We start from the raw sequence: 71,490 nt of genomic DNA, 5'->3' as shown, positions 1-71,490 counted from the left end.
GCTCCTGCTCCAGCTGCTGCCGCTCCTCCTCCGCGCGCCTCTTCTCTTCTAGCCTGCGGTTCTCCTCCTCCTTCTGCAGGGAGAGTCGCACCCGCCTGTCCCACTCAGCCTCTGCACTGCCAGCAACACGGACCTGCCCTCTCACCCCTGTCCTATTCAGGCAGGCTGCACAGGCTGTGGTCAAGCGTGGGCTCTAAAGCGACACCCACTAGCTATGTTACTTAACACCTCTAACCCTTAGTTCAACCATTTGCAAATGGGTGCTAAAAGGGTTATTTATTCAAATCCCTTATTGAACAAATATCAGTGAACTTATCATAAGAAAACCTGAGATGTAGCAGCTCATGTTTGGTGCACAGACAATGCTTCATAAATCCCAGCTCTCATCATTATGCCCTGGGCAGCACTTACCTCTGCTTTGGCCCAGAAGCTGTCTTTGCCAACCCTTTTGATCTCCGACACAGCATTGGTCTTCTGGTACACTGAGCCCTGAGAGGGACAGAGAATTCACTACAGGGCCACTGACAGGAGCACAGAATGGCTAAGAACTGCTGCGATGGCCATGGCAGAAGCAGTAGCGCTCGGTCCAGTGCCTCTTAAGGAGGCCTGAAACAAAAACAGCCTGAAAGGCCCTGGAACCTGCAAGTGGGGATGCTCAGCCCCAGAGAAAACTGAAGTTGTCTCTGGTTGCACCAAACCCTTGTGCACAGAAGCCAAGGCAGGGAAGGCCCCTGGGCCTGCCTGAGAATCCTGGAAGCTGAGCTGTGCTGAGGCAAACTCTGGATAGGGATCCCCTCAGACAGCTAACTGCAATGCAGCGCCCACAGAATACCCAAGAACCTCAGCTGTGTGTTGAGAGACGCGGCTCCACACCAAGCACCAGGCCACAAGCCCAGAGGTGTCTGGCCACAACTCAAGAGAGGCTTGTCCTGTACACCAGCAGGAGTTTCTCCAAAGCAACCACTGTCCAGGGCCACACAGGATACTCTGGTGCCATGGCCTGGAGGGCGAATGGAATTTCTCTGCAGAGAACCCCTGACCACACAGACGCAGCATAAGAGGCTCCAGCACCACCGCACAGAGTGAAAGGCCACTCCTCATGCACACTGGTGCCTGCCTCAAGGAGGCAATTCCTGCTCCTGTCAGGCACATAGGCACCTCAATCAGGCTCCAGGACCAAAAGCCAGACAGGTAGCAGCCCAGTCCCTTTGGGAATAAAGCAGTGAATGTGGGTCCAATCAGTCTGAAGTTAGGGATTGCACACTCCTGTCCGGGTGCCCTCAGGCCCACACAGCACTCACCACTGGGGCCTGGGGGCCCGTGTCCTGGAAGCGGCTACTCTCCTTGTGGAATGTGTAGTTAGCACCTGAGGCCCTGGCCACCTTTTGCATGATGCACTCGGGCTCCACATCCTCCTCGGCCCTGGCATTGATGGTCACATGGGCCCCCTGCAGCAGGAGCAGGACTTGATGAAAAAAAAGCATCGCGGCCCCGGGACAGGACAGGCTTCACACCTCAGTCTGCACAGCACAGTGGCTGCACGGGGCTCAGGGTCAGGAGGCCTGCTCTCACCAAGGCCTCAGGAAAACCAGCTGAGGGAAACCTACTGTTCTTGTCCCAGCTTTTGTGGAAGGTCCATGACCTCCACATTGTGGCCTGTTCAGCGGTGCTACATGACAGCCCTGGCATTAAAGAGCTTCTTTCTAGTGAATGAAAACTAACCTTAAAAGGCACCTGGAAACAAGCACATTTTCTGCAAACAGCAAGTTACTATTTCTCCATGAGAAATGAGAACTATGACCTTACTGGTACTAAATACCAATAAGCTTGGGACCCTCTCTTTTACCTCCTAGATGGAGAAACTGAGGTACATCTGAAGAAATGTTGGCAGAACCAGAAAACAAAGTCCTGCATCTCCTTGCCAGTAACCAAAGAAATGCAAAGAGTAAGCTAACAAGTAACAACAAATACTTTTTGATCACAACACTTTTGAAATAAAACAAAGTTCCACTATATGATGACTAAAATAAATATATGCAGAAATGGACTGGAAAAAAGCAGCATTAAAGGGAAAATGCACATTGAGGTTATGGACATAAGCAACTGTCCTTCTCCTCCAAATCCTGAAAGTACTGCTGAAAATTTGTACTCATAAAACAAGTGGAACCCAAGGCTTAGCCCTGCCATAAGACCAGCTCCATCATGGCCTCCTTGTGGTCCTTTGTCCCCAGTGAGACCAGCTTGCAGGGGCTCTGGCTAAATCCTGGGCAAGAGAGGAGCAGCCTCAGATGTAAGGCACACTTCCAACTCTGGATGTGATTCCTGCTAACTCACACCCTGGAACCTGGGCATCTGGTGAATGTTGGGAGGCCCCGTACGGAGCAGCCCTCACCTTCAAGAAGCTGGCGATTGTGCTGACGTGGTTGGCGCATGCTCCCTTCCGAACGTCATTCACGCCCTCACCGGTCTGCAACACAGCACATTCCTTGGTGTGACCCAGGTCTCCCTGCAAAGTCACTACCCACCCCAGGGACTCAGTAGTTTCCCTGTGTTCCAGGAAAGAGAAAACTGCAACCCTAAAGCAGAGGACAAGGTGAGACCCCAAACCTCTGAGTCAGGGGGAGTCTTAGAGAAGGACGATCCCCTGCTTCCACTGTGGTAAGTTTCCTTAGAATTCCGTAGTCCCCACCCAGGGGAGCCATTTCATTAGAGTCCCTGTCCTATACTCCCAGAGCCCTCCTAGCCCTTATCCAGGCCCTCTGTTCCCTCAGTATGACTACACTGAAAGGGACAAGGACAAGAGTTGCCTGTAATCCATTTTACAGGAGTAATTCTGGGCCAGGACAGTGAAGTCTGCACAAGTTAAGGCCCCAGGTGCCCTTTGGGCCACAGTGAATGAACCCACTATTCTATTCAATCACCAGATTCAAGCTGTTGGGAAGTCAAGTTTTCCCCTGCTCCAGTCACAAAAGGCAAAGAAGGAAATAAGAAAAGGGAGTTTTTCTGGATAACATCTAGATGAGAACTTGGAAGCCCTGAAGTTCCACATACCCAGTTGATGAGGACAAACTTGGGCAGGCCGGAGTTGGGGTCCTTGACCCTGCAGAAGGCGTACATCACCTTCCCACTGTTGAGCTCCTCCACCATCTCCTCCAGGCCCCCCTCTGCAGCAGTCACAAGGAGAGTCAGAGGTTGCCCAGGCATCCCACGCCCACCCTGGCACCTAGTCACCAGGAAAGGAAACTCAAGCTGCTTCTAACCCAGGGTTCTCAGTCCTATCTGAAACAGAATCAGATTCCTAGGCCTACCCCCACCAAGCTGACTTATGAGAACTGGACGGAACCCAGGGTCTGCATTTGTGAAAAGCACCTCAAGTGATTTTTAAGCTACACTAGTCTAAAAATCACTCCTCCTGCAAACCCACAGGTAATTCTGGAAGTTAAAATGTCATTTCTGCTGCAAACCAGGCAGGCACCAGACCTCCAATGCAGGAGCTCTGAAATAGTTTTACCATAGCCTGAACTCCACTAACCGCCCTGGAATAGCAGGGCCTGCTGTGAGTCACCCTGTGAGTCACTTACATGTCTGCTCAGACTCCAGGGCCACTCAGAGGCTCCTGAGCAGATGTTAACTGCCCACAGCCATATAGGGGCTCAGCTCTTAGACTCCCTGAGTAGGGACAAGGGAGTGATGGGGAAATAGGAGTGGATAACCCTATGCCACTCTCCCCTGACACTTAGGCTGTAAGCCCCAGCATGTACTGGAGTCCTGGATTCTTCTCAGGTACCCCAAACATTCCCAGGTTGTGAGAAGGTATTTTATCTGTTGGGCTCTACAGAACCTGGGGCAGTCCTGCGGCCCTGCTCTGGGCACCCACAGCAGAGCCTGTGAATATCACTGAGAACGGTGGCATGAAAACTGAACTCCGCAACTCTCAGTTCCCTATGACATCACAGTGCACCTGATACCACCGTCAGCGGCAGTCCTTCTAGAAAGTCGACCACCAAGAAGAACTGCTCATGGAAGAGGTTTTCTACCAACAAGTTACTAGAATCATTCATGCAGCAAGCAGAGAACATGCCAGTGAGCATGCACTGAATAATGAAGCTATGTCACTCAGGTCAGGTGAGCTGGCCTTGAGAATGGAGGAGTCAAGGGTATGAGGTAGGGCATCTACAGTTTATACTCCTCTGCCCAGCACTGGCCAAGAGCCTGTTCTTCCCAAGACTTCCTATCACCCTGTATTTGAACAGCATTTTTCCAGGTCGTCCCATCCCAGCTGACCATATACACTGATGTGACCTCTCCCAGGTGAGGGTATGACTAGCAGATATTCAGTCCACCAGAAAGAGGGCAGAAGGAAGGATGTGTCTGCACCTTCTCTTCCTCCACCAACACCCAGCTCTGTGGGACTGTCATCCTGTCTCGGCTACAGCCTGGGGATAAGGACAGAGCACAAGCCAGGCCTTGGGCTGTCTGCAAGCTAGAGAGGGCAGGCCTATCCCCCATCTCAGCTCTTCCCAATTATGACACAGAGAACACTGCTGCCTTGCACCTCCAGGCAGAGACAGCCAAGGAGTAGGTATTTTCACTTAGAAACATCTGAAACCCAAAGCAAGCCAGAAGGAGCTGTGGGCGCCGTGGGCTCCACACTGCTGGGGGAAAGCCTCTGTCCTGCCTGGCTGGCTGCAGTCACTCAGATCAGGGGAGCAGGAAATTCCTCAACATTGACACTGATGTGGGTAGGCTCATCATTAGCCAGGGAAGGTGTCACTGGTCATGTCACATGCAGGGAATACCTCTGCACCCTGAATGTCCTTCCTCCTGCTGTGATGGCATCAATGCCGGCAGAGATAGAGCACTGATGTCACAACTCTCCCTGCCACCCCTCCAACTCCCGATGCTCCTGCAGCCCATCTACTTCCTCATTTGACCATACTCACCCCCAGTGCCAGCCACACGGATGTCATTGCTGTTTCCTTCGTAAGTAAAGAGGGCCCTGAAACAAAACACAAACAGGCTCATAACCAGTGCCCCGGTAACCTTGTGCCCTCACTGAACCCACCAAAGCTTCAAGCTGCACCCCAAGAGCTCAGCCTGACAGTAACAAGTGGGCTGACATTAAGACCCACTCTGATGCAGGATCTCAGTAGGCTGCTGGGGCTCCCAGAGCTAAGCCTTCTCATCTGGAACTGGCCCAACTGACCAGAGCGGCTTGTCATGAAGACCAAATCTATGGAGATGGGAAGCATGCGTCTACTTTGCAGAAGAATAGGCTGTGAAATTTTATGGCAACGTTCTACACATTTATGTGTGAAACATTTACCTGGCTACCATGTATGTCAATGGTGGTGGTGGTTTACTCATTAAGTCATATCTATCACGACCCCATGGACTGTAGCTTGCCAGGTTTCTCTGTCCATGGGATTTTCCAGGCAAGAATACTGGAGTGGGGTGCCATTTCCTTCTCCAGGGATCTTCTCGACCCAGGAATCGAAATTGGGTCTCCTGCACCGCAGACAGGTTCTCTACTGACTGAGCTATGAGGGAAGCCCACGTATGTCCATATGAACAAGCAAAAGATACTTGCATATTCCTGAAACCAGAGCACACCAAGGAGAAGTAGGAAAGAGAAATATGTGCATTTTTAATAACCAATGCCCTTGTGCATGTCTGCAGTCTTCTGGAAAGTCTGAAAGGTTGGTGGAGCAGGTCTGTCTGGGCTTGAGACTCTTCCAGCAAACACAGAATTTTATAGGTTGCATCTGGTGTTGAAACCATAGAGGCCATAACTCAGCATGAAGTCAGTTTCCTCACAAGACAGGCTCCTATGGGCAAGTACTATAACCTAACAGCATCACGTCTCCACAGGTGACCTTGGGTCATACCTTCCTTCTATAAGACTATTCATAAGAACACTGGCTAAGATTTGGGCTTATAAATCTATGCCCTAAAGTGTTGAGAAGTATGGTAAATTGTATTAAATCTGGGCCATGGAAGGTCCTTTGACCAGAACAAAGGTTAGTCAAAGAGAACATTCTAGAAGAGACAGCATCCATGCAGTCCACATAAAGCCCAGCCATCAGCATGAACTCTGCAGAAGCTCAGATCCAGAGAGTGCTGGCAGACCCCAAGGTGAAGGTGATAATCCACGGGACAGTAAGTCAAAGGCAAACCCAGTCTGGTGTGTCATCTCCCCATGCTCCAGAGCACAGGCTGCTAAGGTGTGCCAAACAGAAACTGCAGGGTCAACAGTCTGAGAAGAACCAAATCAAGTTCGACTCAGCTTTCCAAGGGCCTAGAAAACACCACTAGAGCTGCCTAAGCCAAGTCAGAAGAAATTATACCCAGGTCCAAAGATCTGGTAGACATCCAGAATCTGGTGGCCCAAGTCCTGACCAGCCTTCCTCCTGGAGCAAAGAAGCCCATTCCTCTTGAAGGCCATAAACCCCGGCTGCAGAAAGCAGGCACACTGGACAAGCACCAAGAAACAGAGACTGCTGCTCAAGCTTAGCTTTTCCAAGAAGAGATCCAGAAGCTAACAAGAGCCGCACCCCATGCCTACCATCTACCCCTCTGACTTCATTCCCCTTTATTCTAGGCTCCAGCCTAAGCCACTTTCTTGAATGTTCCCAGTTCAGAAGTTCACCCAACATTCAATCAAACAACCCTTCTTCCAAATCAACATTAAAAAAAAAAAAAAAAAAAAAGATGTGTTGGCTTGTGCAGGCACACAGCACAAGGAGCATGGGGGCACTAAGTACCTTATAATTCAATCACTTTCAAAAATAGTCTGAAAACCTGTTACTTGCTAGTGATGGAATGCAGCTATGAATAATCCTTAATAGGACCTAACCACAGAACTTCCTAATGGGAGACAAAACATACACACAAACACATCACACTAACATATTGTCAGGTAGTGAAGTGGGTATAGGAAGTTAGCAAACATGTCACAACCCAGGGGAAAAATCTGGTTTCCTCAGGAGAAAGACCCAGTATAGACAGTTGATGTTATGTCTGCTCCCTACCCTACCTCGCTTCAGGGCCTGTTCCAATGCACCCACTCTGAATGTGAAATTTTATGACCCACCAAACTGGAGACCATTTCTTCCTTCTCTGCCATTTTTTCTGCACTCCTCTCAGTATCCCTACACCTGGGACAGAGATGGGGCCCACCTACCCTTTCTGGTGAAGAGAAAAGGTGACAAGAAAATCAATGAGGATGCCTAGTGTGTGTCTGAGGAAGTCAACCAGGGAGATGGGAATATCTGACTGCAACCAAAGGGACAGGAATCCAGAAAGGCCTCTCCAAAAAGGCAGTACTAGAGCTTGAGAAATAAAGTTTGGGGAGCCCCCTTGGATGATGCAGAAAGGCGCTCCAGGCAGAGGAAGCAGAAAGAACAAGGGTTGTGAGGAACACCAGCTTGCAAGTTTAAGGAAGAGACAGAAGGCTGCTGCTGCTGCTGCTGCTAAGTCACTTCAGTTGTGGCCGACTCTGTGCGACCCCACAGACGGCGGCCCATCAGGCTCCCCTGTCCGGGGATTCTCCAGGCAAGAACACTGGAGTGGGATGCATTTCCTTCTCCAATGCATGAAAGTGAAAAGTGCAAGTGAAGTCGCTCAGTTGTGCCCGACTCTTAGCTACCCCATGGACTGCATCCTACCAGGCTCCTCTGTCCATGGGATTTTCCAGGCAAGAGTACTGGAGTGGGTTGCCATTGCCTTCTCGAAAGAAGGCTAGAGTTGTGGTAAACAGGTGGGGCAGTTAGGAGCCAGGTCATGCAGGGCCTGTCAGCCATGGCAAAGACTCCAGGCTATATTTATGCAACAGGAAGCCACTGCAGAGTTTAAGCAGGGAAGTGACATGGTCAGATATTTTTTCAGCAGGTCTGTACATGCAGACCTGACCTCACTGACGTAGCGCCAGAGATTCTGCAGACCCAGGAAGCATTCGGAAGCTCTTCCCTAAAATGCCTGGGAGTGAAGGAAAGGATAGGCACTAGTGTTCTCAATATCCCAATAGTACACTGTACAAAAGTCACTGGGCTGGGCACCAGGGAAAGCAGAGATGAGAAAGCAGTAGCACTTGACAAGTGGAGAAAGCCACAGTTGTTCAGCCTCGCCCAGAGAGCCCTTTCCCAGACAAAGGAATAAGGCTCCTCAAAGCTGGTCACCTTACTTCTTTATACTCAGCATATTTCTTAGAACTATAAATGTTCAAAACTGGTCTGTGAATGCAATTTAAGACATATGGAAAGTAACAGAATTACTATGCATACAACAACCCTTGTTGCAGGACAGAACAAGGGTCTATGTGTGGGCTACCCTGGGATCTGCCAGAGATTTCAGATTCAGACCTTCAGTACTATAAAGGCCCTATTACCGACATTCCAGCAAAGGATGTCACTGGAGGTGGAGGGAAGATGGGACCTTTTTCCAAACACACAACCAGCATCTTCCTTTCATTCATTTCCCCATAGTTCACGCATATGAAGTAGTACTCTTCTTGATGAAAGGAAGGTTCTTAAAATCCCTGGAGAACCAAGGACCTAAACCCCCCCGATCTCTGTTTGACGCCCCCAAAGCAAGGCTCCCATTCCCAGTCTGGCTGCTAGACCACCCTCGGAGTCCCACTACTGAACAAAACATTCGGAATGAAGGCAGATGTAGCTTCCGCTTTCTCAAGGAGGGCTGAGAGGGCTTTCTCAAAGTGCCCCATTGTCCACGGAAGTCCCCGAGCAGGAAAGGAGAACCTGGCGAAGCCATCAAGCACAGCAAGGCCCAGGATCCAACGAGGCCCGCGGGCCGAGACCGGTGGCTAGCGGAGAGGAAGGGCTGGGGACTTAGCGGGCCCCACTCGGGTTTAAGCTGCACAAGCAGTGGGCACGGGGTGACGGAGGTGGGAACCTGATCTCGCGGGGTGTGGCGCAGGTGCGCGGCAGTCAGCATTCCGCGCGCCGTGGCTCCCCGGCCCCGGCCCGTTCCCGGCCCGCTCCCGGCCCGCTCCCGGCCCGCCTCGTCGCCCACCAGTCGGTCGAGGACTTCTCGTTGACCACTCTCTCGTAGGCCTCCAGCAGGGCCGGCCCATTGCGGCTCAGGTTCACAGCCATAGCCAACACCTCAGTCTCCGCGACACTATCGCCGCCGCAGCCTCCGCCGCTTCCCCGACCTCCGAGCAAAGCAGCCCAAGGCCCCGCCCGGCGGCCGGAAGCCCCGCCCCGACGGCCGGAAGCGGAAAAGGGGCCGGCTTGACCCAGGGTGAGCTGGCGAGTGCCGGCAGGGCGTTTCTTGGGCTGCGGGCGGGTTGGAAGCCCTTGTGGTGTCGAGGTATGTAGATAGCTGTATGTAGCGATGGAGGGAGGGTGTGGTCTTCTGCGTGTCCCCGTGCTCTGTCCTGCCGCGCCAAGGCACGCTGAGTCTGGCCGAAGGATACTACCCAGCCCCTTATTAGTTACACTCGTGGAGCACTTTCTTACTCTTATCACAGTTAAAAGCACTTGTTAGAGGATCCCGTGACGGGCAAGGGGGTCCCTTGATCGTCTGTGTGAACTCTGAATAGAAGTTTTATCTAAAAATGAAGCATACGTGAAAATTAATTAGCAGAAGAATAAAAATGAACACTAAGTGATGGCCCCACTGCTACAAAGAAAGAAAGTGAAGTCGCTCAGTCGTGTCCGACTCTTTGCGACCCCATGGACTGTAGCCTACCAGGGCTCCTCCGTCGATGGGATTTTCCAGGCAAGAATACTGGAGGGGGATGCCATTTCTTTCTCCAGGAGATATTCCTGACCCAGGGATTGAATCCAGGCCTCCCGCGTTGTAGGCAGACGCTTTACCATATGAGCCACTGGGGATGTCCACAAACCTACCTCAAAGTGCAGTTGTGTTTCTCAGACCTCACCTGCATTTTCTAGAGAGGTCAAGGATGGGGTAAGGAAGGGAGGATGAGAACCTGCCCAGTGCTGGTCCTGTTACCCAGCCAAACTTGGGTCCACTTGTCTGTTGGTCCCAGTGCAGTAGAGCCAGTCTACTAACATGAGGTTGTGGTGGGAAAAGTGCAGCAGTTACTGTAGGCACCAAGCAAGGAGTCCAGACCACCCACTGGCTTTCAGAAGGTTTTTAAGCATAGGGTGAGTGAGGGGGGTTGTGGGGTTCAAGATCAGCTTGTGGACATTCTTCTGATTGGCTGGTGGTGAGGTAATCAGCATCATCAACCTTCTGGTTCCAAACAGTCTGAGGTCTACCTGCCAGTGAGCAGCATGCAGTCAACTTCTTCCACCTGGTAGAGGTTTCAGTATCTATAAAAAAATAGCTCAAGGATATAGCTCAGAATATTATCTATGGCCCTTAAAAGGAACTAATGATCCTTGACTTTATTTAGTAATGAAACATTATTTCACCTTGTTTGACTTTTCCTTTGTTTCTGCATTGTCTCACTTCTTTGCTTAAATTTATTCTTTGAAACTCAGGGAAGGCCTAGGAGGCTAAAGTTTTTCTACAGACAAGAGGCACACAGAGTACCTGGTGGTGGTGGTGGTGGCGTGTCTGTCCCAGGGAGGCCTCCTAGGGTCCTGCTATTATTTTTCTTATTCTTTCCAGGCCCTAGCTGACTGATGGAAGGAGCTCCCCATGCGTCAATCTGCACCTGACTGTGACTGACCTATCTGGAGGGAAACAGACACATGCCTGGCCTATAGCAGCTCACAGCTTCCTTCTCACCTTAGAGAACTCTCATTTCCCTAAAATTCATATCCACAGTCCCACAGCCCATTAGAATTCCATGTTTGAAATTCAGTCGTTCAGTTTTCAGAAAATATCAAGTATATCCTTTGTACTATGTAAACCCTACCACAGGATCCTGAGCAGAATCTGGTAGTCAAATATGTTCATTTTTCTGCAGCAGTGTCTGAGAAATCAGTTAAATGGCTTATAGAAAGACTCTAACAGCCTCATGACAGTTCAGGTCAGATTTTGCTGCTAAATCAATTAATAAGGTGTTGGGGTCTGGGCTGCACATTTAAAGACTTGTAAGCCTTATTTGGGGAAATACACTGTTCATTTGTTACACCTATTTTCATTTCTCTTCACATCACTGCTTGTCTTACAGGCAGAAACTCTAACATCTCTCTGATGCGCAGAGCAGTTACCTGGTCCCACCCTGGGGAAACCCTGGGTCCTAGCCAAATACTCCCTCCCTTCACCAACTCCATCTGCAGCCCTCCTCCCTCCCCGAGTTCACCCTGGATCTTTTCTTCTACAGTGTGTGGGTCTCATTCCTTCACTTTGACTTCACCAATGTGTTTGCATCGGAAAAACCAAACTCTTGTAAATAGAGGACTCCCAGATCTCCCAATCTCTAGTCATTTTTTAGCTCAGTAACATCTGTGCTGTCATTTTTCCCTCAGACCCAACCTTCAGGTGACTTCTTGATCCACCACAGTTCAGTTCAGTTCAGTCGCTCAGTCGTGTTTTTGTCATGACTCTGTGACCCTGTGGACTGCAGCACACTAGGCCTCCCTGTCCATTACAAACTCCTGAGGTTTATTCAAACTCAGGTCCATTGGGTCGGTGATGCCATACAACCATCTCATCCTCTGTCATCCCCTTCTCCTCCTGCCTTCAATCTTTCCCAGAATCAGGGTCTTTTCTAAGGAGTCAGTTCTTCGCATCAGGTGGCCAAAGTATTGGAGTTGCAGCTTCAACATCAGTCCTTCCAATGAATATTGAGGATTGATTTCTATAGGATGGACTGGTTGGATCTCCTTGCAGTCCAAAGGACTCTCAAGAGTCACCTCCAACACCACAATTCAAAAACATCAATTCTTCAGCACTCAGCTTTCTTTATAGTCCAACTCTCACATCCATATGTGACTATTGGAAAAACCACAGCCTTGACTAGATGGACTTTGTTGGCAAAGTAATGTCTCTGCTTTTTAATTTACTATCTAGAATGGTCATAACTTTTCTTCCAAGGAGTAAGCGTCTTTTAATTTCATGGCTACAGTCACCATCTGCAGTGATTTTGGAGCCCCAAAAAATAAAGTCTGCTGTTGTTTCCACTGTTTCCTCATCTATTTGCCATGAAGTGATGGGACCAGATGACATGATCTTAGTTTTCTGAATGTTGAGCTTTGAGCCAACTTTTTCACTCCTCTTTCACTTTCATTAAGAGACTCTTTAGTTCTTCCTCGCTTTCTTCCATAAGGGTGGTGTCATCTGCATATCTGAGGTTATTGATATTTCTGCCAGCAATCTTGATTCCAGCTTGTGTTTCATCCAGCCCAGTGTTTCTCATGAGGTACTCTGCATAAAAGTTAAATAAGTGCAGTGACAATTTACAGCCTTGATGGACTCCTTTTCCTATTTGGAACCAGTCTGTTGTTCCATGTCCAGTTCCAACTGTTGCTTCTTGACCTGCATACAGATTTCTCAAGAGGCAGGTCAGGTGGTCTGGTATTCCCATCTCTCTCAGAATTTCCCACAGTTTATTGTGATCCACACAGTCAAAGGCTTTGGCATAGTGAATAAAGCAGAAATAGACATTTTTCTGGAACTCTCTTGCTTTTTCAATGATACAACGGATGTTGGCAATTTGATATCTGGTTCCTCTGCCTTTTCTAAAACCAGCTTGAACATCTGGAAGTTTACAGTTCACCTATTGTTGAAAGCTGGCTTGGAGAATTTTGAGCATTACTAGTGTGTGAGATGAGTGCAATTGTGTGGTAGTTTGAGCATTCTTTTGGCACTCCTTTCTTTGGAATCGGAATGAAAACTGACCTTTTTCAGTCCTGTGGCCACTGCTGAGTTTTCCAAATTTGGTGGCATATTTAGTGCAAAATTTCACAGCATCATCTTTCAGGATCTGAAATAGCTGAAGTGGAATTCCATCAACACCACTAGCTTTGTTCAGAGTGATGCTTCCTAAGACCCACTTGACTTCGCATTCCAGGATGTCTGGCTCTAGGTGAGTGATCATACCATCGTGGTTATCTGAGTCATGAAGATCATTTTTTTATAGTTATTCTGTTTATTCCTGCCACCTCTTAATATCTTCTGCTTCTATTAGGTCCATACCATTTCTGTCCTTTATTGAGCCCATCTTTGCCTGAAATGTTCCCTTGGTATCTCTAATTTTCTTGTCGAGATCTTGTCTTTTTGATTCTATCAGTTCAGTTCAGTTCAGTGGCTCAGTCGTGTCCGACTCTTTGCGACCCCATGAATCGCAGCACGCCAGGCCTCCCTGTCCATCACCAACTCCCGGAGTTCACTAAGATTCACGTAAATCGAGTCAGTGATGCCATCCAGCCATCTCATCCTCTGTTGTCCCCTTCTTCTCCTGCCCCCAATCCCTCCAGGCATCAGAGTCTTTTCCAATGAGTTAGCTCTTCACATGAGGTGGCCAAAGTATTGGAGTTTTAGCTTTAGCATCATTCCTTCCAAAGAAATCCCAGGGTTGATCTCCTTCAGAATGGACTCGTTGGATCTCCCCGCAGTCCAAGGGACTCTCAAGAGTCTTCTCCAACACCACAGTTCAAAAGCATCAATTCTTCAGTGCTCATCTTTCTTCACAGTCCAACTCTCACATCCATACATGACTACTGGAAAAACCATAGCCTTGAGTAGACGGACCTTAGTCAGCAAAGTAATGTCTCTGCTTTTGAATATGCTATCTAGGTTGATCATAACTTTTCTTCCAAGGAGTAAGCATCTTTGAATTTCATGGCTACAGTCACCATCTGTAGTGATTTTGGAGCCCAAAAAAATAAAGTCTGACACTGTTTCTACTGTTTCCCCATCTATTTCCCATGAAGTGATGGGATCGGATGCCATGATCTTCATTTTCTGAATGTTGAGCTTTAAGCCAACTTTTTCACTCTCCTCTTTCACTTTCATCAAGAGGCTTTTTAGTTCCTCTTCACTTTCTGCCATAAGGGTGGTGTCATCTGCATATCTGAGATTATTGATATTTCTCCCGGCAATCTTGATTCCAGCTTGTGCTTCTTCCAGTCCAGCGTTTCTCATGATGTACTCTGCATAGAAGTTAAATAAGCAGGGTGACAATATACAGCCTTGATGTACTCCTTTTCCTATTTGGAACCAGTCTGTTGTTCCATGTCCAGTTCTAACTGTTGCTTCCTGACCTGCATACAGATTTCTCAAGAGGCAGGTCAGGTGGTCTGGTATTCCCATCTCTCTCAGAATTTTCCACAGTTTATTGTGATCCACACAGTCAAAGGCTTTGGCATAGTCAATAAAGCAGAAATAGATGTTTTTCTGGAACTTTCTTGCTTTTCCATGATCCAGCAGATGTTGGCAATTTGATATCTGGTTCCTCTGCCTTTTCTAAAACCAGCTTGAACATCAGAGAGTTCACAGTTCATGTATTGCTGAAGTCTGGCTTGGAGAATTTTGAGCATTACTTTACTAGCGTGTGAGATGAGTGCAATTGTGTGGTAGTTTGAGCATTCTTTGCATTGCCTTTCTTTGGGATTGGAATGAAAACTGACCTTTTCCAGTCTTGTGGCCACTGCTGAGTTTTCCAAATTTGCTGGTGTATTGAGTGCAGCGCTTTCACGGCATCATCTTTCAGGATTTGAAACAGCTCAACTGGAATTCCATCACCTCCACTAGCTTGGTTTGTAGTGATGCTTTCTAAGGCCCATTTGACTTCACATTCCAGGATGTCTGGCTCTAGATGAGTGATCACACCATCGTCATTATCTGGGTAGTGAAGATTTTTTTGTACAGTTCTTCTGTGTATTCTTGCCACCTCTTCTTAATATCTTCTGCTTATGTTAGGTCCAGACCATTTCTGTCCTTTACTGAGCCCATCTTTGCATGAAATGTTCCCTTGGTATCTCTAATTTTCTTGAATAGATCTCTAGTCTTTCCTATTCTGTTGTTTTCCTCTCTTTCTTTGCATTGATTGCCGAAGAAGGCTTTCTTATCTCTTCTTGCTATTCTTTGGAACTCTGCATTCATATGCTTATATCTTTCCTTTTCTCCTTTGCTTTTCACCTCTCTTCTTTTCACAGCTATTTGTAAGGCCTCCCCAGACAGCCATTTTGCTTTTTTGCATTTCTTTTCCATGGGGATGGTCTTGATCCCTGTCTCCTGTACAATGTCACGAACCTCATTCCATAGTTCATCAGGCACTCTATCTATCAGATCTAGGCCCTTAAGTCTATTCCTCACTTCCACTGTATAGTCATAAGGGATTTGATTGAGGTCATACCTGAATGGTCTAGCGGTTTTCCCTATTTTCTTCAATTTAAGTCTGAATTTGGCAATAAGGATTTCATGATCTGAGCCACAGTCAGCTCCTGGTCTTGTTTTAGTTGACTGTATAGAACTTCTCCATCTTCGGCTGCAAAGAATATAATCAATCTGATTTCTGTGTTGACCATCTGGTGATGTCCATGTGTAGAGTCTTTTGTTGTGTTGTTGGAGCGGGTGTTTGCTATGATCGGTGCGTTCTCTTGGCAAAACTCTTATTAGCCTTTGTCCTACCTCATGTTGTACTCCAAGGCTAAATTTGCCTGTTACCCCAGGTGTTTCTTGACTTCCTACTTTTGCATTCCAGTCCCCTATAATGAAAAGGACATCTTTTTTGGATGTTAGTTCTACAAGGTCTTGTAGGTCTTCATAGAACCATTGAACTTCAGCTTCTTCAGAACTACTGGTTGGGGCATAGACATGGATTACCGTGATATTGAATGGTTTGCCTTGGAAACAAATATAAATCATTCTGTTGATTTTGAGATTGCATCTAGGTACTGCATTTTGCACTCTTTTGTTGACTATGATGGCTACTCCGTTTCTTCTAAGGGATTCTTGCCCACAGCAGGAGACATAATGGTCATCTGAATTAAATTCACCCATTCCAGTCCATTTTAGTTTGCTGATACCTGAAAGGTCAATGTTCACTCTTGCCATCTCCTGTTTGACCACTTCCAATTTGGCTTGATTCATGGACTTAACATTCCAGGTTTCTATGCAATAGTGCTCTTTATAGCATCGGACCTTATTTCCACCACAGTCCTTTTAGAATCTCCATAGTTCAGAGGAGTTCAACCCACAGTCTTATTGTTTTTCTTCCTTATTCTCTTTGGCCCCACATGTCCTTGTGTCTCTTCTTTCTCTGGTAATATTGCTATTTAAAGACATCCTTGTTACCAGTTTCCCAAATCCCTCAGGCCTACTAGGGAGCACTTTTAAACACTTTAGTCAACTTGGGGAGGCCCCACCTTGCCTGAATCAGGTTGTTCAGACAAAAGAGGCAGGTAGGTCTCTTTGTTCTGGAAATAGATCAGCTCAGTGTGGTGACCAGGTTTATCCATTCTGATGAGGGAAAAGCAGGCTCCACCAAAAGAAGACTATGACTGTGAAGAGGGGTCCCTGGTGTGGGAATGTGGGGGCATTAGGATTCTGTTTTCTGCTTTAGTGTGTGGTAGCCTATTTCAACTTGACAGATCAGGGAGGGCCTTTCAGAGGTAACACTGGAGCAGAGTAGATATGAGGGCTGGAGGGTGGCAGATGTGGCTATGGAAGATCTTGGTGGAAGTGTTCCAAGCAAAGGGAACAAGAACTCTGAGGTGAAAGCACAGAGAGAAAGAGAAGGAAGGAGGCATGGGTGCAGGTTGGATCCTACAGGACCTTGTGAGTTAGGGGAAGGAATTCAGGTTTTATTCTTAGGTATGATGGAATCCTTGTGTGCTGTGCTTAGTCACTCATAGGTGTCCAACTCTGCAACCCCATGGACTATAGCCTGCCAGACACCTCTGTCCATGGGGATTCTCCAGGCAAAAATACTGGAATGAGTTACCATGCCCTCTTCCAGGGGATCTTCCCAACCCAGGGATTGAACCCAGGTCTCCCTCATTGCAGGTAGATTCTTTACTATCTGAGCCACCAGGGAAGTAGGATATTTGTCAAATGTTCCCCTAGCTGCTGTGTGTAGATCCTCTCCATTTTCCTCTCCGTCCTACTCCAGCTTTTCTGGAGTTTCTGTTTCCTTTTGGCCATCTCTCTCTTGTTGGTTGATTGTCCCTTGGTTTGAGAATGTGAGATGTTTCCAGAGGTTATTCCTAGAACTGTTCTCTTTTCTTAGCAAATTGGCCCCATCATTCACACAAGCCTCTATACTTTTCTTGCTTGTAGATAAACTCAGATCTGCTTTGCTTCCTGAAGCTCTCCTAGTGGGTTTAGGTAACAGATCCAAGGCATGAAAGCAGAGCTCCAAATAGTCAGTGTCCTTTGAACTCTGAGGGCAGTTGACTGTGTCCTGAAAGCATGTGAGCCCAAATGTAGAGGGAATATGCTGGTAAACTCTCTCTGGAGCCCACTGTCTAGAAGGAATCAACAACAGCAGTGTCCCCCAGTGTTTACATCCATTCAAGCTGACACAACAAAATACCAGATACTGGGTGGCTTATGAACAACACAATTTCTAGAGCCCGAAGTCCAAGATCAGGGCACTGGTAGATTTGGTGTCTAGTGAGAGTCCCCTTGCTGGTTCTGATAGGCAGGAATTAGCTGAGAGCAACAGAGAGGTGGACCATTCAGCTACCTGTTCAATAGCCGCCTAATCCCACCAAGTAACTTACCAGCCCTACCCCAATACACCCACTAGTACTGCAAAAATAGTCAGGGGGGCTGTAAAAAGCCCCCACCTGTCGACTGGTAGGACTTTCCCCACTTTACCACATGTACTCACCTCATAGTATCGTGTACTAAAGTAATCTTTGTCAGCCACTGGACTCATTAACTGCTCACAAATATTCCATGAATGTGCTGTGCTTAGTTGCTCAGTCGTGTCTGACTCTTTATGACCCCAGGGACTGTAGCCCACCAGGCTCCTCTGTCCATAGGGATTCTCCAGGCAAGAATACTGGAATGGGTTGCTATGACTTTCCTCCAGGGGATCTTCCCAACACGGGTCGAACCCAGGTCTCCTGCATTGCAGGCAGATTCTTTACCAGCTGAGCGACCAGGCAAGCCCATTCCCTGAATATATACATCTAATAACAGACTAAATTATAGGAAGAACATGCACAGTAGAGCATCTTGTTTTATAACCTGCAGCCATCAATCAATGACACCCTCCCAACTATGCAAATAACCCTGCCTTAAAAACTGTACTTCAGCCCTCCAGGGCCATTTGCCTCCCTTGCACGGCCCTCCTCTTGAAGTGTTCCTTCTGTACTTTTTTTGTGTATACTCAGTTCAGTCGCTCAGTCGTGTCCAACTCTTTGCAACCCTATAGACTGCAGTACACCAGGCTTCCCTGTCCATCAACCCCCGGAGCTTGCTCAAACTAACATCCATCGAGTTGATGATGCCATCCAACCATCTCATTCTCTGTCATCCCCTTCTCCTCCTGCCTTCAATCTTTCCCAGCATCAAGGTCTTTTCTAAGGAGTCAGTTCTTCATATCAGGTGGCCAAAATATTGGAGCATCAGCTTCAGCATCAGTTCTTCCAATGAATATTCAGGACTGATTTCCTTTAGGATTGACTGGTTTGATCTCCTTGCTGTCCAAGGGACTCTCAAGAGTCTTCTCCAACACCACAGTTCAACAGCATCAATTCTTCAGCTCTCAGCTTTCTGTCTGACTCTCACATCCATACATGACTACTGGAAAAACCATAGCTTTGACTATATGGACCTTTGTTGGCAAAGTAATGTTTCTGCTTTTTAATATGCTGAGTTGTCATAGCTTTTATCCAAGGGGCAAACATCTTTTAATTTCATGGCTGCGGACACCATCTGCAGTGTACTCAGGCTTGTCCAACTCTTCGTAATCTGTTCTTTCCTGATTGTTAATAAACTTTCTTGCAACAGGTAAGACCTTAGATTCTTCTTTGCATCCTTACCAAGAACTGAGGCCCATAGGAGGAAGGGTCTCCAAACTCTGCTTCTGCTGACAGTTCATAGTATTCTCACATGGCAAAAGGGACCAAGAAGCTCTCTGGGGCACCTCTTTTATAAGCACACTAATGCCATTCATGAGGGCTCCACTGCTGTGACCTAATCACCTCCCAAAGGCCCCACCTCCCAATATCATTACCTTAAGGGTTAAGATTTCAACGAAGGAATTTTGAGGGTACATAACCATTGAGACCACAACAATCGGTAGAAAATAATAGGTTTTTATTCAAAGTCTTCATCCACAGAAGTGTCAATTAGCAAGAAAATAATTTTCTTAAAAACCACTAGGATTACATCTCTATGCTCCAGCCACACATGGCCACATTACTACAGAAAGGGAGAAATGAAATCATTGGTTTTCCTGCCCTAAAAAGAAAACTTGTTTATGTTGCATGGTAAGTGGAATCCAGTAAACAAATACTTCACATCTTGAGAGATTAAAAACAAAACAAAAAACCCCAAAGCTTCCTAGTTGAATCTTTGTTATGATTTAAACAGAGGGTAAGCAGTCAAGTATAGAAAGGTGGGAAGGCTGCAATCCTGAGCTTGATCTGTGACTCAGGCCCGCAGGTAGGGAGGGAATAGCCAATGTGGTCTGCTTGTCATTTAAGGCTTGGCTACGAGGGGCTGCCACAAGTCAGTATGTGGTGTCTCACAGAAAGGGCAAAACCACCTCCTTCAGGAGAAGCAATGCTCTTTCCTGCCATCCTAACCCTTTACAGAGAGGGCACACTTGCTGCTCACATAGCTCTTTCTGTGAGGGCTTCTAGCTTCTCAAGTCTTACTGAAGCCTTGACCTCAAAGACCTGGAGGCATGTGTGCATCAGCCAAGCTCCCTGTTGTAGACAGATCAGCCCACAGCAAGAAGTCAGCAGAAATTCTAGAAGGTTCAAAGGGAACAGAAGGTTCAGGTGATGGGGATTTTGCAGTTTAACTACAACTCTGCCAACATTTTAAACCCAAAGATGTTGACAAGTTATTGTTAGTTCCTCCTGTTCCAGGATGGTGTCCTGAGCTTGCTTCTGGTCACATGGCATGGGGGATCATAGTTTTCCGACTAGGGATTGAACCTGTGACCCTTACAGTGGAAGCACAGACTGCTAACCACTGGACTACCAGGTTATTCCTACTGCTGGATATTTGACACAGAACTAGCCAAGTTCCCTCAGAAGGGTAGTTAGCCTTTCACCCCTTGCCTCTGCCACCCCCAACTTTACAGCCCATGCCTCCATCCGCATCCTTATTTCCTGAGCTGATAGATCATTTTGCCCATTGAGCACACCTGGCCTTCTAGTGCCCTGGCCAGGTCATTATTGCTCCTGGGAACAAGCTTTGCGATGAGGCTGGGCCCAGGCCTAATGTCATTTCGTTCTTCATGTGGATGGAGGGACAGATGCAGCTCTGTGCCCATGTCCTTGCCCCTACAAAGCCCCTGGCCCATTGATGGTGCTTGTTTCCCTGGGAGTCTAGGGTGCGAAATGGTTTATACACCAGCTTATATGAACTATGCCATCCACTTAATATGAAAATTGCTGTTCATCCTGTACTCCTCTGCCTTCAATGATTCTCCAGAAAGGTGAGCCCTGTGCCACCCAGAAGGTAACAGGGCCCCAATTTCAGAAGGGCCATGTGCGGGAGTGTCACCAGGTTGCTGAGTGAGCTCCCAGAATGTGCTGTGCTTGTTGGGGAACATAGTCCTTTGCCTGTAGGACCCTCCTCCCTGTCCATCCATCAGGCCCTACCCTAGTTTTAGCTCCTTCCTGAGGCCTGTGTAGTTCCAGTGAACTCCCAGAAAGCAACCACATTTTCTTTGTATAATTCTTTTCCTTTCCCCTCCCCTTCACACCTTGCATTTGGCAATTGCTCAGTCTGGATAAAGCCACCTAAAGTCATTAGAAAGTAATGACCAGCCAGCGGTGCTGGACATTCCCCATGACTAGCCCCTTGAGCTACTGTGCAGGGGGCGGGGGGTGGGGGTGGGGGCGGCGGGCGTGGGCAGCGTAGGTGAGAGGCAGGCTCTGAGAGGGCTATTCTGTCATTAGCTCTTCAAGTGGAGCCCAGCCAAGCCCGCGCACCCAGAGGTAAGCTCTGTTGCAGGGAGCTGGACAGCTCAAGTGGGCCTATCTGACAGTAAGGATTAGGAGCCTGGGAGAAGTGCGGTGGAGATGGGGTAATATGGAGACGTGACATTTTTTAGGAAAGTCAAGAAACCACTCACTATTTGGTTTGACAGAGGGTTTGCAGATTTTCTGTAGCTTTTTATTTTTGTTTTTAATAAAATCCCTCTGCCAACAGAAGAGAAACCTCAATGGTGGTCATGATGAGGCCAGCAGACTGGCTGGGAAGATCATCAGGCCTGAAGGAGCCAGTGTGCCTGCCTGCATGGCACCAGGCTGCTGTTGTGAGGGTGCTAGTGAGATAGGTTGGGGCCTGGGTCCCTTTACTGGAGTGCTCGCACCTGAACAAACATCTCCTTGAGCAACAGAACATAAAGAAACTATAAGGGACTAAAAATAACTTGACGAATGCACAGTTGGGGTCAATTCTGACTAATACAAAAAGACCAAAACCCAACTGTCATTTCTGAGGTACGGGGAGCAAAAGCAGGGTTCTGCACGATCCTTGCACACAGCACCACCATGTGGGCTGGCAGACCACCCAAGCCACCCTTTCAACCTGACCCACTGGTCCACCCCACCCTCACCTCATTTAAGGGACCAGCTCGCCCTGCCACCTGCAGGGGTCAAGCAAGGGCACCGGTTCACTTGTTCTTACTCCCCACTGCCGCAGCCTGAGTTCCAGTAAAGCCTTGCCTAAATTTCTTGTCTGATCTCTTATCAGTTTCTATTGATCAAAGAGTCCAAGGACTCAGCTTGGTACCACTGGTAAGCCATCCTGTTTCTCAGACCAGCTTTCATGGCTAGGTCTAATCCTCATTCAACCCTCACCCAGTGCTGCCAGGGAGGAAGCATGTGTCACAGTGAGAAGAGCTGGAGGAACAGAGGTACAGAAGAGGGGGCAGGCGAGGGCAGGAGGGACAAGCGGCCCGTGCTGCTCCCAAGGCTTTCTCCTCCTCTACCAGAACAGGCCTTCAGGCCAGGAGCTCTGTTGACCAGTCTCACAAGCACCTCTTTATCACTTTAGGAGGCTTTGTCCTGAATTTGGGAGACAGAAACCTGCTCATCCTTGGGCCTCTGCAGTCAGGTGGTGTTGGATCCCATGGTGCTGACACATGGGTCAGCTGTGAGCTGCCAGGCCCATTGGACATGGGTGTTCTGGTGTTTTAACCCCTTGTCAGGAGATTTTGACCCTTTGCCATATTCTTGGAACTCTTGGGTCTTCCTATAGTCTGCTAAAGGATCAAGATCACAGCTCCATCCAGCAAACTGAGATACTTTTGGCCAGAGTTAAGTCATTTGTTCATGTTGGATTAATTGCTTAAGATCATGCAATTCCCTGGTATCTCTGGTCTATGGAGAAAACGAAGTATCACTGCACAGTTAGATTTTCAGATCTGCTATTAAGTTACTGACCTGGGACTCGCCTTGGAAACATGATATCTATACCTGTGTGATATCTGGGAGCTGCCTGCACACAGTGCATTTTAAAATAAGGGTTTCAACTTAAGAAGCCTGTCCTTCAGGCTAACCTGAGTGCTGGAAGGCTTGAAAACCAAGTTTCTCAGGGGTAGAGAGTCCAAGGAACTTGCCAGGGACAGCCCTGCAGAACATCACTGTGGTGGCCTGTCCATCACTTGGCTTGGCACAATACAGGCCTGTCCAAGTACAGAGTGCAAATCAAGCAAAAGGGTGAATGGTAATTCACAGTGGGGATCCCAAAGGATAATTTTACTTTTTCTATTGCATTATCACCAACAGAGACAGCAGGCTTGGGAAAATTTTAACTAGACAGAGAAAATTCATGAGCTTCTGGGGATTCATAAGCTATTATGCTGGAAAGGCTGAAAATGGCACCCTCCAACTCAACACCAGCTTGGGCCTGGATATTCCTTCTCTGAACCTCTAACTTGTCTCTGAAATTGGAATCTGTCCCACCTTCCCATACTTTGTTATATTTGGTTCAAGGAGTATTATGGCCATTGTCTGAAATGGCAGAATTGTGTGATGGCAGTGTTCCCAGGGGACACCTGAAGTTTATCATTTTGTTTAAGTAAAGACCAAAGGGGTGGCAGAGAGAGAAAAAATTAACAGGGCAAATCCTCACCATGGTACAAAGCAGGGAATGGAGCCCATGGAACACAGAAAGCAGCCTTGTAACTGAGGATCCTAAATGCCGAACCCTGTAAAGTAAATGCAGACCAGGCTCAGACTGCTGCCTGCTTTGCTAAGGAAGTGGTGGTGACTAATCCCAGCACTCTCGCTGAAAAGCAAGAACAGTAAGCTGTGCTACAACTTCAGAGTTTCTGGAACAGGTCAGGCTCACGTGGTCATCTAGGGCTGATCCCCAGGTGCAAGGTCTGCAGGCCTCCTTCCAAACTCCACAGACTTGGCCATCTGGTTGAAGAATTTTAGTGTTTCTCCACTTCCTGGTCCTACTTACCCAAACATCATTCTCATATGGCTGTTCTGGGAGTGGACTTTGAAAACCACTTAGAAAAGACTAGGCCAAATTGGATGTTCAGAGATGTGAAGTCCCTCAATTTTCCTCCTCTCTTCAGAGGTTCAATTAGAATAATCCCTTTACTACGCTTCTCCTCACTAACCTAATCTCAAACCTCTGAACTCTAAAGGCAGCTCTTGAAATGTGTTACATCAGGAATTTAAGAGAGGAGGCCAGTTACCCGATGGGCTACCTGTTAAAAGTTTCCATATCTTCTGTTCTGCCTGGAAAAAAAAAAGACTTAAATGTCAGTTATCATTTAGGGTTATGAGTGCATTACATTTTTATTTACATTTAACAAGTCCCTCTCTCTCCCTGTGTTCTGTTCAGTGAATGGCTCACACTTTGCCTTCATGTAGGCTCTGAGTGGGAGGAGGTGGGGTGGTGAAAATCTCATCAGATAGAAAAGCATAACCCAAATCTTTTCAGGTTTCATAATTTTGTTCTTGCTTCTAAAAGGACAGTCATCTCTCATGGCGTGTTATGTGCTTTATATCCTGACTTTCAATTTACAGCTTCTTGGTGTGGGAGGAGAGTGCCAGCACGTGGCACTGCCGAGGAAGACTGGTAGGAGCTGTGGGGCAAGGCCTCCACTTGCCAGTGACACTGTTCACAGTTCCCAGAACTCCTGGGATGAGGTGAGAGTCCTCAGGATGTGGTCTGTGGCAGACACGATGTGAGGAAAGCCTGCCCGCTCCTCCCTGCGCACTGAGTTCTAAAAGGCAAAGAGCATGTGGTAAGGGGCCAGACTGGGGCCCCTGTGTGGCGCCATGGTAAGCGATGCCGCCTGAGTGAGGCCAGGCAGGGGAGGCACACAGGTCCTCCGAATAGGTGAGCAGTGAGTTGGGGTGGAGGGACCGATTCCAATGTAGCCAGGAAGGCTGCAGATCACAACAGTGACTACTGATCTGGCATCAGAGACATGACGCTGTCAAAACCATGATGGCTGAGAGTAGTACCAACATGCTGTGGTTGGAGAATGTGGGTAATCAGCATTTGTTTGCAGAAGAGATGACGCTCTGTGAGTGGCTCAGCCAATAGCTCAGCTCAGCTTCTCTTGGACAATGTCTCCTGTAAAACCTCTGAGGCACTTACATAGCATATTTCTGTGTCCACTCTCTTGCTAGTCTGTTGTACCTGGAAGAAAAAAGTAGAGGAAGTGACACCCTCATTCATAATGGTCACTTCCTTTCATGCGCAGTAGAGAAAAGAACTGATATAGGGGAAATGCTGTTGCTTCTCATCAAATACCTAAGACGGATGAATGAATGAAATAGACCGCCTGGAGCAGGAACATGTCATTCACATCTCATAAATCCCGAGCTTGGTGAGTCCTAGCAGTTCTTCACAACTATCTGCTGCGGAAGATTTAAGAGCGTAATAGACCTCCTCCCTGCCTCTCTCCTGTCTTTCAACATGGATGCATTTGGATCAGGAAGAGACACACAGAGGTCAGCTTGGGACAGTCCCTGGTATCTACCACATGGGCTCCATGAATCTGGCCACCAGAGTGTGAGTAAGTGCCACCGTTGGCAGCCACAGAGCAGGTCTGGTGCCCATTGAGAATATGTGCATTTATCCACATTACTGTAATGAAACCTGGTGCCACGACACTGTAAGAGAGCTATGTAATCAGAGGAGACAATGAAGAAAATCACTTCTGGTATATCTAAAATATATCATAACAAGTGTTGAAATAAATACAAATTAAGATCTCATCAATTAACGATCACTTTGTCATACAGGAGAACTGAAATGAGGGAAATAATGAGCTCTATAAAGGTTTCAAGAAATATATGCTGGAAAAAGCACATTCCATTCTAATCTCTTTAGACAGAAGAGAAATAATGAACTAAAAGACCTACTGGAAAGTTCTTTTAAAAGCCAGCAACTCCACCCTCTGCACCCTGCTCCTGCCCCTAGCTGCTCACAGGGCCGCCACTGCTGATGCCCTGGGGCGCTGCCATGTCTGGCCCTTTCTCACAGTGCTGTCAACTCTCAGAGGTTCTCACACAATGTACCTGCCTCAGCAGCCACAGACATCTGCTCAGGCTACAGTGCACATGGTTGTGTCTGGCCACATGAGTCAGAATTCTACAGTCAAGAGTCTGGAAATCAGAGAGTTGGCAGTGAGGGTCTGTCAGTAAATCAGGAACACACTGCTTACTTCTTAGCCTCAACTAGCAAACTGAGCACAGCAGTGCTTCCCACCTCAATCAGCCCTGGCCTCACCCTGGGCATATCTGAGCAGATAGCCCATTATCTTGTGATAAAATCCTTGTATTTTAATCCAGAATTTTCTTGCTATCAGATTCTTCTGAGTCCACTGTTGGCTGACCACTGACATTATTGGCCTCAAGGGCAGGTTTGGCAATAATATTTTAGGATTCAGTAGTGGCAGCTGATGAGCTATCCAGGAGGGCAAACTGCTTTTATCTCCTTCTCCCTCCTCAGATTTCAAAGGATATGTTAGTGAGAGAGGCAGGAGTCTCAGCCCAGCTCAGAATGGGCAGGACGATGTCCATGGGAAAACCTCGTTGGCCTGGAAGCACCAGCTCAGGGTATTGCTGGGAGCTGCCTGGAGCAGCTGGGGCCCAAAGGCAACCCAAAGAGGACACATACTTCTCTCTATCAGCCTTGTAGGTATGGGCTATTTCTGGCACCAGAGGGTCATCAGGGTTGGGGTCGCAGAGCAGAGAACAGATGGATAAGAGAACTGGAAAGAAAAGAAACAATAAGTCAACTGCAGTCACAAGGCTCCCAGGTCACCCCAGGTCCAGTGAGCCCCTCAAATTGAACTCTCTGTTGACAGAGCAATTATTTTCTCTTCAACATCCCATCAAAATTATTCTAATACCCCAAGAGTCTTGGGGTATCAGAATATAAATGTATTTACTTTGTCCATCTATCAGTTGAACAGCAACTTTACCCTGTGGTGTCCCAGTTCCATCTGCTCTAGGGCACTTCTGGCCTCCCCTTCCTGATCTCAAAAGTCCTTTGGCTCCATGCCATGTACCTTTGTTGTTTGGTCCCAGGGGCCCTGTTCACTATTAAAGAAACCAGAACTCAGAAGATTCTGGTAACCTGTCCAAGGTTAAAGACTTGGAACACCCACCAAATGGGTAAAAATAAGATTCAGAACCAGGTCTGTGTGACTGCCAAGCAAATGCGCACTGCTCTACACTCTCAGTTCTGCTCTGGACCTGTGAGGACACTCCCACCAGGGAGTGGTTGGAGGCTGAGGAAGTGGTGCTGCTGGGATTGTTAGGGTCTAGGCTAAATGCACTGTCAATCCTACCACCCCAAACAAGTATCATCCTTGCCTCAGTGAATCTATCCAAGTCCCGACCACAGTTAAACTATGGTAAACCAGGTACACTATGATTGAGGGATGATTTGTCTTTTTAAAGCTCTTCAACTCTCCTGCTGTTCTGAGCTCAAAGGATGTGTCACAAGAGGGCTAATTTCTTCCTTCCTTCCACATTCAAGTGTCTACTCCTGGCCATTCTGATTTCCTCTCCCTACTTTCTTAGACAGTGTTCTGACCCCCACACCCAAAGGCATGCTAGGCAGTGGGGTGAGGATTCAGCTCAGAGAGGAGCAGGCCCCCAGTGTGGAGTTGTCTCCTGGAGGCCTGAGTACTGGAGTCAGCTCTGCCTCCACGGCATCTGCATCACCACATTGGAGTGGGCAGCTTTCCCTGTAGATTTACCACACAGTCTCAAAGAGCCTGCTCTGGTCAGCTGTCCTGGTGCCTTGTGTTCCCCCCTCTGCTTCCTAAAGCTCTGCCACCTGCATTGCCTCACACTCCACTCTGTTTGTTGGCCTCTGGTACCCTGATTCTCTCAGGTTGCTTTTTTTACCACCTTACTCACTCCACTGACAGGTAACTCACACCCTCTGTGTTCAAGTCTCAGGGTTTGTACAACCATGTTCAGCCTGTCTTAGTTGGCAAGGAGTATCTGCATCCTTTAAGCCCAGTTTAGACTGGTTTCTTCACCCTCACGCAGAGCACAGGCCCTGTGTCCTCTTCACTCAGGGCTGGTTCACAATCCATGTTGCATAACTGAATAAATGAGAGAATGGAGGAGGCACTGTAATATTTGCCTTTCTATTTACTTTTAGATCAAAAGTATAAATAGGATCAATATTTTCTTTTGCACCCGTGTAACAGTCTGGCTGGAGCACCCTGCAGCAACAGATCCAGGTGGACACGGTGGGGGTGGGGAAAGCACCACTTCAGACTCCTCCCCCTCCAGGCTGTGACCACGGGCTAGGACTGTGGCTGCTTCCCCGGAGCGTGAATTTTCTCTCAGGAGTGCAGGGGTAGAAACACTGCTGTGACAGAGATGGGGAGGAGACAGGCACTCACAGCATCAGAGCCTAGTATACACATCTACCTTTTTACCTTTTGACACAGTCAGTGCTGGAGACCACTGGGACCGTAGGATGTCAAGGCAGATGCTGCCGTTGCTGTTGATGTTGGGATGATAAATTTTGGTTGTGAAAACAACCTGCAGAGATGAGAGACCTCAAGTCAGACAGACCACAGGGACATTCTAGATTGTTTATCTGTCTAGAAAATGAACCAAGTAAGGTGGAAATGACCACTACTGGGACATACCTGGCCTTGCACAATCCTGGGTGAGCTGGGCATTATTCCAAACCAGAATGGGATACAGGAAGGGGCACCTGGAGAAAAAGTCCCCCAACCCATTCCCTGCTGGGCTCTTGAACTAGAGCAGGGACTGACACCATCTCCCCCAGAAGAGTGTGCTCTGAGGGCTAACAAAAAGAGCAATGGCCAGGACTCAGAAGCCTTGTTGAATAATGGAGTTCTTAAGCCAGATGATGACTATGTGGGCATCCATTATATGATTATCTACAGTACTTTACATGCCTTGAAACAGTTTATAATAAAACAGGATGGTTTTTTGTTGGCTTCATTTTAAAACAACTCACTTCAGAATATGAGGAGAAAGAAGGCTGTGTATGTGAGGCTCAGCATCTGTTACCAAATGACTTTTTCCAGGAGGGCTTCCACGGTGGCTCAAAGGGTAAAGAATCTGCCTGAAATGCAGGAGACTTCCTGACAGTCCCTGGGTTGGGAAGATCCAGTATACCCACTGCAGGATTTTTGCCTGGAGAACCCCATGGACAGAGGAGTCTGGCAGGCTACAGCCCAGGGACTGTACGGAGTTGGACATGACTGAGCGACTAACACTTTCACTTTTCACTTTTTTCCAGGACGCATCAAACTTCCAAAGTGACTCAGGCACTAAATATTTGCCTTATTCTTTATTATCTCCTGTAGAGAAGATCATGCAACCTTGCCAGATTCCCCCCATAGACCCAGAAAATTCTTGCCCCAAAAGCAATCTTACTTTGTCTTGTTCTCCTGTGGAAAGGAGATTTTTAAAAAGACAGAAACACTTTCTTCTATCGTAGAAGACAACATTTTGGCACACAACTCTCCCTGTTACAGTAAACCCAGCTCACAGGGCTGACTTCAGTCTCTAATAATAGGCGCTGCTTTTGCTTTGTCTTTGGGCAATCAGGAATCCTGAAAATGCCCAACAGACACACAGGATTATATTCTATCTATTTATTTTTAAAAAGATCAGCAGCAACTTATACACTAATGAAGGGTATAAGATGCTACTTTACAAGACGCTGCAGCAAATCTTAACAGGGAAAGGGGAGAGTGGGGGTAGATTCAAGGCCATGAAATGTGCTTTTTCAACCAAACCCCTGAAATAACAGTTATACTTAAAAGAGGTATTTTACTATCTCTCCCCTTGTGCCCAGCACAACCCAGCCTTCTTCGTTAAAAGCTGGCAAAGTCTCCAGAATCTTAACCACATTTAACTCTGATTTAAAATATGGAGGCACCAATGGCCTCTGGTGGCAATGACCAGGGAGAGCTGTGGGCTGGGGAACCCAGAGGGGCTTCTCCTCATTGCTTAGATAGAATGTGCACACAGGGGTGAAAGGTCTGACTTTAACCGAGCCATTAAGGTCAACCACAGGGCAGTAAGACACATCACAAACCCTGAGACAGGGGACCTTGGCACAGATTCAGGACTTCTGTGTAAGTCTTGCTAAAATGCAAAACCTTAGGTCAATCCTGAGAAAACAGCACACAAACCCCAAATAGGCAGGGGAGGGTCTCTGACAATGATCAGTACCTCTCAAGAGCATCAGTGTCATGAAAGACCAGAGGAAATGGAGGCTCTGTTACAGACTGTGGAGATGGAGGAGACAAGACAACAAATACAGTGCAGGGTTCTAGAACATGAGGAAAACTGGTAAAAAAGTAAGGCCATCAGTTTAGCTCTGAGCATGTGGCCAACACTGACTTCCTGGATTTGATACTTGGACTTCAATAAAGTAAGATGTTGACTTCAGGGAAAGCTAAACAAGGCATATGTGGAAAATATGTACTATTTTTTGCAACATTTTTCTAAGTCTAAAATTAATTTAAAATAAAAAGTTACCAAAAAATAGGCTGACACATCTGGGTTCAAGTCCCACCCTCCACTATAAGCTACACCATTTCCAGGAACTAGAGTGCCCATTCAAAGCCTTGGTTTCCTCATTCACAACCAGAACTGACAATTTTATTTAAAAAATAAGAATTAAAATGGATATTGGTATATGAAGCAAAACCCTGGAGGAATGTATACTGTCCCTGTCCTGTCCCTCTTTCAACCTTTGGGGGCTTGAAAGGATAATCAGTAGGGCTATTAGCTGTGATCTTCTCTGGGGATAGGTTTATAAATAGACTGATTTCCATCTGTGTATTAGTTAGATCTCCATATGCTCTAATTTTAAAATAACCCACTTTTATCAATTTTTCAATCAGAAAGATAAAAATGTTAAAAATGATATGAATAACCTACAATCCCTGCTGTGTGACCACATCTGCCGGTGCTGTTGGCTCCATCTTGGAACATGCCACCTGCTTTGCCTTAACAACCAGTCTCTGCCCTACCCAGCCTCTCACCACAGCAGAGCAACTGACTCCACACCGTGGGTCCCCTCGGGGTCATCCTTCCCACCCCCAAACAAAGGTTTGCCCTCCAGTTCCCTGTGACCCTTTCCATGATCAGGGTGATTCCCACTACCACCTTCCCTCACTGTCCTATCCCACTTTGCTACTCTGTGCTTCTCCTCAGCATGGCGTAGCTCTGATACTAAACTTCTCCCGCATGGGACTATGAATCTCATGAAGGCAGGACTCCTCCAGGGGAAGGAAGGAGTGACTTGCCAGGGTCTTAGGCCAGCTTCTCTCCACTGGTGGACATTCAGGGCCATCCTGTGCAATTCAGGATGCTGAGCAGCATTCCTGGCCTCCACTAGATACTAGAAGCAATCCTCTCCCCACCTCCCATCTCAGGCTTTATTACCACAAAAATCTCAGTGTTCCTGGGGCAGGGGCTGAGAAGTCCTGTCCTAGACTGAAAGGGACTGCAGAGAAGGGAGCTGGAGCCTGAGACACATCCTAACTCAGCCACCCCACAAGGAACACCCCTGAAAACATGGCTTCAGTAGGAAGCCCTCACCACACCAGCCCTTGCTCACATGAACAGTGAGTCCTGAAAGCCCAGAGTTCAATTCCTGGCAAGCTGTACTCCTGGTGGTGGATAAGGGGCCCTGGGAAAAGCCCCGGTTGCAGCTTTCTGTACCAGTGACTTCATCACACACTGTTCCTGTCCCCTGTCCTCACCTTTGGGGGCTTGAAAGGATAATCGGTAGGGAAGTGGATGGTCAGGAAGAAAACGCCTCCTTGGTAAGGACTGTCATTCTGGAGGATGAGACACCGAAAGCAGATTAGTACATGTGCAAGAGGCACAACAGGTAAGGCAAGGGCTGCGCTGAGCAGCTGCTACCTACCGGGCCCATGATGGTGGCTTGCCAGTGGAACACTGCAAGACAAAAAAGAGACAGGAATGTGAGCCTCACCAGCAAACACATCTCTCCACCAAAGAGGAGCTGCTCTGTTCAGAGGGTGCTGTTCACACACAAGCCTGCCCTCACTTCTGACACCAACCACCTCTGTAGGGGTTTCTGTAATTTAACTGGACTCCAGACTCATGAAAGATTGTTGTCCTCACAGCTCTGATTTATCACAGTGAAAGGCTGAGGTCAGTGTCAGCTGAGGGAAGAGCTCATGGGGAAAGTTCCAGGCTGAGTCCAAATGTAGACCTTCCCTTGTCCTCTTCCCTGGAGTCCTGCCATTGATGTGTGACAATACACGGAATACTGCCTTACTGGGATGCTCACCCCTGGTTCAGCGTACAGAGCTTTTCCTGGAACTCCATCACGTTAGCAGGATGGATTAATGGACTATTCACATGGCTGATCTATGTCTCCAGTTCCTCTGGCAATGATCCCAAACCTCCACCTTAAACCAGCTGGCTGGTCTGTCTAGTGTGGCCTGCCCCCACCTAACTCACATTGCTGGTTTGGGTCAAGGCCTAAACAGTCCTATCAGGCAGGGTAGTTTAGACATCGCTTTCCTGAGGCTAGGGACAAAGGCCAGATCTTTTAAGGACAAAATTAAATTCTTTACTATCCAGGTGCCAGTAAACTACAATTCAATCTTCTCTCTGCATAGAATTAAGCCTTAGGTAGGCTTTAGCCACTTTCCATGTTACTTTTATAAACCTCTCTTCTCCTTAGTTCTTCACTATTTACTCTGAAGCCTTCTCCAAAGGGTCTCTTCCAGGAGTCAATCACTGCCTGTGGCCCTGGGGCTTCAGTGGCTATTTCCCACCTGTGTCCTCTCACACATCCCCAGGACTAGGTGACAAGCCAAGAGCAGCCCCTCGTATTCTTCCCTCCTAGGCTCCCACCAACCTGGTGGTCAGGCCACGTCCCTGCTTAGAATGTGAGAGCTTTCTCTTTCTCTGCACGTCACGCCTGCTGCCCTCTCTGGAGTCAGGCTACTTTTACTGCTGTACACAGCCCTAGAAAAGCTCCTGTACGCTCAGCAAGACTGGCCTAGAGCAGGCAGATGACTCAGTTCCAAAGCTCCCAGGACACTGTCCAGTCTTTGTGGAAAGTGCCTATATACCCACCTGGGGGGGTGTGCTGAGAACATCTGAGGGATCTGTTATTCTCTAGGGAATTCTGTCTCATGGTTCCATCATGGGTGTGAAATCAGCCCCAATTTTCATACCTGGTCCTGTACTGGGTTTCCTGCCATCTATTCAAATATCTCACAGAGTCTGCCCTTGCCAGCAGACAGGAAATTGCCAAAGCGGGAGGAGGGAAAGGAATTGAAGGGACCAGAGAAGAGGTTTCCCAAGCTCCTACAGGTATCCAAAGATAGTCACAGCAGCCCTTGCCCTTTTTCAAATGTTTCAAGAAATGCTACTGATGGGAACACTTTTATCTACAATGAGGCTGCCTAAGCTAATAAAGTGTCACTTCTTTTTCTTTTGACTGCTTTTATTCCAACTCTTACTAATCATTAGCTGGTAGGTATACATTTTCCTAATCATGGTATAGAATGGAGTTCTTTATTAAACAAATGTTTTTTGATAATTAATATACAGAGAAAGGGAGGAGTAGATAATATGAGTGGTTCCTTCTGGCAAACAGGTGTCCCATTCACTTTAACTCCTGAGGTCTGCTGAGGGGCTGAGCAGAACCCAAAGGCACAGTCAGAACAGAAGCCTCCAAAAGAGACAGGAAGAGAAAAGAAATTGCAGAGGGATTCCAGAAAGGGGCTGTTAACTCACAGGGCAGGCATGAAATGGCCCCAAAAGGTTAGCTAGTTTCCAAGACTGTGCAAACCTCATCTAAACTCAGGTACTGAGTATGGAGAGTGGCTAGACTCTCAGATAAAGATGGCTGCTTGCCAGTACAGGGCTGCAGTGAAGGGTGAGAATGTGTGGTGCAGAGGAACACCAAGGGGTACCTTTAGAAAGTGGAAGCTGAATCATTACCAGTTCAATCTTATCCATAACCCCAGTTTACATTATTTTAAGCAACAGGTAAGAGGGGGAAAATATGTTACTGAGACCTATGACACTTGGAAGGACAACACAGATCAAATAACAAACCGGTGAAGCTACACTTGTTCACCAACTCTGCATATGCAATGGGAATCATTTCTGTTCTGCTCTAAAAAAATTATTTAAACTCTCACATAAAGCTTCTGGAATCCTCCATTTTCAGTAGCTGTCTGCCCATTTTCAGTTCCTCTAAGCATCAGCCCACAGAACATGCAGGAACACACACATATGACTTCTTCCTCACATATGACTACTTCCTCTTTTTTTTCTCATCTCTGTAAAATTTCTCTTTCTTGCATTTTAACACAATAAAAGTTTTTTTTTTTTTTTTAATGTAGCATATGGCTTTCCTGGTGGCTCAGACAGTAAAGAATCTGCCTGCATATGAGAGACCCAGGTTTGATCCCTGGGTCGGGAAGATTCCCTGGAGAAGGGAATGGCTAGCCACTCCAGTATTCTTGCCTGGAGAATTCCATGGGGTTGCAAAGAGTTGGACATGAAAATGTAGCATAAAACATGTCATTTAAGGCATTTTTAAGTGTCACGTCAGTGGCATTAAGTGCATTCACAGTGCAGTGCAACCACCACCATTATCCATTTCTGCAACTTTTCCATCACTCCAAACAGAAATTCTGTACCATGAAATATTTTCCCATTTCTGCTTCCTCTCAGTGTCTACAAACCTCTCTACTCTACTTTCTGTCTCTATATCTGCCTTGTCTAGCTAGATAGTTCATATAAATGGAATCATATAATATCTGCCCTTTTGTTTCTGGCTTATTTTACATGGCATATTTTCTTTTTTTTTTTTTTATAAATATGTAAAATTTTTATGTAACAAATAGGATTTCAAAAAGCCTCAGTGAAATAATGAAAACTAAACTTTGTAAAGTCCGTTGTTACAAATCAGTGAAGTTAAGTCCCATAAGAATTGGAGCCTTAGTCATTCTGAATCAGTATAGCATTTGAAGTATATGATGTTCTTCATTTGGGTATTCATTACCTTCAGGCACGTAATGTAGTTTAGCTACTAATACAGTGTTTCTCAGCAGGCATGCTGTCACACCAGCAACGTCTCTTCCCATGAAAAAGTAATTATCTTCAGGAGCACTTAGGTTTTTAACGTTTTAGTAAATTAAAACATACCATCCTGTACTTCATAAGTTGTAAACAGGGGAGCTTTATTCCAGCAGGTTGATTTATCAAAATTCTGGAACAGTGGGAACAAATCAAGGAGGTTTTTTCACAGGTTTTGTATCAGTCTGCCACTAAAGGAAGTTTAAGACACAGAAATGTAAAATGTTCTTTAAGTAAGCTTATTTATGGTCACAGATTCATAAATGATCACAGATTCATAAAGAAATTATAGTTCAAAAAGTGGTCAGACATAGGGTGGATTTTTTAGTACTGAATTCCTACCACAGGTGTAATATAGGAATTCTAAAAAGACACATTTATTCCTTAAAGGTCTTCATTGCTAAAAGGTCAGTTTAAAAAAAAACAATATTTTTTAAAAACAAAAACAAAAATATTAACTTCTAAACCTGTTCATTCTATAAACTTACGATGTTAAATATTTAGATTTATTCTTCATTGTTTTATGCTGTTGGCCTAAAATAAGTTCATATCTCATATGTGTGAGACCGTTCAATTGATATTTATGAAAAGAACTTGCTGTTTAAATATGAGCAACTTGCCATTTTATAAAATTATTAGTATTTTGTACATTAATTACAAGAATTAATCATGAAGACAAGAAAATAGAACGTAATGCGAGCAGACAGCTTATGACACAGGAGTTCAGGGCAGCTTGACTGGTGGAAGCAAACTGACTGCAGTGCTGATGATGAAGCCCCTGTCACGTGGACTCGGACTCCAGCCCGAGCCAGCTGAGCGCAGCAGCACCGACGGGCGAGGAGAATGTCCCAAGTGCTGACTGCCCACTTGCCCTTCTGGGTTTCAGGCTGAACCAGGGTGTAGGGAGGTCTAGCAGAAGCCCTGGGGTCAAGCCGTCCCACCTCGGCTGGGCCTCACTTGGAAAGTCTCCCACCAGCTCTTCCAAGATGCAAAGTACCAGGCACGAGAGGGAAGAAAGAACTTCCAGTGTCACCAACCAGGTTTGTTTCCTGAACGCTGAGATGCTGAAATTTGCAGCAAAGAGTGTTTGCTCCGGGAGCATGGGGAAAGGTGATGAGGAAAAGCGGTGAAGATGGCTATTCTGCGCATGCGTGACTCCGCTATGGGCCGGAAGTAGTAACAGACCACGTGCTCCCGCTCGCTCAGATAAAGGATGGGCGGTTCCATCCAGTCTTAACCAACTCAGCTCCTAGACACAGCTGAGTCCAAGTTTCTAGAAAACAACTCAGGCAAACATGTTAGCAGCCTCAGGTTCTTAAAATGACCATGCTTAGTGAAGGCAGGTGAAATGGGCTTAACCCACGGCCTCAATGGGACCTACTCTCTATCAGGGAGAAAGCCTTAAACTAAGTCAGAGCCTCTCAGGTGTGTTTGAGGCGGGAGTGGGCAGCCGGGGTCTACATGGCATATTTTCAAGATTCATCCACGTTATTACATATGTCAGAACTTTGTCCATTTTTATTGCTAAATAGTATGCTATTGTATATATATATATGTATATACACACACATATATATCACTTTATTTATTAATTTGTTAATGGGCATGTAATGGGGGATTGTTAATGGGGGATTATAAACAATGGTGAAATGAACACTGATATATGAGTTCTGTTTGAGTACCTGTTTTTAATTCTTTGGTGTCCTTGAAGGGCACCACCCCTCTTTTTACACAGTCTTTCTTTCTTCCGCCTACTTTTCCTTCAGATGCAGCTTTTAGAGCCTTACAGTAAAGGATGAGCATCCCAGAGCCTAAGATGCTCAGAAAGTAGAGGTGAAGTGGGATAGCAGAGTAGATTTGGGATATCCAAGTGTTGGGCGGCAAGGTCTACGGCCAGTCGTCTACAGAGGGCAGCAGGGGGCTGCCCATTGCAGCTCCCTCAGTCTCCCCCTGGGAGGAGAAGTGGGAGAAAAGAACTGTCCCTTCCCTTCGTAGAGGCAAGGAGCTAGCCCCATTCCCCACCCTTCACCAGCCCTCCCGTTCTACCCCCAAGTGCAACAGCAAAAGGTCCTCCATGATTAGCTTCATGACCATTTTTCCAACAATGCCCCAAGTTTTAGTTGGCTTTCCAGATGGCTTTCTTGTGCCCCAGTGGAAGGAGATGGTGATTTCCAGCAACATCTTGACCAGCTGGGCTATGAAGTCAATGCATCTAATGAAAAAGCTACTCATAAGTAAAGGAAGAGAAAGCAACAGTAACAACAGTAGGTTTTCTTAAAACAAAAAACAAAAAAACTGAGGGATGGATAAATTTGGGGGTCTTAATTGCAAGGCTCATGGGATCTGGAGCCCTGAAGGGTACTTACAATCATCTCCCACAGGTCCTGCAGAGCACTGGGCAGGGGGGTCCCTCTGCAAGTCAGTTAATTCCTGGAACACAAAATAGTGAGCTCAGAGCTGGGGTGTGAACTGGGGATACTGCTCTACACCCCACACGTTTTGGCCAGAAGTACATTCTCCTAGTGGGAGGGGGCTTCCAGACTTCAGCAGGCGGTGAGACTGGCTAATGAAAACAAGTGATCTGCAATACCCTTGAAAACAAGGGTCTGCTCATGGCTGTGAAGATACGTGTGAAAAATGTATTACCATTTCCAATTAATAAGCTAGAAAATTGAGAGGTAAAGAGGTTAAGTTACTTACCCAAGGTCATAGCACCGAAAGGGGGCAGTGCCCCAACACCACTCAGGTGGAGAAGAGCAGGGGCTGGGCTTTAGCTCTGAGCTCCTGAATGGAAGCACTCAGCCCAGAGGAAGTGCCCAGTCAAGGACAGGTCTCCTGTATTTCAATCTTTCTGCCCCACAACTGCCCTACTCACTACTGGTTGTATGGGAGTCCTAAGCCTCCAAGTGGGAGATGAAGGACATGTGAGCCAGTCTAGCACAGCTATACTATGTACCAATGGGGGGAAATAGGAATTACATTATAACTGGATTCCCTAAATGGGATACAACTTGTGGACACAACCCCCAAAAGTTATCCTAGCCCAGCATGAGCCTCAAGGTCTAAGATTTTGGACAGTGACTTAAAAACTATAGTTTGCATGAACTAGGATGTTTCCTAACACTCCTTACTCTCCCTAGGTTCCAGATCTGGGTAAACTTCTTGTGGTCTCCAGAGGGGTTCGAAAGAGAAGGAATGAAGCACAAGTAATGGTCCATCAGGTTGCAGGGCAACTCCTCAGAGGATGGCAAACCCCAGGGTCTAGGGCATTATGTATGAAGTTTAAACCTAGCTGATCACATTCCTCCTTACCTGAACAATGCTTGAAACTGAGCTCATCCACAAAGAACCTCCTGATCCCACCTTGTAATCTCTGGGCATGCTGATCATTCTAATAATGCCTGCCTCTCTGGCCGTTCTGTACTTATCCCATCTACACACAAATACAATTGGCCACAGTGGGAATATTTATTTTACAGAAGCCAGCAAGTACCACAAGTCAGGGCCAAGTTTTATTCCAGAGGGGGGTTGGTTTTTAAACACCTACTAGTATACAACTGGTCAGCTCTTAGCTGCTGCTGCTGCTAAGTCGCTTTAGTCATGTCTGACTCTGTCCGACCCCATAGACAGCAGCCTACCAGGCTCCCCCGTCCCTGGGATTCTCCAGGCAAGAACACTGGAGTTGTTTGCCATGTCCCTCTCCAAGGCATGAAAGTGAAAAGTGAAAGTGAAGTCGCTCAGTCATGTCCGACTCTTAGCGACCTCATGGACTGCAGCCTACCAGGCTCCTCCGTCCATGGGATTTTCCAGGCAAGAGTACTGGAGTGGGCTGCCATTGCCTTCTCTGTCTTAGCTAGTATCTAATGTATCTAAATAGGTTACTCTTGATAAGCACGAAGTACCCAGTGTTACTAGTTGTCACAATAGAAATGAGCTTGGGGAAAAACTAATGTCAGGTGAGGGGACCAGAGGACATGCTCAGAAATGCAGCATGCCTACAGAACGCTCCACAGAACAGTCCCTTGCCTGTTTACCTCTGCTTTGCGCTTCCACACCTCTACAACCACTCTGTAGGGGACTATTTATACTCCCTGCAATGCTGTATGAATGAATGAGCTCTGTGATGAGGCTGAGAGATCACATGAGCAACTGGGGGCAGGAAAGCTAGCTGCTGCTGCTAAGTTGCTTGTCATGTCCGACTCTGTGTGACCCCACAGATGGCAGCCCACCAGGCTTCCCCGTCCCTGGGATTCTCCAAGCAAGAACACTGGAGTGGGTTTCCATTTCCTTCTCCAATGCATGAAAGTGAAAAGTGAAAGTGAAGGTGCTCAGTTTTGTCCGACTCTTTGCGACCCCATGGACTGCAGCCTACCAGGCTCTTCCGTCCATGGGATTTTCCAGGCAAGAGTATCTGACCAATTCCCCCCAACTCACCAGATTTCTCCATACCTCCAGGCACCTACATGGGGTGTTTCCTGTCCCTAGAAGGTAAATACCTTGTAAAGGGTGTGGTGAATGGTTACTAAGAGCTGATGATTCCTGAAGGCCCAGAAGTGGGTCTCAACTGACAGAGACTCTAACTAGCACCAATGAGTTTCAAATGCTAATTGGCATTTCAAGGAAGAACAATGTGAGTTGAAAGAAACTAGTCTACCAATATATTGCATTCCTATGCTTTCCCAACAGAGGCCAGAAGACCCAGGTCTGAGTTCCAGCTCTGTCACTGGGAAAACAACTTTGACCTCTTTGGACCTCAGTATAAATTATCTGTTGAGTTGTAATTACATTTGTCTACCAACTGGCCAGTACTAATATTTCGCTATAATTTTGTAATGTTTATAATGTACACAAATGTAGCTGGTAAAAAATCAAGGATGACAGTGTATAGAGGATTCAGTTATTAGCATTATAATAAGAATGAGGACTGTATAGAGATACCTAGTACTGGAAGAGTACAGAAGAAACTAAGGACACTAATCACACCTTGGGAGAGGAACTGGGTGGCTGCGGACAGGAGTGGATGGGAGAGTTTTCCCTGTAGATTCTTTTGCATTTTTTGAATTTTGAACCATGGGAATTTATTACCTAAATGATAAATGCATAAATATTTCATAAATTGTAAAGGACTAAGAAGGTTAACATTGTGTAATACTTATTGTTATAAGTAACACTGATGATAAGTGAGTCTTGAAAAGGAAAAAGGTTAAAGTAGAGTGGATTAACAGAGGAAAATAGTGAAGCAAACATAGTACACACTCATTTCTTTTACTGTGCTGTACTCAATTCAAGATTTCATTCAATGAAAGACACAATCTTATAGGCAACTAAGAAAGAAAACACACTGGCAATTAAACTAAGACCAAATGCATTCTTTTCTTTTCATTTTTTAATTGGATAGTCTTTTATTCTCGTGTTGTCAGAATTTTTACATATTCTGGATATATATCCCTTTTCAGATATAATATTTGAGAAATACTTTCCTCCATTCTGTGTTTTGTATTATTGCTATCTTTAAATTTTTAAGTATAGTTGATTTACAGTGCTGTGTTATTTTCAGGTGTACACCAAAGTGATTCAGTTTTATAATTTTTTTTTTCTTTTTCAGATGCTTTTCCATTATAGGTTATTGCAAGACATTGAATATAGTTCCCTGGGTTATACAGTAGGTCCTTGTGTATTTTATACTGTGTATCTGTTAAACCCAAACTCCTAACTTATCACCCCCTCTTCCCCTTTGGTAACCATAAGTTTGTTTTCTATGTCTGATTTCTACTTTGTAAATCAGTTCATTTTTGTATAATTAAAAAAAAAAACTCCACATATAAGTGATATCCTACGAGATTCTTTACTCTTAAAATTTTAATTTTAATTTGAAACTAAGCTTTAAGTCAAAGCTATGGTTTTTCCAGTAGTCATGTGTGGATGTGAGAGCTGAGCACGGATGAATTCATGCTTTTGAAATGTGGTGCTGGATAAGATTCTTGAGAGTCCCTTGAAATATAAGGAGATCAAACCAGTCAATCCTTTAAATCAACCCTGAATTTTCATTGGAAGGACTAATGCTGAAGCTCCAATACTTCAGCTACTTGCTGAGAAGAGCTGACTCACTGGAAAAAATCTTGATGCTGGGAAAGACTGAGGGCAGATGGACAAAAAGGCAACAGAGGATGATGAGATGGTTGAATAGCATCATTGACTCAATGCACATGAGTTTGAGCAACTCCAGGAGACAGTGAAGGACAGGGAAGCTTGGCATGCTACAGTTCATGGGGTTGCAAAGAGGCAGACACAACTTACTGACTAAACAACAACAACAAAAAGCTTACTTGGGCATATGTTTTCATTTTAAAATCATTCATGTATAGCAAAAAAGGAGTAGAAAACAACTGAAATAAATAAATGGGCTCTCCTCGTTTAGAGTCTATACTAACCCGGGGTCACGGGTATCCTCACAGTCATTTCCTGTGCCTTCCAGGCAATGGTGATGTGGCAATTCTTAAACAGTCCTCCATGAACGTTTCTAGAGTTTTCTTACAGAAAGGCCCACAATACACAATCTTTTGCACAAACTTCAGCAAATATAGGTGAGTCAGCCTCACTGACTAGACGGTACACAGTATCTTCCTTTCTGTGGTCTATGAAACATTTGGTTAGCTTGCCATGGAAATAAAGAACTGCAGTCCCTTTTCCAGCAATGTTTATTCCATTAATATAAAATTTATTCCTCACTGTTCTGTTTCTGTGCCTGTGTTCACAAAAGCTTTAATCTTCAGCATTAAATCAAAATATCTTTTCGGAGACATTTTCAAAGCAATTAAACAACACATCAACAATGCACTTAACCTCAATATACACTGCTGTGACATGGCTTTCACACAGTGACAGTTATACTGCCAGTGATTTTAAGCAGCATCCCAATTTCAAAGGTGTGAAAATGTAAAAAACTGTTCATCTTAGAGTAGATGTAAATATGGTATTATCTATACTTTCCTGGTTTTGCAAGTTATCTCTAAAGAACAATTAATATTTATAGTCAGACCATTACATCTACCACTGTGGACAAGAATCCCTTAGAAAAAATGCAGTAGCCCTCATAGTTAACAAAAGAGCCTGAAATGCAGTACCTGGGTGCAATCTCAAAAACGACAGAATGATCTCTGTTTGTTTCCAAGCCAAATCACTCCAAGTCTATGCCCCAATCACTAATGCCGAAGAAGATGAAGCTGAACAGTTCTATAGAGACCTCTAAGACTTTCTAGAGCTAACAGCAAAAAAAAAAAAAAAAAGATGTCCTTTTCATCATAGAGGAAGTGAAGTGAAGTGAAGTTGCTCAGTCGTGCTCAACTCTTTGTGACCCCATGGACTGTAACTTACAAGGCTCCTCTGCCCATGGAATTTTCCAGGCAAGAGTACTGGAGTGGGTTGCCATTTCCTTCTCCAGGGGATCTTCCCGACCCAGGCATTGAACCCAGGTCTCCCACGTTGCAGGCAGATGCTTTACCGTCTGAGCCACCAGGGAAGCCTCCATCACAGAGGACTAGAATGCAAAAGCAAGAAGTCAAGAGTAACAGGCAAGTTTGGCCTTGGAGTACAAAATGAAACAGGGCAAAGGCTAACAGAGTTCTGCCAAGAGAACACATTGGTCATAGCAAATACCCTCTTCCAACAACACAAGAGAAGACTCTACACATGGTCATCACCAGATGGTCAATACCAAAAGCAGATTGATTATATTCTTTGCAGCTGAAGATGGAGAAGTTCTATACAGTCAGCAAAAACAAGACTGGGAGCTGACTGTGGCTCAGATCATGAACTCTTTATTGCCAAATTCACATTTAAATTGAAGAATGTATGGAAAATCACTAGACCATTCAGGTACAACCTAAATCAAATCGCTTATGACTATACAGTGGAAGTGAGGAATAGATTTGAGGGACTAGATCTGATAGATAGAGTGCCTGAAGAACTATGGGCGGAGGTTTTGTGACATTGTACAGGAGGCAGTGGTCAAAATCATCCCCAATAAAAATGCAAAAAGGCAAAATGGTTGTCTGAGGATGCCTTACAAATAGCTGAGAAAAGAAGAGTAGTGAAAGGAAAAGGAAAGATATATTATTAATCTGAATGCTGAGTTTCAAAGAATAGAAAAGAGAGATAAGAAAGCCTTTCTCAGTGATCAGTGCAAAGAAATAGAGGAAAACAATAGAATGGGAAAGACTAGAGATCTCTTCAAGAGAATCAGAGATATCAAGGGAACATTTCATGCAAAGATGGGCTCAATAAAGGACAGAAATGGTATGGACCTAACAGAAGCAGAAGAGATTAAGAAGAGGTGGCAGAAATACACAGAGAACTATACACAAAAGATGTTAGAGCCAGATCACCAAAATGGTGTGATCACTCACCTAGAGCCAGACATCCTGGAATGTGAAGTCAAGTGGCTCTTAGGAAGCATCACTCTGAACAAAGCTAGCGGAGGTGATGGAATTCCAGCTGAGCTATTTCAAATCTTAAAAGATGATGCTGTGAAAGTGCTGCACTCAATATGCCAGCAAATTTGGAAAACTCAGCAGTTGCCACAAGACTGGAAAATGTTAGTTTTCATTCCAATCCCTAAGGCAATGCCAAAGAATGTTCAAACTACCACACAATTGCACTCATCTCACATGCCAGCAAATTAATGCTCAAAGTTCTCCAAGCCAGGCTTCAACAGTACATGAACTGAGAACTTCCAGATGTTCAAGCTGCATTTTAAAAAGGCAGAGGAACCAGAGGACAAATTGCCAACATCGGTTCGATCATTGAAAAAGCAAAAGAGTTCCAGCAAAACATCTATTTCCACTTTATTGACTATGCCAAAGCCTTTGACTGTGTGAAAGTGAAGTCGCTTAGTCGTGCCCGACTCTTTGTGAACCCATGGATAGTAGCCTGCACCAAGCTCCTCCGTCCATGGGATTTTCAAGCCAAGAGTACTGGAGTGGGTTGCAATTTTCTTCTCCAGGGAATCTTCCCAACCCAGGGATGGAACCCAGGTCTCTCACATTGTAGACACACACTTTACCATCTGAGCCACCAGGGATCACAACAAACTGTGGAACATTCTTAAAAAGATGGGGATACCAGACCACCTTACCTGACTTCTGAGAAATCTGTATGCAGGTTAAGAAGCAACAGTTAGAACCAAACATGGAACAATGGACTGGTTCCGAATTGGGTAAGGAGTACAAGGCTGTATATTGTCACCTTGCTTATTTAACTCACATGCAGAGTACATCATGCGAAATACTGGGCTGGATAAAGCATAAGCTGGAATCAAGATTGCCAGGAGAAAAAAAAAACTGCCAGGAGAAATATCAATAACCTCAGATATGCAGATAACACCACCCTTATGGCAGAAAGTGAAGAACTAAAGAGCCTCTTGATTAAGGGGAATGAGGGGAGTGAAAAAGTTGGCTTAAAGCTCAACATTCAGAAAACAAGATCACTTCATGGCAAATAGATGGAGAAACAATGGAAGCAGTGACAGACTTCATTTTCTTGGGCTCCAAAATCACTGCAGATGGTGACTGCAGCCATGAAATTAAAAGATACTTGCTCCTTGGAAGAAAAGCTATGACAAACCTAGATAGCATATTTTAAGGCAGCTTTTCACTCGCCTCTTTCACTTTCATCAAAAGGCTCTTTAGTTCCTCTTCACTTTCTCATAGTTCTCCTTTTTACAAATCTTATCAGTCTGTATGTTCAGACATGGAAGTTCAAACCTACACCCTTATCTCCCTCACCCTACTCCCTGCCTTCAAAATGTTTGATTTCCAACACAGGCAATAACACTGCCATCTAATCAGTTATCCATGTTGTGCATCGCCCTCTCTCACTTTCACCACATACTCTTTTTCAAGTTCTGTCGATTGTACCCTTTGCATGTCATCCAAGCACAGTTCCTGTCTTGGCATCTGCTCCACGGTCAGTCACTTGGGCGACAGCTTCACTGGACGTTCACAGTGGCCTCAGTTCCCTCTCTGGCCACCCCAGGCTACAGCAGAGCCAGAAGCCTCTTTTCACGACAGAGATTTGAGCATATCATTCACCTGTCTCAAAGTCCTAGGATAACAGATGACCTCTTTCAGAGACTAATTTGCTAAACACATTTTTAGGAGAGCTGTTTATTAAAAATGAGCCTTATCCTTAGCATCCCCTTGATGCTTTTGAATCGTGCTACTAGAGAAGACTCTTGAGAGTCCCTTGGACTGCAAGGACATCAAACCAAACCAGTCAATTCTAAAGGAAATCAACCCTGAATATTCATTGATAGTATTGATGCTGAAGCTCCAATACTTTGGCCACTTGATGTGAAGAGCCAACTCATTGGAAAAGACCCTGATGTTGGGAAAGACTGAAGGCAAAAGGAGAAGGGGACAGCAGAGAAAGAGATGGTTAGACAGCATCACTGACTCAATGGACATGAATTTGAGCAAACTCTGGGAGATAGTGGAAGACAGAGGAGCCTGGTGTGCTGCAGTCCGTGGGATGCAAAGTCAGACAGCACTTAGCGACTGAACAACAACATCATATTCTTAAGAGATCCTGCAATCCCACCTCAGGCAATCAAACCTAAGCTCACCATGTTGCTTTTAGTCGCTAAGTCACAGCCGACTCTCGGGACCCCATGGACTATATCCCGCCAGGCTTCTCTGTTCCTGGGATTTTCCAGGCAAGAATACTGGAGTGGGTTGCCATTTCCTTCTCCAGGGGATCTTCCTAACACAGGGATCGAACTAGAGTCTCCTGCATTGACCAAATTCACCATACAATGATGCTTATCACAGAATTATTTACTTCCTATTAAATTTAGAATGTCAGTGGTCGTTGATTCATACTGAGCGCTTGATATATTCCACGTATGTACTAAACATGTATCATCTAAGCCTAAAAAAAGAAAAAAAAAACCAACTTATAAAAACAGGAGGACACGGAGGCTGGGAATGATTAAGTTCCTTGCCTTCTGACATACATTTCCATGTGTTTATTCACTACAGGTAATGATTAACTAAATTAATGGTCATATACTTTTGGAAAGCTGACGTTAAAAACTACAGTTATGAATACTATTTAACAACATGAAAAATGCCTACGTTTAATGCTATGTGAAACAGAGGGATGCAAAGTGTAATTTTTTTTTTAAGAAAAGGGAAAAGACTGATGGTAGATATACTACGATGTAAACAAATAATATAGCATAGCTGAAAATACTTTTTCTTCCTCCTATTGTGCATTCTCCAAATTCTAGTTAATATATTAAATGTCCATAAGGACTCCCAATTACCTACAAGATAAAAAAGTTATCTTAGCACTGCCCCTGATACCCCCACCCTAGTCCTGCCCACCCACTCCCATCCCCTCTTCCAGCGGCACGTAAACCTGTCATGCTCTCCCCACTCCAAGCCCAGCCACGGCATCTCTCCAAGACCGCGAACCCCCTTGTTCCTTTTCTGCATTTGTAGAGGTTCGTACTCATCCCTTAGAATCCAGCTCCAGCCTCGACTCCTCTGACCAGCCCTCCAGACACCCCCACAAGGGCATGCCCTCCTTCCTCTGAGGCCAGGCGCTACCTCTCCGCCCAGGCGCCCGGAACACAGCGTCCAAGGTGCAGGGAGCCCGCACCTTGCCACAGATGCCGAGATGGGAGGCGAGGGAGAGGTGTGGAACGCTAACCATCCGTGGCTCCGCCCGGGGCCCCGCCCCGTCCCGCGCGACGCTAACCCCACGTGATGCCGCCCCGCCCCCGCGCGCTGCGCGGTACCCTTTTAAGGGCGCGCGGGCGGCGGTTCCGCCTCCCTCCCTGGCAGGTGTTGCCGTTCTCTGCTCTGTCTGAGCTGCCGTTCGTTTGGCGGCCGTGGCGTCCCGACCCGGGAGTCAATGCTTCGGACTCGCAAGGAGCCCTCAGGCGGAAGGACTTCTTACCTTCTGGATCCTCTTCAGCGCCATCTTACCCCCGCTGCTGGGGACGGGGGCGCCTGGCCCGGGGCTGCCAGAGGCGGCCCGCTGCCGGCTCGGCCGCCGCGCAGCGCTGCAAGCTGGGAACGGCCGCTTGTGCGCTTGCGCGCCGCGGGGCACTGTGGGTAGGCGCTCCGCGTGTGGCAGGTACCGGCGCGGGAAAGCAGAGCGGGCCTGGCCTGGAGAAACTGCCATGTCGGCTGTTGCCTTTCCTCTGCTTTACGTCGCCCCGCCACCTTACCTCCGGGTTGGCGAGGGCCTGGGGAGGCCTGCGGAGAGGGGCATTGGTTGGTTTAACACAGGACATGCCCAGGTCGTGCGCCTTTAGCTTTCGGCTGTGTTTCATCCCAGGCTTTCATATATTCCTGTACATAGTGGTTCTTAGTGGTTCTGCTTTGAACTTATTCATACCCTTTCATTTGTTATATGTCAAATATGTTACAGTTCTTTCCATAGAAATACATGTAGTAGAGCTCTATATGCAGTGGACCTGGAGGTGTGCATTTTCAGTAATCTTTCAGTCTTTTTTGATGGACAGCCAGGGTTGAGAACCACAGCCTCAAAAGTGTGCATATCCAAACTTAAACTGTGTCTTTTTCCTCCTTAAAACCTGACAGGCATCTTGGTCAGAGTTCAGGATTAGGAACAATTAATATGTGTCGTAAAGTCAGTTTAATGAATTGCAGCTCATCTAGGGTGCCAGCAATAGGGCTTGGAGCGGGGCATGTGTTCCTAGCCAGACTGAGGCAGGGTCCTGGCAGTGAGAGCACCAAATCCTAACCACTAGACATGTGGACAGTGACAAAAGCCCTGGCTCTTTGGCTTTGCAGAGAATGCCCCAAAGAAGGAAAGTAGTGAAGCAAATAAAGGATTTAATAGGAAAAAGAATACAGGACTTACTGAGAGTGAGTCGCTGAGTCACACCCTCAAGGTAGTTAGAATTACCTTTATGGGGCATTTCTTCTGGGTTTCCTTTGGCCAATCACTTCGATTCTCCTATTTCACAGCCCGTATTTGGTATATCTCAGGATCCACCCACATGTGCACATGCATCTCTTGGCCAAGATGGATTCTACTGTAAAGGCCAGGTGGTAGAACAGCTCTTGACATCACTCCCACTTTGACTTCTAAGGAGCCTTTCTGTGCATATGTGGTCTGGAAAGTCTCCTGACTTTTGAGAAATATGTGGTCTGGCCTGGCCCCACGCCTCCTCCCCTAATTGTATTGTTGTCATCTTGGGGTATTTCAGTCTCCAGGGAATGAATCTCCAATTTCCTGAGGCTATCTACCTCCGCCTCACAGCCAATGTACATTTTTTTTTTTTTTAGTGAATTAGAAAACAAAATTTCAGTGCATTTAGCATAGTAAAGGTGAGAATTGTGAAAGTGGTGTGTGTGTGTGTGTGTGTGTGTGTGTATGTATGTAGATAATGATATTTATCCTCCAAACTTAGGCATTTTGAGAGTGAAAGGGGTACAACTAGAAGACCAAAGGTGTAACTGAGGCTGTGATCAACCAGGACATATGGCCATCTATATGTGAGTACTCAGAATATGAAGTGTATCACAGACATTTCCATTGTCCTCAGCCGTCTTTGACCAGAAGTCCTTAAGGATGCCCAGTTGCCTGCATGGATCACATCCATTGCAGTGTAAAGCCCTTCAAAATCCAATGTCATCCAGTCTGGCTTAGTATCAAGAGGTTAATCACTGCTCCCTTGACATTCCTTTACTTCTGGTTTCCCTCTATAAAACTTTCTTTTTCCCCTAAAGCACAGCCATCACTCACCTGTAAAGTCAGTTCAGCCTACCACTATCTCTGTTTGGTGTCACATGGCATCACAATAGCTTTCCCTGCACAGAATAAGTGCTCCTCAATTTTTATGAATGTTTATGTATTTGTATGAGAATATAACCCACAGTAACAGTGATAATTATCTCTGGATGGTGAGTTTACTAATGTTAATTTCCAGAGAATTTGCATCACTTGTATAATCTGGAAAAGAAAAACACAATTGTATTTAATAGCAAAGGAAAAATTCCATTTCTCCTTCCTTTCGGTAGTCTAGAGCATAGTCTTCTAAACGTCTTACATAGATTTTTAGTTTTTTTATATTGAAGTAATTTTAGATGTATAAAGTATTGCAAACCAGATATAACATTGTAAAAGTTTTGTGCTTTAAATAGCACCATCAAGAAAGCAAAAAGACAACCCACAGAATGGGAGAAAATACTTTCAAATCGTGTATTTGATAAAGATTCAGTATCGAGAATTGTTGCCCAGATGGCTCAAGCAGTAAAGAATCACCTGCAATGCAGGAGATGCAGGTTCAATCCCTGGATTGGGAAGATCCCCTAGAGGGGGAAATGGCAGCTTACTCCAGCATTCTTGTCTGGGAAATCCTATAAACAGAGGAACCTGATTAGGGTACAGTCCATGGGATCGCAAACAGTTAGATACGACAGTGTGTGTGCATGCATTCAATATATATAAAGAACTCTCACAACTCAATAAAAAAGATAAACATTAAAAACTAGGGAAACGATCTGAGTAGAAATCTCTTCAAAAACGATAGAGAAATGGTCAATAAAGCACATAAAAAAGTTCAACATCTTTTCCTCTGTGTGTGTCTTACCTCTGTGTCCAAATTTCCCCTTTTTATAAGGACTCAATCATTGGATTAGGACTCACCACACCTAATGACCTCATCTTTGCTTGACATCTGCAAAGATCCAAATTTCAAATAAAGGCACTTTTCATAGGTACTGGCATTAGACCGTCAACATCTTTTCAATTCAGTTCAGTTGCTCAGTCGTGTCTGACTCTGAGTTCCCATGAACCGCAGCACGCCAGGCCTCCCTGCCCATCACCAACTCCCAGAGTTCACTCAAACTCATGTCCATCGAGTTGGTGATGCCATCCAACCATCTCATCCTCTGTCATCCCCTTCTGCCCCCAGTCCCTACCAGCATCAGTCTTTTCCAATGAGTCAACTCTTCATATCAGGTGGCCAAATATTTGAGTTTCAGCTTTAGCATCATTCCTTCCAATGAACAATAAGGACTGATCTCCTTTAGAATGGACTGGTTGGCTCTCCTTGCAGTCCAAGGGACTCTCAAGGGTCTTCTCCAACACCACAGGTAAAAAGCATCAATTCTTCAGCACTCAGCTTCTTCACTGTCCAACTCTCACATCCATACATGACTACAGGAAAAACCATAGCCTTGACTAGACGCACCTTTGTTGGCAAAGTAATGTCTCTGCTTTTGAATATGCTATCTAGTTTGGTCATAACTTTCCTTCCAAGAAGTAAGCATCTTTTAACTTCATGGCTGCAGTCACCATCTGCAGTGATTTTGGAGCCCTGCAAAATAAAGTCTGACACTGTTTCTACTGTTTCCCCATCTATTTCCCGTGAAGTGATGGGACCAAATACCATGATCTTAGTTTTGTGGGAGAGACAATTCAGCATATGACAATGGATGAACCTTGAAAACATGCTAAATGAGAGAAGCTGGTTACAAACAACTTGCATTTCCATATGATTCCATTTATATAAAATGTCCAGAATAGGCAACTGTATTGAGACAAAATATATTGGTAGTTGCCTGGTGCTGAAGAGGACTAGAAGAGTTATTGCTAGTGGTTAAATTACACATTTGTGGGCTTTCCAGGTGGCGCTACTAGTAAAGAACCTGCCTCTCAATTCAGGAGATGTAAGAGACATGCGTTCAATCCCTAGGTCAGGAAAATTCCCTTGGAAAAGGAAATAGCAACCCACTCCAGTATCCTTGCCTGGAGAATCCCATGGACAGAGGAGCCTGGCGGGCTATGGTCATAGGGTCGCAAAAATTTGGACACAACTGAACCATCTTAGCAAGCAGGCAAAGCTGTTTAAAATATAATAACAGCAATACACAGAGTCCTTGTATACCTTTCATCCAACTTTTAATGTTCACGTACTGCATAACTAATTAATTGAGAAAACACCTATACAATACTATTTACTGATTTACAGACTATTTAAATTTCACTATCCACACTGTGTCATTTTTCTGGTCAAAATCTGGTTTAAGATCCCATGTGTTTGTTTTTCCTGTCATCTTAGCCACCTTCAATCTTAGACAATTCTTTAGGTTTTCTTTTTCTTTGATGCCCTTGACACTTGGGAGTATTGGAAAGTTATTTTGTAAGATGTCCTTCAGTTTGGGTGTTCTGATTGATTAAGGTTATAAATTTTTGGCAAAACATATTACAGAAGTGATGTATCTTTCTTGTGCAGCATATTACAAGTATATGAAATTGATGTCATTGTTGGTTAAGTCTGGTTATTCTGTTATTTATCAGATTTGTGTACTATAAACTTAAAAATTTTTCTTTATAAATTAATAAGTAGCCTGTAGGGAGAAAATTTAAGACTTTGCATTTACCTTATTTTTTAGAATCAGAATTTCATCCAGTAATTTTAGATTCCATTCTTGCTCACAGCATTTATTTATGTGGTATGTACCAAATGGTAATTTTCTTTCTACCTTTGTTAAATGGAATTGTACTGTAAGGAATAGCTTTTTCCTTTCCCCTCCATTTGTTTACAGACAGTCCCTGACTTAGAGTGATTCAATTTATAATTTTGTGTTTTGCAAAAGCAAATTTGAGTACAAACTGTACATGGAATTTTGAACTTTGATCATTTCCTGAGCTGGTGATAAGTAGTATGATACTCTTAATGATGCTAGTTAGTGACAGTGAAGCTGTCACCCACACAGTCAGAAAGGTAAACAACAAATACACTTGCAACCATTCCATACATCCATTCTATATCTTTACTTTCCTTATAGTATTCAATAAAATACATGAGATAGTCAATAGTTTATTATAGGTTTTGTGTTAGATGACTTTTTCCAAGTTCAGGTAGAGTAACCTAAGTGTTCTAGGCACATTTAAGATAGGCTTGGCTGAACTGTGATGTCCAGTAAGTTAGGTGTATTAAATGTATTTTCAATTTAGGATGGGTTTCTCAGGACATAACCTCATCATGTGTTGAAGATATGTTTATTTATTCAATTTTTTTATAGAACAGTATGGACTCATGGATTTTTATTCTATCAATTTTAATCCATTAGAGTAATCATTTATTATGCTGCTTAAATTGTCCCAAATTTGGCCATTGAGACCTTGTCAGTTCAGTTCAGTTGCTCAGTCGTGTCCGACTCTTTGCGATCCCATGAACCACAGCACGCCAGGCGTCCCTGTCCATCACCAACTCCACAAGTCCACCCAAACCCATGTCCATCGAGTCAGTGATGCCATCCAACCATCTCATCCTCTTTCGTCCCATTCTCCAGCCGTCAATCTTTCCCAGCATCAGGGTCTTTTGAAATGTGTCAACTCTTTGCATCAGGGGGCCAAAATATTGGAGTTTCAGCTTTAGCATCAGTCCTTCCAATGAACACCCAGGACTGATCTCCTTTAGGATGGACTGGTTGGATCTCCTTGAGAGACTTCTCCAACACCACAGTTCAAAAGCATCAATTCTTCGGTGCTCAGCTTTCTTTATAGTCTAACTCTCACATCCATACATGACTACTGGAAAAACTATAGCCTTGACTAGATGGACCTTTGTTGGCAAAGTAATGTCTCTGCTTTTTAATATGCTCTCTAGGTTGATCATAACTTCTCTTCCAAGGAGTAAGCATCTTTTAATTTCATGGCTGCAATCACCATCTGCAGTGATTTTGGAGCCCAGAAAAATAATGTCAGCCACTGCTTCCACTGTTTCCCCATCTATTTCCCATGAAGTGATGAGACCAGATGCCATGATCTTAGTTTTCTGAATGTTGAGCTTTAAGCCAACTTTTTCACTCTCCTCTTTCACTTTCATCAAGAGGCTCTCTAGTTCTTCACTTTCTGCCAGAAGGCTGGTATCATGTGCATATCTGAGGTTATTGATATTTCTCTCAGCAATCTTGATTCCAGCTTGTGCTTCCTCCAGTCCAGAGTTTTTCATGATGTAGTATGTGTAGAAGTTAAAAAAGCAGGGTGACAATATACAGCCTTGACGTACTCCTTTTCCTATTTGGAACCAGTCTATTGTTCCATGTCCAGTTCGAAATACTGCTTCCTGACCTGCATACAGGTTTCTCAAGAGGCAGGTTAGGTGGTCTGGTATTCCCATCTCTCTCAGAATTTTCCACAGTTTATTGTGATCCACACAGTCAAAGGCTTTGGCATAGTCAATGAAACAGAAATAGATGTTTTTCTGGAACTCTCGTGCTTTTTCCATGACCCAGTGGATGTTGGCAATTTGATCTCCGGTTCCTTTGCCTTTTCTAAAACCAGCTTGAACATCTGGAAGTTCGTGGTTCACATATTGCTGAAGCCTGGCTTGGAGAATTTTGAGCATTACTTTACTGGCATGTGAGATGAGTGCAACTGTGCCGTAGTTTGAGCATTCTTTTGCATTGCCTTTCTTTGGGATTGGAATGAAAACTGACAGATGACAAGAGTGAACATCGACATTCTAGGAATCAGTGAACTAAGATGGACTGGAATGGGTGAATTTAACTCATATGACCATTATATCTACTACTGTTGGCAGGAATCCCTTAGAAAAATTGGAATAGCCATTATAGTCAGCAAAAGAGTCCAAATTGCAGTACTTGGATGCAGTCTCAAAAACGACAGAATGATCTCTGATCGTTTCCAAGGCAAACGATTCAGTATCACGGTAATCCAAGTCTATGGCCTGACCAGTAATGCTGAAGAAGCTGAAGTTGAACGGTTCTATGAAGACCTACAAGACCTTATAGAACTAACACCCAAAAAAGATGTCCTTTTCATTATAGGGTACTGGAATGGAAAAGTAGGAAGTCAGGAAACCCCTGGAGTAACAGGCAAATTTGGCCTTGGACTACAGAATGAAGCAGGGCAAAGGCTAGTAGAGTTCTGCCAAGAGAATGCACTGGTCATAGAAAACACCCTCTTCCAACAACACAAGAGAAGACTCTACACATGGACATCACCAGATGGTTGACATTGAAGTCAGATTGATTATATTCTTTGCAGCCAAAGATGGAGAAGCTCTATACAGTCAGCAAAAGCAAGACCGGGAGCTGACTGTGGCTCAGATCATGAACTCCTTACTGCCAAATTCAGACTGAAATTGAAGAAAGTGGAGAAAACCACTAGAACATTCAGGTATGACCTAAAGCAAATCCCTTATGACTCTACATTGAAAGTGAGAAATAGATTTAAGGGACTAGATCTGATAGATAGAGTGCCTGATGAATTATGGACGGAAGTTTGTGACATTGTACAGGAGACAGGAATCAAGACCATCCACGTGGAAAAGAAATGCAAAAAAGCAAAATGGCTGTCTGAGGAGGCCTTACAAATAGCTCTGAAAGGACAGGAAGTGAAAAGCAAAGGAGAAAAGGAAAGATATAAGCATCTGAATGCAGAGTTCCAAAGAATAGCAAGGAGAGATAAGAAAGCCTTCCTCAGTTATCAATTGGAAGAAACAGAGGAAAACAATAGAATGGGAAAGACAAGAGATCTCTTCAAGAAAATCAGAGATACCAAAGGAATATTTCATGCAAGTTCAGTTCAGTTCAGTCACTCAGTCATGTCCTACTCTTTGCGATGCCATGAATAGCAGCACGCCAACCTCCGTGTCCAGCACCATCTCCTGGAGTTCACTCAGACTCACGTCCATTGAGTCTGTGATGCCATCCAGCCATCTCATTCTCTGTCTTCCCCTTCTCCTCATGCCCTCAATCCCTCCCAGCATCAGAGTCTTTTCCAATGAGTCAACTCTTCGCATGAGGTGGCCAAAGTACTGGAGTTTCAGCTTTAGCATCATTCCTTCCAAAGGAATCCCAGGGTTGATATCCTTCAGAATGGATGGGTTGGATCTCTTTGCACTCCAAGGGACTCTCAAGAGTCTTCTCCAACACCACAGTTCAAAACCATCAATTCTTCGGCGCTCAGCCTTCTTCACAGTCCAACTCAGACATCCATACGTGACCACAGGAAAAACCATAGCCTTTACTAGATGGACCTTTGTTGGCAAAGTAATGTCTCTGCTTTTGAATATGCTATCTAGGTTGGTTATAACTTTTCTTCCAAGGAGTAAGCATCTTTTAATTTCATGGCTGCAGTCACCATCTCCAGTGATTTTGGAGCTCCAAAAAACAAAGTCTGACACTGTTTCCACTGTTTCCCCATCTATTTCCCATGAAGTGATGGGACCGGATGCCATGATCTTCGTTTTCTGAATGTTGAGCGTAAAGCCACCTTATTCGCTCTCCTCTTTCACTTTCATCAAACCGTCTTCATAAAACCGTCAACTTCAGTTTCTTCACTTTCTGCCATAAAGGTGGTATCATCTGCATATCTGAGGTTATTGATATTTCTCCTGGCAATCTTGATTCCAGCTTGTGTTTCTTCCACTCCAGCATTTCTCATGATGTATTCTGCATATAAGTTAAATAAGCAGGGTGACAATATACAGCCTTGACATACTCCTTTTCCTATTTGGAACCAGTCTGTTGCTCCATGTCCACTTCTAACTGTTGCTTCCTGACCTGCATACAGATTTCTCAAGAGGCAGGTTAGGTGGTCTGGTATTCCCACCTCTTTCAGAATTTTCCACACTTTACTATGATCCACACAGTCAAAGGCTTTGGCATAGTCAATAAAGCAGAAATAGATGTTTTTCTGGAACTCTCGTGCTTTTTCCATGATCCATCGGATGTCGGCAATTTGATCTCTGGTTCCTCTGCCTTTTCTAAAACTAGCTTGAACATCAGGAAGTTCATGGTTCACGTATTGCTGAAGCCTAGCTTGGAGAATTTTGAGCATTACTTTACTAGCATGTGAGATGAGTGCAATTGTGTGGTAGTTTGAGCATTCTTTTGCATTGCCTTTCTTTGGGATTGGAATGAACACTGATCTTTTCCAGTCCTGTAGCCACTGCTGAGTTTTCCAAATTTACTGGCATATTGGGTGCAGCGCTTTCACAGCATCATCTTTCAGGATTTGAAATAGCTCAACTGGAATTCCGTCACCTCCACTAGCTTTGTGCGAACTGATACTTTTTAAGGCCCACCTGAATTCACATTCCAAGATGTCTGGCTCTAGATTAGTGATCACATCATCATGATTATCTGGGTCGTGAAGATCCTTTTTGTACAGTTCTTCTCTGTATTCTTGCCACCTCTTCTTAATATCTTCTGCTTCTGTTAGGTCCGTACCATTTCTGACTTTTATCGAGCCCATCTTTGCATGAAATGTTCCCTTGGTATCTCTAATTTTCTTGAAGAGATCTCTAGTCTTTTCCATTCTGTTGTTTTCCTCTATTTCTTTTCATTGATCGCTGAAAAAGGCTTTCTTATATCTTCTTGCTATTCTTTGGAACTCTGGATTCATATGCTTATATCTTTCCTTTTCTCTTTTGCTTTTCGCCTCTCTTCTTTTCACAGCTATTTGTAAGGCCTCCTCAGACAGCCATTTTGCTTTTTTGCATTTCTTTTCCATGGGGATGGTCTTGATCCCTGTCTCCTGTACAGTGTCACGAACCTCATTCCATAGTTCATCAGGCACTCTGTCTATCAGATCTAGGCCCTTAAATCTATTTCTCACTTCCACTGTATAATCATAAGGGATTCGATTTAGGTCATACCTGATAGGTCTAGCAGTTTTCCTTACTTTCTTCAGTTTGAGTCTGAATTTGGCAATAAGGAGTTCATGATCTGAGCCACAGTCAGCTCTTGATCTTGTTTTTGTTGACTGTATAGAGCTTCTCCATCTTTGGCTGCAAAGAATATAATCAATCTGATTTCGGTGTTGACATCTGGTGATGTCCTTGTGTAGAGTCTTTTCTCGTGTTGTTGAAAGAGGGTGTTTGCTATGACCAGTGCATTTTCTTGGGAAAACTCTATTATTCTTTGCCTTGCTTCATTCCACATTCCAAGGCCAAATTTGCCTATTACTCCAGGTGGTTCTTGACTTCCTACTTTTGCATTCCAGTCCCCTATAATGAAAAGGACATCTTTTGTGGGTGTTAGTTCTAAAAGGTCTTGTAGGTCTTCATAAAACCGTCAATTTCAGTTTCTTCGCCATTACTGGTTGTGGCATAGACTTGGATAACTGTGATATTGAATGGTTTGCCTTGGAGACGAACAGAGATCCATCTGTCGCTTTTGAGATTGCATCCAAGTACTGCATTTCAGACTCTTTTGTTGACCATGATGGCTATTCCATTTCTTCTGAGGGACTCCTGCCTGCAGTAGTAGATATAATGGTCATCTGAGTTAAATTCACCCATTCCAGTCCATTTTAGTTCGCTGATTCCTAGAATGTCGACATTCACCCATGCCATATCCTGTTTGACCACTTCCAATTTGCCTTGATTCATGAACCTGACATTCCAGTTTCCTCCTTATTACCAAATTCAGACTCAAATGGAAGAAAATAGGGAAAACCGCTAGACCATTCAGGTATGACCTAAATCAAATCCCTTCGGATTATAGAGTGGAAGTGAGAAATAGATTTAAGGGCCTAGATCTGATAGATAGATTGCCTGATGAACTATGGAATGAGATTTGTGACATTGTGCAGGAGATAGGGATCAAGAGCATCCCCATGGAAAAGAAATGCAAAAAAGCAAAATGGCTGTCTGGGGAGGCCTTACAAATAGCTGTGAAAAGAAGAGAGGTGAAAAGCAAAGGAGAAAAGGAAAGATATAAGCATCTGAATGCAGAGTTCCAAAGAACAGCAAGAAGATATAAGAAAGCCTTTTTCAGCGATCAATGCAAAGAGATAGAGGAAAACAACAGAATGGGAAAGACTAGAGATCTCTTCAAGAAAATTAGAGATACCAAGGGAACATTTCATGCAAAGATGGGCTCAATAAAAGACAGAAATGGTATGGACCTAACAGAAGCAGACGATATTAAGGAGAGGTGGCATGAATACACGGAAGAATTGTACAAAAAGGATCTTCACGACCCAGATAATCATGATGATGTGATCACTAATCTAGAGCCAGACATCTTGGAACGTGAATTCAGGTGGGCCTTAAAAAGTATCAGTTCGCACAAAGCTACTGGAGGTGACGGAATTCCAGTTGAGCTATTTCAAATCCTGAAAGATTATGCTGTGAAAGGGCTACACTCAATATGCCAGCAAATTTGGAAAACTCAGCAGTGGCCACAGGACTGGAAAAGGTCAGTGTTCATTCCAATCCCAAAGAAAGGCAATGCAAAAGAATGCTCAAACTACCGCACAATTGCACTCATCTCACATGCTAGTAAAGTAATGCTCAAAATTCTCCAGCTAGGCTTCAGCAATACGTGAACCATGAACTTCCTGATGTTCAAGCTAGTTTTAGAAAAGGCAGAGGAACCAGAGATCAAATTGCCAACGTACGCTGGATCATGGAAAAAGCACGAGAGTTCCAGAAAAACATCTATTTCTGCTTTATTGACTATGCCAAAGCCTTTGACTGTGTGGATCACAGTAAAGTGGGGAAAATTCTGAGAGAGATGGGAATACCAGACCACCTGACCTGCCTCTTGAGAAATCTGTATGCAGGTCAGGAAGCAACAGTTAGAACTGGACATGGAACAACAGACTGGTTCCAAATAGGAAAAGGAGTACATCAAGGCTGTATATTGTCACCTTGCTCATTTAACTTCTATGCAGAGTACATCATCAGAAATGTTGGACTGGAAGAAACATAAGCTGGAATCAAGATTGCCGGGAGAAATATCAATAACCTCAGCTATGCAGGTGACACCACCCTTATGGCAGAAAGTGAAGAGGAACTAAAAAGCCTCTTGATGAAAGTGAAAGAGGAGAGTGAAAAAGTTGGGTTAAAGCTCAGCATTCAGAAAACAAAGATCATGGCATCCGGTCCCATCACTTCATGGGAAATAGATGGGGAAACAGTGTAAAAAGTGTCAGACTTTATTTTTTGGGGGGCTCCAAAATCACTGCAGATGGTGACTGCAGCCATGAAATTAAAAGACGCTTACTCCTTGGAAGAAAAGTTATGACCAACCTAGATAGCATATTCAAAAGCAGAGACATTACTTTGCCCACTAAGATCCATCTAGTCAAGGCTATGGTTTTTCCAGTGGTCATGTATGGATGTCTGAGTTGGACTGTGAAGAAGGCTGAGCACTGAAGAATTGATGGTTTTGAACTGTGGTGTTGGAGAAGACTCTTGAGAGTCCCTTGGAGTGCAAGGAGATCCAACCCATCCATTCTGAAGGAGATCAACCCTGGGATTTACTTGGAAGGAATGATGCTAAAGCTGAAGCTCCAGTACTTTGGCCACCTCATGGAAGAGTTGACTCATTGGAAGAGTCTGATGCTGGGAGGGATTGGGGGCATGAGGAAAAGGGGACGATAGAGGATGAGATGGCTGGATGGCATCACTGACTCGATGGACGTTAGTCTGAGTGAACTCCAGGAGATGGTGCTGTACAGGGAGGCCTGACGTGCTGTGATTCATGGGGTTGCAAAGAGTCGGACACGACTGAGTGAGTGAACTGAACTGAGTGCAATATTGCTCTTTACAGCATTGGATGTTGCTTGTATCACCAGTCACATCCACAACTGGGTATTGTTTTTGCTTTGGCTCCATCACTTCATTCTTTCTGGAGTTATTTCTCCACTGATCTCCAGTAGCATATTGGGCACCTAATGACCTGGGGAGTTCCTCTTTTGATATCCTATCATTTTACCTTTTCATTCTGTTCATGAAGTTCAGAAGGCAAGAATACTGAAGTGGCTTGCCATTCCCTTCTCCAGTGGACCACATTCTGTCAGACCTCTCCATCATGACCCGCACGTCTTGGGTTGCCCCGCAGGCATGGCTTGGTTTCATAGAGTTAGACAAGGCTGTGGTCCTAGTGTGATTAGACTGACTAGTTTTCTGTGAGTATGGTTTCAGTGTGTCTGCCCTGATGCCCTCTTGCAACCCCTACCTTCTTACTTGGGTTTCTCTTACCCTGGGTGTGGGGCATCTCCTTACAGCCACCATTCCTGGGATCCCATCGTGGGATAACTCCTCTAGGCCCTCCTGTGCCTACGCAGCCACTGCTTCTCAGGTTGCTCTTCCCGGCCGCCGGCCCTGGCCTCAGGCATGGGTGGCTCCTCCCAGCTGCCGCCCCTGGTGTTGAGCTCAGGGTGGCTCCTTGGGGTCTCTACCCCTGGCCTCGGGCATGAGGTGGTTTCTCCTGGCCGCCCCTGACCTCGGACACGGGGTAGCTCCTCTCAGCCGCCGCCCCGACCTCGGACACAGGGTAGCTCCTCTCGGCCGTTCCTGCGCCGTTGCAGCCTGGCACTCTAGGCCGCTGCCCCTGACCTTGGACGTAGGGTAGCTCCTCTCGGCCGCACTTAGCGAGCTGGCTCACAGCCACCTGTGCAAAAATGGGCTCAATAAAGGACAGAAATGGTAGGTATCTAACTGAAGCAGAGGCTATTAAGAAGTGGTAGCAAGAATACATAGAAGAACTGTACAGAAAAGATCTTCATGAACCAGATAATAACGATGGTGTGAGACCTTGTAGGGAGCCTCTAGGATGACCTCCAATAATACCTACGTCCTATAATTCAGGCCCTTTTAAAATCTGTCTGAGTGTGGGCTAGATTTAGTGACATTTCTAATGAAAAGAAAAGGTGATGGGATGTCACTGCTGAGATTACGTTGAAGTAAAAGACTGGCTTCCATCTTGAGCAGACAGTTGCTCCCAGATTCTCTTATTTCCTTGCTCCTTCAGTTCCTTGCTGTGATGGAAACCAGCTACCATATTGTAGCCGTCCTTTGGAGAGACCCGTGTGCCAGGGAACTGAGAGAGGCCTCCTCACAATAGCTAGTGAAATACAGGTCCTTGGTCCAGCATCCCACAAGATACTGAATCCTGCCAACACCATGTTAGTGAGTGTGGAAGTTAATCCCTGGGATGATCCTGGGTGACAGTTTGATTGCAACCCCATGGAAAACTTTGAGCCAAGGCAATCTATTAGTTTGCTAGGATTGTCATAAATACCACAGAATGGGTGGCTTAAATAGCATGGATTAATTTTCTCACAGCTCTGGAGGTTAGAAGTCCAAGATCAAGGGTCTAGCTGACTTGGTTTCCAGTGAGGGCTCTCTTGTGGTATGTAGATGGCCTCTTTCTCACTGTATAGTTACATGGTCATTTTTTGGTGTGTGTACATAGGGAGGGGGCCTGGGTGGGGAGAGCACTATTTCTCTGGTGTGCTTTATATAAGGACACTATTCCTATTGAATCAAAACCCAATATTATGACATCATTAACTTTAATTATTACTTAGAAACTCCATTTCCCAGTATAGCCACACTGGGGGCTTCAACATATGAGCTTTGGGGGAAAATAAATAAGGACCAAGAAAGAGGCAACTTAGCAAGAGAGAAAAGTTAACAGACAATAAATGCTTTATTGCAGCCAAACACAGTGGAATAAAATGGGCCCTTATCACCCTCAGCATAGGTTAAGTGGGGAGCCTAGACTTCCATGATAGTCTTGCTGATATGATTTCAGAAAAGGCTAAAAGGAGCTGGGATTGTCATGGTCATCTAGTGGTAAGGAGGCCTTTCCTCTATAGTGTTTTTGAAAGTAATGTAGGGAACAATTGCAAGGCATTCTCCCCTACCCTCAAACTGGCACTTGGCATTAGGGTTCTCCTGAGAAACTAGAGGGAGGTGGAAAGAAGAGGAGGTTGGCCAGAAACACTAAGGGCAGGAGAAGATTGATATCTTAAACTCAAGCATTCAGGCTTGAACTTTTGTTCTGTTCAGGCTCTTGATAGATTGGATGATATCCACCCACTTTGGGGAGGACAGTTAGCTTTATTCAGCTCACCAATTCAAGTGCTAGTAATTGCTTCTCGAAACACTCTCACAGACATCCAGAAATAATCTTTAGCTATCTAGGCATTCGGTAGCCTAATCAAATTGAAGCATAAAATTAATTATACTCTCCCAGCCAGGGTGGTGGACTTTCACCCCCACTTGGCAGAAATGGGGTGAGGTCTGTCTTTCTGTGCTGGTGTCAGAGGTGCCTGTAAAACAGAAGACTTAAGTAGGATCCCAGTCTCATAATGTAGTAATCAAAAATGTCTAGGCTACAACTGAAAACCACTGATAGATACCAAGAATCAGGACTATCTTAACTTAAGTAAGACAATTGTCTTGATATACAGAGATGGGAATTATCTGACAAAGGATTTAAAGCAGGCTAGATAAAAATACTTGAATGAAAATTTATGAAAATGCTTGAAACAAAACTGTATAGTCTGAGCAAAGAAGTACAAAATATAAAGAGGAATCAAATGGAAATTTTAAAACTGAACAATAAAGGAAATAATAAGCTCACTAGATGGACTCAATAGCAGAGTGGAAACAATAGTGAAAGATCAGTGAAAGTAAAGATAAAGCAATAGAAATTAACCAGCAGAGAATAATAGATTGGAAAAAAAGTAAATAGAGCCCCAGAGATCTTTGGTAGTATAACAGATGATCTAATATTTATTTCATCTGTGTCCTAGAGGGTGAGGAGAAAGAGGGTGGAGTTGAAAAGCTATTTAATGGCTGGGAAAAAAAAAAAAACTGATGAAAGACATAAACCTACAAATTCAAGAAGCTGAGCTAACCCCAAATAGGATACACCCCAAAAAATATCTTGCCAAGATAACATCATAATCAAAATTCTGAAAACTAATGGTGAAAACTCTTGAAAGCAGAAAGAAAAAAATAATAATACTTTACCTATAACTGAAAAGCAATTTGAATCATATCAAGTTTCTTATCAGAATCCAAAGAGGCCAGAAAGAAGGGGCATTACATTTCCAAGTGCTGAAAACAACTGTAATTCAGAATTTGATACACAGTGAAAATATTCTTCAGGAATAAAGGTGTTAGATATCAAGACATTCTCAGATGAAGAAAACTAGAAGGATTTGTCACCAGTAGATCTACCTTATTTTTTAAAAAGTAAAAGACCTGCAGGAGGTTCTTGAATTGGAAAGGATAAAAAAAGGAAACTTGAAATATTAGGGAAGGAGATTGAACAATACAAAGAGTAAATATATTAGTTAATACAGTGGAATTTTTTCTTAAGTTTTCTAAATTGTATCTGAAGCAAAATTATAACATTGTCTGATAGTAACTGCCATACAGTTGCACTCGTTTCACATTCTAGCAAGATAATCCTCAAAAGTTTTCAAGATAGGCTTCAATAGTATGTGAACCAAGAACTTGCAAATGTACAAGCTAGATTTAGAAAAGGCATAGGAACCAGAGATCAAATTGCCAGCATCCGTTGGATCATAGAAAAAGCAGGGAATTCCAAAAAAAATCTGCTTCATTGACTACGCTAAAGATTTTGACTGTATAGTTTACAACAAACTGTGGAAAATTCTTAGATGGGAATACCAGACCACCTTACCTGTCTCCTGGGAAATCTGTTTGCAGGACAAGAAGCAACAGTTAGAACCAGACATGGAACAATGATCTGGTTCCAAATTGGAAAAGGAATACATCAAGGCTGTATATTGTCACCCTGCTTATTTAAATTATATGCAGAGTACATCATGCAAAATGCTGGGCTGGATGAGTCACAAGCTAGAGTCAAGATTGCTGGGAAAAATACCAGCAATCTCAGATATGCAGGTGACACCACCCTAATGGCAGAAAGTGAAAAACTAAAGAGTCTCTTGAAGGTGAAAGAAAAGAGTGAAAAAGCTTGCTTAAAACTCAACATTCAAAAACCAAAGATCATGGCATCTGACCCCATCACTTTACAGCAAATAGAGGCGGGGGGGGGGGGGAGTGGGGGGGTGGGGAAATAGAAGCAGTGACAGATTTTATTTTCTTGGGCTCCAAAGTCACTTTGGACGGTGACTGCAGCCATGAAATTGAAAGACCCTTGCTCCTTGGAAGAAAAGCTATGAAAAAGTGTATTAAAAAGCCAAGGCATCACTTTGCTGACAGAAGTCTGTATGGTCAAAGCTATGGTTTTTCCAGTAACATATGGTTGTGAGAGTTGGACCATGAAGAAGGCTGAGTGCTGAAGAATTGATGCTTTTGAATTGTGCTGGAGAAGACTCCTGAGATTCCCTTGGACAGCAAGGAGATCCAACCAGTCCATCCTAAAGGAAATCAGTCCTGAACATTCATTGGAAGGACTGAGGCTGAAGCTCAAGCTCAAGCTCCCATAATTTGGCCACCTTATGGTTGGGAAAGATAGAGGACAAGAGGAGAAGGGGGCAGAAAGGGATTAGATGGTTAGATAGCATTGCTGATTCAATGGACGTGAGTTTGAGTAAATTCCAGGAGATAGTGAAAGACAGAGAAGCCTGGTTTGCTGCAGTTTAGGGGTTGCAAATATTCGGACATGACTTAGCAACTCAACAACTAATAGTAAAGGATCTTAAAGGATTGAAAGGTTTTTGCACTTCACTGGAACTGGTGAAATCTTGACACCAGAGGACTGTGAAAACTTACGTATACATAATATACTGCAAGAACTAAATATCTACAGAAATAGATACAAAACCACTATTGATAAAATGGAATTCTAAAAATGGTACAAGTAACCCAAAGGAATAGAGTAGAAGAAACAAATCCCACTGAAGCCCTAGCCCAGCAATAATTACATTAAATGTAAATGTTCAAATATATGAACTAAAAAGAGGGACAGAGTAGATAAAAACAATACCCCACTCTATGTTCCCCAGAAGAAACTGAGTTCAAAATGAATAGTGTTAAAGGTTGTTGAGCCATGAAAGATACCAAGATTCTTGGCCTCCGGAGGAGAGGAATTGAATCCGGGGCCAGTGATGAGGCTTGATCGCTCAGAGCTTTTGTGTAGTAAAGTTTTATTAAAGTATAAAAGAGAGAAAGCTTCTGACATAGACATCAGAAGGGGGCAGAAAGAATGCCCCACTGGGAGTCTTTACCCGGAGGTTATACAGTTACTAGCAGTCTGCTAATTAGAGAAAGGAAAAGTCTCAAAACTCAGATCCTGGCACCAGGCCCTTCACCCACAACATGCATTTTGAGATAACATTGGCACAAGGTGAGTTGTCCTGGGCCATAAAACGATTGACATGAATCTTGAAGAAAGGCAGGTTTCCAAGCAAATACAGTCTTATTAACATAGCTTAAGTGAACATTTGCATGAGTAAAACATACTGGTTTGTCAAGTGGGTTCTGAGTCCTAGGCAAACAAGGTGAAGACAGTCTAGGGTAAATACATAGTTCATTAACATAGCTTAAGACAAACGTTTCCATAAGAAAAATGCATTGGTTAGCTCAAGGTTTGAGAATAGTTAAGTTCAGGTGGAACCAGGTATCTTTATGGCAACACAGAATTTTAAAAGGAACCTGTTTTAAAATTCATGTAGAGAAGGGGGAAAAAAAATCTAACAGTTGTAGTTTGTTTCCTCCTGCTGCTTAAGAGAGAGAGAAAAAAATGTCTGAGACTTGCAGCCTGTTTCTTCCGTTTGAAGACCCCTGGCCTGCCTGCCTTACCCTCTCATTCCCCCCTTTTCTTTTAGGAGAATTATGTTGCCTAGGGAAAGGGGCTTCATCCTCATTCTGTAACTGCTTCCAAGCTGATAAGGGGTGTCATCACTAAATTGGTGAGGCAAGATACTCTCCTAACCCTAATATTGAAGGTCTCCGATCCAAGGAAGCAAGTAATAGTTGGAGGGAGTTGCCACAGTCGCAGGAGTTTGAGCAACCATTTGTAACTTAAAAGCTGTCATGCAACTAGAAACAAATCCAGCTACACAGTTACAGATGGAGGGAGAAAAACAGAGCAATCAAAATCATTACAATTAGGATAGTTTTCCACCATGGGGAACTAGTTCAGTTCAGTTCAGTTGCTCAGTCGTGTCCAACTCTTTGCAACCCCATGAATTGCAGCACACCAGGCCTCCGTGTCCATCACCAACTCCCGGAGTTCACTCAGACGCACGTCCATCGAGTCAGTGATGCCATCCAGCCATCTCATCCTCTGTTGTCCCCTTCTCCTCCTGCCCTCAATCCTTCCTAGCATCAGAGTCTTTTACAATGACTCAGCTCTTCGCATGAGGTGGCCAAAGTACTGGAGTTTCAGCTTTAGCATCATTCCTTCCAAAGAACACCCAGGGCTGATCTCCTTCAGAATGGACTGGTTAGATCTCCTAGTTGGCATCTCCCAAATTGAGGCAGTTGAGGATTCAGGAGTATCCATAGCCTGAATCACTTTGTTCATATGTTTAGTAAAATAAGTAACATTAGTGCTCACATCAGGTATATATGTACAGCACTGGGTATGAATAATGGCACAAGTTCCTCCTTGTGTAGCTGTCAGAATAAGGCCAATCTGTTTTGTAAAACCATGTTTCTAATTTGTATTTGTTCAGCATTAAGAGCTGAAATAGCTTTTTGAGAATCTTGTAAAGCCTGTTGAGTAAAGTTAGAGCATCCACTTAAAGCATAACATCTGTAGTTCCCAGAGAGGGAACAAACACTGCAGCCAAATAATCATACCAGTGAAATACAGACCCTGCCCTTCAAGTTCTAAGGTGTTGTAAATTAGCAGGCTTCTCTGGAAGCTCTGAAAATATGAAACTCTGAGTAAAAGCTAGACCTAGGGTTCATCTTGGAGAAGGCAATGGCAACCCACTCCAGTACTCTTGCCTGGAAACTCCCATGGATGGAGGAGCCTGGTAGGCTGCAGTCCGTGGAGTTGCGAAGAGTCAGACATGACTGAGCGACTTCACTTTCACTTTTCACTTTCATGCATTGGAGAAGGAAATGGCACCCCACTCCAGCGTTCTTGCCTAGAGAATCCCAAGGACGGAGGAGCCTGGTAGGCTGCCGTCTACAGGGTCTCACAGAGTCAGACATGACTGAAGCGACTTAGCAGCAGCAGCAGCAGCAGCAGGGTTCATCTCCCTATCCAGCTAGGGGGAAGCCATGCCCAGAGGTAAGAGCCACATATCCAGTAGGCCTCGTTTGGAGCAAACCAGCGTGACTGAGATATCTAGTCCCAACTAATGCCTGGCCAGGCAAAAGGAGGACCTGAACTGGGATTGGAAAACACAGGAGAGATTACGTTGCATGTTTCCTGAGGCAAAAATCCCAAGTGTTTCCAATCATTATAATTAAGTTGTTGGCTAACTTCTGGGGATGGCTTTATTTGTTCCCAGCATATGGGGGCACTAGATATTAGGCGTCTCTTTTCAGGAGTTAGCCATATAACTTCATCCCATATTTGGTAAACATCAGGTAAACAGCCACCAGATCTAGACCCATTTACCTTCTTGTGTGTAGCAGAATAGTCATTAAACCAAGACAATATATAATCAAAATTAAAAGTCGCATTATGTCTATCGCTAAAGTACAAAATGTTGCACATTTTTAAGGATTGTTAGATGTCATTACATTAAGAAGCGGCATCACATATGATTGTTGTTGTCGAAGGTATTCACAGACTTGGAGAAAGCTCTTTCCTTGAAGTGGAGATGCCTACTACAGGAAGCCTTCCACTGATGAAGAAGGGAGCATTCTGCAGACCCAGCAGTTAGACCAGTTGTGGAATGCAGTGTAGGAGTGAGCCCAGGACAGGAAGGCATTGTCTTGAGAATCAAATGGCAGACTCAGGATTTTTGGAGTGAGCAGAAGCAAGCTCATGTAGATTATCAGGTTCGTCTGAAAAATATAAAGTCAGAGTCTACAAAATAAAGACATGAAATGACATCACTTAGTTCTGGTCAGGATGCTCCCTCTTTTATCAAGTGTGATGCACCCAGGAATCAGTTCCTGGTACTTTGACAACTATGAATGAAGGAAGAATAACCTATTAAGGGCCTTCCCTGAGGGGCTCAAAGGATTGGCCCCAAGATCCCAGTGGTTTTATGAAGACCTCGGTTCCTGGTTCAAATAGAGGCTTGACTCAGAGGCAGGGTCAAGAGTCACCTCCTGGAGTTCTGCTAATGCCTGTTGAAAAGCTGAGAGCTGAGCTACATAATTAGTTAATTCCAAGGCTTCAGGGTCTATAACAATGTCTGTGCATAAGAAAGGCCTTCCATAAATACATTCCTCCTTTGGGGGGGGCAATTTGAGCCCTCATGAAAGCTATGGGTAGAACTTTTATCCAGTTGTCTTGCGTCTCTTGAATTAATTTGTGCAGATGTCACTTAATAATGTCATTAGCTTTTATCAACCTTTCCTGAGGATTGGGGTCTCCAGGAACAGTGTAAGTGATATTCTATTCCTAGAACTTTTGACATGCCCTGAGTTACAGCAGCTTTAAAGGCGGAGCCATTGTCAGTCTGAAGGCTCCATGGCAGCCCAAACCTGGGAATAATTTCATGGATTAAAATTCTTTAACCACTATAGCCTGTTCACTAGGACAGGGAAAAGCCTCGTCCATCCAGTAAAGGTATCCACCCAAACTTGTAAGCAAGAATATCCATTTGCTTTTGGCATATGAGTAAAATCAATTTCCCAGTCCTCTCCAGGATATTTTCCACTTCGTTGTAACCCAGGATTTTGTTAGCTTTTCAGTCTTTGGGTTATTTTTCTGACAAACCTCACATCTTTTGATAATGTTCTGTAGTCTTCATTACATTTTCACCTTCAAACAAATGAGAAGCCATCTGGTAAATACTGTCTACACCTAAATGAAAACTCTGGTGTAAACCCTTAAGAATTTTCCATTAAGCATTTTCAGGAATTAATTGTCCATCCTTGGACTGTAAAAATCCTTTACCAGTAATCTTTGCTCCTCTTTTCTCATATCTTTCTAATTCTTCCTCAGTATATTGTGTTTTTTTCTGTTCCACAGAACCTGTCTAGATCAAAGGTGTCTGCAGTGAGGGGGTTTTGGAAAGTGCCACTTTTCTGGCTTGACAGCTGGCCAGCTGATTGCCTTCAGCTACTTTACTCTCGCCCCTGCTATGCCCTTTGCGGTGCATAACAGCTAATTATTTAGGACAATATATAGCAGTTAAAAGTCTCTCAATCTCTCTGAAATGCTTAATAGGTTCTCCTGTTGCCATTTTGAACTGTCTTTCCTTATTGCAGCATGAGCATGTAAAGTCAAATAAGCATACTTAGTGTAGATATTTACTCGCTGCCCTTTGCTTAACTCTAGAGCTCAGGACACAAGCTCCTCTAACTGAGCACTCATTCCCTGGGGGAGAGATTTTGCCTCTAGAACCTGTTCAGCCATCACCACTGTGTAACCTGCTTTACACTTTCCATTCCGAACAAAAGAACTGCCATCTGTAAATATTTCCACATCTGGATTGTCCAATGTGGTATCCATCAGATCTTCCTGAACTGCATAGTTTAAAGTTAGATAGTGGGAACAATTGTGATCAGGTGTTTCATTTTCCTTTTCAGGAAGGAAAGTGGCTGGATTTAAATTTCCAATAACTTTAAGCTTAGTTTTTGATCCTTGGAACAACAAGGACTGATATTTAAGACTACTGTCTGTCATCCAACTATTAACCTTAGAGTTTAACAGTCCACTCACATCATGAGAAGTCAGTACAGTAAGAAATCACCTATTATTTTGAGGGACTCAGGTGTTAATAAAACAGTTGCCTTAATTACTATTAGACAGTGTGGCCACCCATGTGACACTACATCTATAGGTTTCTGGTGAAGCCCTAGGGGTTTTGTCAAAACTCCCAAGGCTGTACCTTTTCTTTCAGTGACAAATTAAATTCTGACCCTGTGGGCAGGCTCAAAGCAGAAGCTTGCAGAATAGCAGTCTGAAGAGACTTAAAAGCCTTTTGAGTATCTGGAGACCAAACCAGTTTGTCAGTTTGGGGTTGTTGAATTTCAGTTAGAAATTTATATAAAGGCCAGGCAAGTTCCCCATAACCCGGAATCCAAATGCAGCTGTAGCCTGTGATTCCTAAAAGTCCTCTCAGTTGTTTTAAAGTCATAGGTAGCAGATGATTTCAGCAATATGTGAACCTTGAACTTCAAGATGTTCAAGCTGGTTTTAGAAAAGGCAGAGGAACCAGAGATCAAATTGCCAACATCCGCTGGATCATCAAAAAAGCAAGAGTTCCAGAAAAACATCTATTTATGCTTTATTAACTATGCCAAAGCCTTTGACTATGTGGATCACAATAAACTGTGGAAAATTCTGAAAGAGATGGGAATACCAGACAACCTGACCTGATGTTTGAGAAATCTGTATGCAAGTCAGGAAGCAACAGTTAGAACTGGACCTGAAACAACAGACTGGTTCCAAATAGGAAAAGGAGTACGTCAAGGCTGTATATTGTCACCCTGCTTATTTAACTTACATGCGGAGTACATCATGAGAAATGCTGGGCTGGATGAAGCACAAGCTGGAATCGAGATTGCTGGCAGAAATATCAATAACCTCTGATATGCAGATGACGCCACCCTTATGGCAGAAAATGAAGAAGAACTGAAGAGTCTCTTGATGAAAGTGAAAGAAGAAAGTGAGAAAGTTGGCTTAAAGCTCAGCATTCAAAAAACGAAGATCATGGCATCTGGTCCCATCACTTCATGGGAAATAGCTGGGGAAACAGTGGCTGACTATATTTTTGGGCTCCAAAATCACTGCAGATGGTGATGGCAGCCATGAAATTAAAAGGCTTACTCCTTGGAAGGGAAGTTATGACCTTCCTAGATAGCATATTAAAAGCAGAGACATTACTTTGCCAACAAAGGTCTGTCTAGTCAAGGCTATGGTTTTTCCAGTAGTTATGTATGGATGTGAAATTTGGACTATAAAGAAAGCTGAGGGCCGAAGAATTGATGCTTTTGAACTGTGCTGTTGGAGAAGACTCTTGAGAGTCTCTTGGACTGCAAGGAGATCCAACCAGTCCATCCTAAAGGAGATCAGTCCTGGGTGTTCAATGGAAGGACTGATGCTGAAGCTGAAGCTCCAAAACTTTGGCCACCTGATGCGAAGAGCTGACTCATTTGAAAAGACCCTGATGCTGGGAAAGACTTAACTGAGGGGATGATTTAGTATCGGTTCAATTCTCTCAGGGCCTATGGCCCTAGTCCCTTCTGATATGATTAGGCCCAAATATTTAACAGATTGTTGACAAAGCTGAACCTTTTCTCTTGATGCCTTATAACTGCAGCCAGCCAAAAAGTTTAGGAAGTTTTCTGAGGCTTGTGAGCAAGTTCCCTTTGTTTCAAAACAGAGCAAAATATCATCTACGTATTGTAACACCACTGACTCAGAGCTATTAAAAATTTTGTAGATCCCGTGACAAACTTTGCCCAAATAGGTGGTTGCTGTCACGATATCCCTGGGGCAAAACTGTCCAGGTTAACTGAGAAGCTGGCTGAATAGGGTCTTTAAAGGCAAATAGAAATTGACTTTCCTCTGCCAAAGGTACAGAGTAGGAGGCATATTTCAAATCAATTACTGAGAAATATTTGGCTCATTCAGGAATTTCAGACAATAAAGTATAAGGATTAGGGACCATGGGGTATAAAGGAACTACAGCCTCATTTATTATTTGTAAATCTTGAACTAGTCTCATTTATCATTTGATTTCTTTATACCAAAAATAGGAGTGTTGCATGCACTATTGCTGGGAATTAATAGCCCCTGCTCCTTTAAATTCTCAATGATGGGTTTTAACCATTCTTTAACCTAAGGTTTCAGTAGATACTGCTTTTTATGTGGAAATAAATGTGGCCTTTGAGCTTGACAACTATAGGAATAGCATTTTTAGATTTTCCATCAGCCCACACTCTAGGATTACATTTTGTTCATTTAGAAAGAGAGGGCTCCATATTCAT

The 71,490-nt window shown here is 44.6% G+C and overlaps 2 protein-coding genes across 5 annotated transcripts in view; both read right to left on the bottom strand.

Moving 5' to 3' along the window:
* DBNL (drebrin like) overlaps positions 1-9,169 on the bottom strand; it is a 12,109-nt gene extending 2,940 nt beyond the window's left edge. For all 4 annotated transcript variants that reach the window (XM_068982194.1, XM_068982196.1, XM_068982195.1 and 1 more), the window contains exons 1-7: positions 9,031-9,169; positions 4,944-4,999; positions 3,052-3,164; positions 2,393-2,467; positions 1,302-1,448; positions 412-489; positions 1-73 (exon numbers count right to left, since the gene is read on the bottom strand). The exon at positions 1-73 is cut by the window's left edge and continues 79 nt beyond it. In XM_068982194.1, the coding sequence (XP_068838295.1) occupies positions 1-73; positions 412-489; positions 1,302-1,448; positions 2,393-2,467; positions 3,052-3,164; positions 4,944-4,999; positions 9,031-9,113 (625 nt within the window). In that variant the 5' untranslated portion in view covers positions 9,114-9,169. The remainder of the gene's footprint in view (positions 74-411; positions 490-1,301; positions 1,449-2,392; positions 2,468-3,051; positions 3,165-4,943; positions 5,000-9,030) is intronic.
* Positions 9,170-23,163: 13,994 nt separating this feature from the next.
* On the bottom strand, positions 23,164-46,700 carry UBE2D4 (ubiquitin conjugating enzyme E2 D4). Its single transcript, XM_068981913.1, has 9 exons — positions 46,617-46,700; positions 37,022-37,085; positions 31,450-31,481; positions 31,283-31,360; positions 27,962-28,067; positions 26,176-26,269; positions 24,649-24,690; positions 23,747-23,777; positions 23,164-23,233 (listed from the first exon to the last, which is right to left on the bottom strand). The coding sequence occupies exons 1-8, from the start codon at positions 46,638-46,640 to the stop codon at positions 23,750-23,752; spliced, it is 468 nt and encodes a 155-aa protein (XP_068838014.1). The 5' UTR covers positions 46,641-46,700; the 3' UTR covers positions 23,164-23,233; positions 23,747-23,749.
* Between the last annotated feature and the right edge of the window lie 24,790 nt (positions 46,701-71,490).

This window comes from Capricornis sumatraensis, chromosome 10 (assembly GCF_032405125.1).
Source record: "Capricornis sumatraensis isolate serow.1 chromosome 10, serow.2, whole genome shotgun sequence".
Classification (NCBI taxonomy): Eukaryota; Metazoa; Chordata; class Mammalia; order Artiodactyla; family Bovidae; genus Capricornis; species Capricornis sumatraensis.
This window is presented reverse-complemented; position numbering and strand designations above follow the sequence as displayed.

Bases quoted from the DNA above. Each gene is read 5' to 3' on its own strand.
- UBE2D4 (XM_068981913.1), bottom strand. From the start codon at position 46,640: ATGGCGCTGAAGAGGATCCAGAAG. The intron at 28,068-31,282 runs GTGAGGACAGGG...TCATCTCTGCAG, and splicing joins ATCCTTTCAAGCCCCCAAAG to GTTGTTTTCACAACCAAAAT. The intron at 23,778-24,648 runs GTAAGTGCCTCA...TTTTTTTTCCAG, and splicing joins TGGACACAGAAATATGCTAT to GCAGAACAGAAGATATGGAA.